Below are 72,089 nucleotides of genomic sequence, written 5' to 3' on the forward strand. Positions count from 1 at the left end.
AAGAGAAAGGCTAAACATTCAGTGAAAAGAGGGGCAAGTCTACTAACAGAGAATATATCTAACCAGTCAATGGAGAGAGAGAGAGAGAGAGAGAGAGAGAGAGAGAGAGAGAGAGAGAGAGAGAGAGAGAGAAATTAATGAAGAGAAAGGAGGAGGCCAATCAATCAATTGGGGGGGGGCAACCAATCAATGAATCAAGAGAGAGAGAGAGCAACCAATCAATGAAGAGGAAGGCTAGCCATTCAATGAAGAGAGAGAAAAGCGAACCATTTAATGAAGAGAGGGAAGCTACTTACTCAGTGAATAGAGGGCGAAGCTAGCTGTTCCTTCAGTGATGGTAGAGACAGGCCTACTGTTCATTCAGGGAAGAAGGAAGGAGGCTTAACTATTCACTGAAGACGGGAAAGTTAACTGCTCCCTTCTAGCCATTGGATTCTAAGTTAGTTACACGACACCGAGAGTGTGTAGCTCACTATAAAAGTATATGCTTAATGCCTGTGAGACCTGCTGTGCACTCATTAACAATTTCCCCCCTCACCTTCAAAACCCTTTGTTTTTCAGATAATTATGGCAATGGCAATTCACATAGACTGATACAAGCCTGTCTTCTCTTCCTTCTGGTTTTCCTTTGTTATTGTTCATTGTTGTTTCTGACTTGTCACTGGATCCCCAATGTCTAGACAACTCCACAGATAAAACAGTAAGCTTTCCAGAGTTCCTGTCACTTTATCTTTAGTCTGTCTTTCCATGTGTTCCCAGTTTAAGATGTTTACAACACAGATGTGTAACACCCACAGAACGTGGAACTCCATGCCAGGAGGAGCAGAGCCCGTGCCTGAGAGAAGCTCATGCATGAAGATGCCCTTGCTTGACAGACACGCATCATGAAGCCTTTGGGTAAGGCATACCATGTTTTCCTTATTGCAGAACTATAACTCCACCAGTCTTAGGACCATTTGAAATTGTAGAAAAACAGGAGTGTGAAGGGCTCGACCCTGCACTGGAATGATTTTTAGGGGTGATCAAGATCATCTTAAGCAGTAGAAGTTGAGAAAAAGAAATTATACTGATGTGAGTGGGCCTCCTCTGGACCTTAGGAGAGCCCTGAGAACAAATTCTTCCCTAAGACCATGGTAACAATTACTGCCTGCAGCCTGTCAGTTTGCCTACAAATCTGAGACTTGCCTGTCTCCGTGCCGAAAGATACCAGTCCTTTACAATAGATCCCAGGACATCTATTGGGTACAAGTATGTGTGCACATACAAACACACGTGCATATACACATGTGCCCATAGTTGTGTGCACACATGTGCATACATGCATGTCTTCACTGTTCATTTCCTCTGGGAGACTCAGACTCTGCTGTCCCACTGTCCCCGATAGCAAGGAATGGGACCAACTCCAGGAACTCAGGAAGTCTGGACTTTGCTGTCACCTGTGTCTCCTTATTAGAGTTGTCGTCAGCTATGTGCTTGGCCTGGCCATTCCCCACAGGTCATTCCTGATTTAAGATTCCCAGGCCAAAAAGAAAAAGGAAAAAAGAAAAAAAAGAAAAAAAAAAAGAAAAGAAACAAAACTGAGCCCAGGCTCGTCCTCTCATTAGACTCTAATAGCATTGCAGATTCTATTATCCAAGCTGGTTATTTCTTTATTTTTAAGTGCAAATATAAATTCTCAGGTCATATTCCATTTCTTCTTTCTAACCCGTGCATGTATGACTGTGGGGCTTGGTGAGTGTGTCAGCAGCAGACTCTCAGGGCCCCTGGAAGGCTCTGCCAAGAACAGCTTCAACAACACAGAACTAGGGTAGGGTGGGAGGGGCTGGGGAATTTGTCCAAAGCCTTGAAATGCTAGCAGAAAATTGATCAAAGCCAACACGAGTTTCACCCAGCTCTTTTAATGAGCTGCTAATATTGTAGTGTCATTCTTGTCAGGATAATTTGTCACGCACGTCCCTGTGTGGGCTGAAGTCCTCTCGTAGTCATCTTCCTTAACTAGTGACACAGGCACCTTGTTTGAAACAAACCTCTGAGCCCTGTTAGGAAGGGGAGTGTGGGAGGTGAGAGTGGGGCCCAGCCAATGGCTGCTGACAGTCATCTGGGCCCCCTTACACCCCAGATCACACAAACACAACCTCCACCAGCTTCAGCCTTGTTCAACCCACTGTGCCATCAGTTACATTTATGTGATTGTCACAGCCATGCCCACTGCCTTAAAGATGCTGCCTCGTGAAAAAAATGTCACCTCCTGAAAAATAGCATGTTGTCAACATCAGCTCCAGGCCGATAAAAACACCATGAAAAGCAGGGCTCCTCGCTGAGAGAACAGAATGGTGATCCTTCAGTGAGGGCAAAGTGCACTTGGGCACAGTGACAGCTTGTGACCTGAGAGGGCCTACAGCCCCAGCACTAGCCATGGGGTATGTCCATCCATCACACCAGGACCCCAGACTCATTCAAGTGGCACTCAGACTATGCCATCTCCTGTTACTACAGAGTGCTACAAAGGCCCCTTTCTTTCCCTCTACTTTCAGCATAAGGACACCAACAAAACATCTGCTGTGGGTAAAGAGGACAAAAGATGAGACAGAATATACTAGGTGCTGTGGGCAGCAGGGACAGAGACAATGGGCCATGTCATAGTCCAGGATAACACAAGGTCCACTCTGTGCGAGCCACCCAGCCCGGGGAGAGAAGAGAGAAAATGCTCCTTAACAGCATTCCACACAATGAAGAAATCATACTGAGTTTCTAAGAAACATTTCCCAATGACTGGGGCTGGTGGTTGGCCCAGCTGGTAAGAATGCATCCTTTGTAAGCATAAAGATCTGAACTCAAGTCCCAGAAGCCACAGGAAAATACCAACAACAGGGGTGGCATGTGCAAGTATCGTCCCAGTGCAGAGTTGGGGGTCAGTTGCCGTCAGATCTCTTGCGTGTACTACTCAGCCTGACTGGCCTACTTTGGTGAGCTCCAGGTCAAAAGGAGACCGGGTCTCAAAAACTAAGATGGACAGGGCCTGAGGAACAGCAGACAAGGTTAACTCTTGGCCTTCACAAGTACCTACCCATCACCCCACCACCACTACAGGATCATGTGCACCTCCCCCCCCCCACACACACAGGAACACACACACACACACAGGAACATACACACACAGCTTGCAGTCTTTTGAAATGTAAAATCCTCTTAGGTACAAGGTGTGTCTTGCCCCCAAGTAACACTTATATGCTCATCTGGGACATAAGAGACAGAAAGTCGATGCTGTTCCTGACTACACAGTTAGTTTTAGGCTAACCTGTGCTACACGAGACCCTGCGTTTAAGTAAGGAATGGTAGACGCCTTCACTTGAGTTTAAGTGCCTTCAGACGGAGTCACGACGGTGGAGGCAGTTATGAGCAGCAGGAGAGGAGAGAGAGCCCTTATCATGGCTGCGGTGCACTCTGGGGTGGTGTCAGGCGCGTATGTTACTGTCCAGAGCAGTTCTATCTTAATTATTTAGACAGTGCGCCTGATGAACTCCAGAGACAGAAAGCAGAGCATCCTGGGGGTGTTCCTCCCATGCCCTCTGTTAGGAATGTCTGCTTATCGACCTTGCTGTCCTTTCTGCCACTCTTTGGCTTTTTCCTGGACCCAGCAAGAAAGTTCTCTGCCTGAGAGATCCTTGCAGGGTCAGAGATCTGCGTGCCCGCATTGCACAGTGAGCTGCAAAAGAAAGCAAGTTGGAATTTAAGATGACAAAATGAACTGGGAAGCCAAAAACTGTCCTTGCAGCCGCTTCTCCCAGCTGTGATCCAGAGGTGCCCACTTCGCATATTTCCACTGTAAATTCCCCAAGTGTACTCTAGCACAACTGGCTTTGTTAGGAAATGACCCCATTTTTCCTTTCAGTTCCGGAGAAGACAGCCTGAAATGACCCAAGGGAAAAAACAATGGTCCCAGGAAGAACATTCGGAAGAATGAGGTTGCTCTGCGCTTATTTAAATTTCATCTCCTTCATAATCATTCCGCCTGACCTACTCCTGCTTGAGAACGCCTTTCCAGCTCCCTGGCTTCCTCACACCCTTACCATCTAGTGCCTGCTCTGATTCTGAGAACACACCCCTTCACGGCTGCTGTCTGTCTAAGCCTCTGCTTCCTCTGCTGAAAGTTCACCTTCACATACTGTGGTCAATGGCCTGCGGTACTTACACTTTCGAGGGGCTGCAGAGCACCCAGAGTAACTGGGTGCAGAACAAGCCGGAACGCCATAGACATTGGCTTATTTATCCTGAGAGAATGACCTAATTATCGTCTTCTTCAAGCCAATAATGTTTTACTTAAATAAAAGGGATGCACACTGGACACTAAACAAAAGGACTGTGGTGTGAATCCAGCCAGGGAAGACTGTTTCATTCAGATCCGGAGAATTCCAAGAAGTGCCCCACAGGTGTGTAGCACACAAGCAAGGAAGCATAGCTCAACAGGGTGGTGCTGGTGGGATGCTAAGTGGAAGACTCCTGGTTGAGTGGGAGGCTGTGTTTTTGATATAGACCTACTGAATCACCGAGGTGTGACAGGGAGGTCGGCATTAGGTGCTGAAATACAAGCCTGCGCAGGCAAGTGGCTTTATAAAGCAACTCAATCCACGTTGATCAAGATGAAACTGACACACAGTGAAATACAACTGTAAGGGTCGTGGAGCTAGCTCAGGCAGTAGTGTCGTTACTACCCAAGCACAACACTCTGAGACCACACCTGGAATCCGGTTACCAAACCCTGTGGTGGGGGTGGGGGTGGGGTGGATGTGTGGGTGGGGGTAGGGGTAGGGGTGGGGAATGGAGCTTGTCTCAAAGGAGTTGGGTGGTGCTCCCAAGGATGGCACTCAAGGCGGGCCTCTGGCCTCAATATGAGCATGCTCCCATGTGTACACATACATGCATATATACTAATAACAATATTCTCCCATAGTCATCAAATTTGACCAAAATATGTATATATGTACCCAACACCCCAGGGAAGACATAGAAGATGTCAGTGTTCCCCAAAGCTCCCTCCCTGCTGTTCCTGTGCTGTTAGTCTCAGGATGTTCCCATCCACTTCCAGAGCAACAGCAGATGAGCTCTCTCTGTTTGTAGACAGTTCCAACTTTTCTAGAACACAGCGAAGCTCGAACCATGCGACATAATATGGAGGTGTGTGTGTGTGTGTGTGTGTGTGTGTGAATGTGTGTGTGTGTGAATACACGTATGCATGCCTGTGTGTTCAGCTTTTACTTACTAGTGTTTCTGAGATTGATCCACCCTGCCTGGTCTATGTAGCCTGTTTCTGCATGTAGGTGAATAGAACTTGCTGGAAGATGGGCCCAAGCAGAGCATGGTAACCCCACCGCTGTTTTGGAATAGATTGCCTAGGCTTGGGCATCGCGGTGAGTGATGAGTGAACAGTACAGAAGAACCCAGGTCAATGGTGACAGCAAGGTAGCTATCAGTGACACTCTCTGCTTAAAAGAGGACTTGGGACTCCAGACGTTACCACTCCTGTCTTCTCCCACTGGCAAGGATTGTGGAAGATGCTCAAGTACATGGGAAAAGGAAGTTACCCAAAAAGGGGACTCCATGAGTTTGTGCCCGTGATGGGTTGAAATGTTGCGGTGAAACTTGAGGTCACCTGCGTTCCTGCATCCCTTTCCCTCTCTGTAAGGAAACCCAAGGAAGCAGCACATTGGTTCACCAGGCCGGACTGTGTCTGTCCTTGGTGTCTCACCAGGGGAGTGAATACATGCTTGTTTACATCTTCCAGGGAAAGTTGGCACAATCTAGACAATCCCATTGTAGGATTAGACCCTACACAGGAATAGTCAAAGGAAGCAAAGGTTATTTTGGCTAATGGTCTCAGAGGGAATTCAATGCTTCACCAGTGGCAAGACATGGAAGCCTGGCACATTTCCTGTCGGTGGCCTGCCAGGAAGTGGCAAAATCAGGCCTGACTCAGAAGAGGTAGAACCTTCAAAGGCTGCTTTAAAGTAACGGTGGTTTTTGAGCAGCCAGGCCTTGCCTCTTGAACATTCTAGAACCTTCTAAATAGTGGCACATCCTGGAACAGCCTTTGGAGCATGGGCCTGTGAGCAATTCTTCAGGTGCAAACTGTCATACTCTGAATATGAATGGACTGGGTTTTATTCATTCACAAATTATAAGGGGTTTTATTTGTGTGTGTGTGTGCATGTGTGTGTTCATTTCATTTGTATAAATGCCTACAAATATAGAGATTTGGTGCCTGCACTTGTAGCTTTATGAGAAATTGTTGCCTCTGCTCCAAAGCCCTAACCACGTTCTAGAAGCCAATCATCTGTGCATGACTCCTCCCATTGTTACGTGTTTGGCCAACACTAAAGACTGTTGACATTTTTTATTTTAGCACTTTTAGTGGGTACCTTGTAGCTTCTCACTCTGTTGTTATTTTTCATCTAGAACAGTCATTCAAACTCCCTAATGCTGTGACTGTTTAACACACCTCATGTTGTGGTGACCTCCATCCATAAAATTATTTCTGTTGCTACTTCATAACTATAATTTTGCTACTGTTATGAATTGCAATGTAAATATCTGTGTTATCCGACGGTCTTAGGCGATCCCTGTGAAAGGATAATTTGATCCCTGAAGGGATCTCCATGCACAGATTGAGAGCCACTGATCTAGAAGGAAATACTAATGCTGAGGGATTTGTTGGCCATTAGTGTGTCTTTGTATGATGAGTTGATACTTGACGAAAGCAGCATAAGGAAGGAAGGGTCTGTTTTCACTCACAGTTTGAGGGTGCGGTCTGTCATAGCAGGTAAGGCAGGATGCTGAGGCAGCTGTCACATTGTCCCCACCGTCAAGAAGGGGGTGAACACTGGTGCTCAGCTGGGTAATAACTCCTTTTCCTCAGTCCAGGGTCCCAGCCTATGGAGAGTGCGACCTGTTTTTAGGATGGATCTTCTTCCTGCCTCTGTTAACCTAATCTAGAGCGTCCCTCTCAGCTCTGTCTCTGGGATCTAAGACCTTCCCAAGTGGACAATGTTATAATCATCACAAAGAATGTACACGCTTTCATTTTGTTTTTGTTTTTGTTTTAATTTTTTTTCAAAATTGTTTGTGTGCTGTTTTAGGCTCTTTGCTGTTCTAATAATCATTGAGACCCTCCCCCCAAGTTTAATTGATCAACGTGGGAAAAAACCGTCATCATAGTAAACATTAAATCTTCTAACGTGTGGTTATGACATGGATCTTGATATGTTCACTTATGTTTTTAAACTTTGCCTAAGGTTTATTTTATAGCATTTAGTCAACAGCTGTTTATCATATTTTGCAAATTTGTTTCTGAGTATTTCAGGTTTTATATACTATATGATAGCTTTCATTTCACCTTCCTTTTAAAAAACCTCAATTACCATCATAGGAACAAATCAGATTTTTCAATGTTGAGCTTGTGTTCTGTGGACATGAGCCGGTCCTTAACATATTTAATTTGTACAATCATATTTTCTGCTACCCCAGCTTGCCTGTGTCTCTTCATCCTATCAAGATTTTTATTCCTTGTTTCATATCCTGTCTAGGATTTTGACTGTAATGCTGAATGAAACTGGTGAGAGGGCCGCTCTCGTCTTGTTCTGGATCTGAGGCAGAAAGCTTTCACGCCCCCCTTCATGTTTTGTGAGCTGGTTTCCATTTCTAGCTTGCTGAGGCATTCTCTCTTTTTAGCCATGAATCAGCATTAAGCAAGCAAGCACATCTTCACATCAATTCATCGGCGGCAGCGCTTTTAAACCTGTGTGTGGGTGCACACTCCTTCGACAAGGCTCTATCTCCAAAACATATTTACATTACAATGCTAAACAGTAGCAAAATTATAGTTATGAAGTAGCAATGAAAATAACTTTGTGTATTAAAGGGTGGCAGCATAAAGAGGTTGAGAAGCGCTGTTCTATTGAGATGGGAAAGCAGACCTTTTTTTTTTTTTCTTTTTAATAACATCTGCAGGTCTTGGGATGTAGCTCCCTGGGAGGGCACTGGCCTGCCACACACAAGGGCAGGGATCCAGCACCAAAACCAACAAGCAAACAAAGTTTACCTTTGTAAATCACATCAATTGATACTCAAATGTTCTAAAATCAGCCTTGTTTGCCGAGGACACCTCTCATCTACTGCTGGATTTTGATCATTAATATTTCTTAAAGACATTCACATGTGTGTTTAGGAAGGCACTGAACCACTTTTCTATTTTCTTGCATCATTGTCTACATTCTGTATCAAGGTATCCCAAGCTCATAAAACGAATTTTGAATGAGTTTTTTTTCCTCTCTCATCTCCTGAATAAATTTGTGTGATGTTATATATAATTTTTCTTTAAATGTTTCAATAAATTCACATGTGCCTACATTTCTTTTAAAAAGGATTGTTATATATATATGGTCATTGATTTTATTTTATTTTATTTTTATTAGTTTTGGTAGGTTGTATTTTCCAAGCATTTTTGTATTTTATCTCAGTCACAAATTTGCAATTTTTTCCTATAAAGGATGGTTAGAAAAGAATATGTTTTAGGTTTTGTGGGCTACAGAGTCTCTATGACCATCAGTTTCCCCAAACAGCTATGAACCACACATAAACAAATAGTTATGGTATGGTCCAATAATACATTATGTACTAAAAGAGTCAGCAATAGCTTACTGTCTAAGTTTCCTGTCCAGATAAACACTGTTGGCAAAAGTTATTTCTATTATCTTCTAATTATTCTTTTAATTCATAAGGTATGTAAAATGATGTAATTCATGATGTTGATAGCTTTATCCTCATGAATCAAGGTAATTATTTATCAATTTCATTTGTGGTCCCCCCTCCCAAAAAAAACTCTCTTTGAGTATTTTTTTTAAATAATTGTAATTTTTTCTTTTTAATTCACTGTTATCTTCACTAATCTTTATCTTTATATATATAATATAAATGTAATATATAATATATTTTATAATATATAATATTAACACACATTGTAAACATATTATATATTTGTAATATATAATATATAACAAATATATATTTATTTATATTTCTCCTATTTGATGTGAGTTTAATTTAGCCTTTTCATATTACTCATTGATTTTGATTATTTCTCCTTTTAATGCCAGTCCTTTAAGGTTTAAATTTCCCTCTAATCACTGCCATTTCTGCATCTTACAGTGCTCTTTTTAGCTTTTATTCTTATTTATTTACTTTCATTTCCATAGAGGGAGGGTACTTATGGTATTTCAGAAATATAATAAAAGCATGCCTTTTCTCTCACACAGAGGCTAGCTGAAAAATACATGTATCTATGAAAACAAGCATACGTGTGGGTACAGTATAACATGCAGAGAAAAAAGAACAAGAAAGGCTAAATCTTAGGGCATGAGGAAGGACTGAATTAGGCAACAGACATGAGTTACGAAAAGGATATAAAGCTAACTGTTTTTCTAGTTCTAACTCTGTCGTAGATTTTTGGGGGGGGGGGGTTTTGGTGCTGGATAGGTGCATAAAAATATACTTGATAGCGAATGTGTAAAATCTAGTGTGAAGTCCCACAGCTTTGAAACAGCAATTCTAGCTAGCTGTACAGATGTTCCCTGCAAGGTATAAACTTTGGTTCTGGTTAATTTTAGTGTGTGATTGTTATTTGCAAATTTCTTATAATAAGGCTTATTTTTAAAACATCCGTCAGGTGAGATTAGTGGGCACTGTTCAGGTGTCCCGTATCTTCTGTGGCTTTTGTCTATGTGTTTCGTTAGGAAGCAAATGCCCACTGCACTCACCAGTCTTCCTGTTTTGTTTGTCAGTTCAGCTGGACATTGTTGCATTGGTTTCTGACTATGCTCTCACTATGTGCAAGCATAGCTCTGACGTCCATCCCATTATGAAGTGTGGTTGTTTTTTATATTGCTTTGGCGTTCGTGTCATCTACTGCTGAAATATTGGCTTTAGCTTTCCTTTGGTTATTGCTTGCATGCTCTACCATGCTCTATGACTTTATATATTTCCCATTTTTAAATGGATTTCTCATAGAGACTGCGGCTTTTCTCTTTGTGGTTTTTTTTTTTATCCAGACCAACAATCTCTGTTGTTTAATGTTTAATTTAAATAATTTATATCACTTATATTTAGTATAAGCTTAACTCAATCCAGATTGAGACCTACTATATTGCTGCCCTTATCTATTTATTGAAGGTATGGATTCTTTTTATTTCACCTTTCTCTGAAGAAAACATTTTTGACATTCCATTTTGTCTCCATCATTTTTTTTCTTATAAGAAAATATCAAAAGCAAAGTTACTCCAGTAGTATCAGCAATGATAATAAAAAAAAATGAGACAGGGTGCAAGAGTTCATCAATGTGCACATGAGGGGAAATCGATAGTGCAGTCCCACTGTGCTACTCAGGACTAAAAAGGAACAAAACCACGTGGCAGTGTAGTTCAGTAACAGCAGCAAGTGCTCGGTTAATTCTCTTTATGTGGCCATCTAGAGAAATAACATGAACTCATGCTGACAAGTCAAAAAATATGCAGGCAGCTCCAGCAAGGAGCCTTGGGAAGAATGTAGGAATTTTCTTTAACATTAGAGGTGTGTAGAATAGAGAGAAATGAGTTCTGAGTGTCTTGGGCGTACGTGTTTGCCAAAACTGACCGACTTAGTCACCTAAGGTCCTTCTCAGCAAACGATAATTATGAGGAAACTCTCGTTTCTTGGCTGATGTAAACATCAATTAGACTCCAGAGTTAGGAGCCTCTTACCCTCCCCACGTCCCTACCATTTCCTTGTGTTTCTGTCCTGCTTCAGCGGTGGGTTGACTTTTCCCATGTTTGGGTCTCTGGCCGAGGCCTAGACCCACAGAGCATGCTCAGTAACAAGAGGGTGTTTGTACCAGGGTGCTGCTCTCTCAGGGGCCTAATATTCATAAGTTCCTCCCAATGCCAACGTCACCTGTAGTCTGGACGCACATCGCTCTGGACCATCCTGGGCGATGACGTCTTACAGACGCAGGCGGCGCAGGTTGAAGTCAGTGTCGATAAGGAAGGGTTGCCCGGCTGATGGCTGGAGCACACAGCTCGGCCGCAGTGCTGCAGAGAGGCACCGGGGAGTCTGCAAAAGCCTCTCCCCACTCATCACTCTGCCTAGTGTGAAATAAGTTCACCTTATCTCTTCACTAGACTCTCTCCTGTTCCTGCTAGGTAGAAAATTGCTGCGCAACAGACTAGGAATGAATCCACCTCGAGTTTCCTGGATTTTCTGTAGGCTGTAGTTCGGGCATCGTCTCCTCCCAGACGATTACCCTGACCTCGTAGAGGCCAGCCTGCTGTTCCTTGCCATACTCTCTAACTACATTCATACTTAATTTCCCATGGTATTTTAGTTTATAGTTATTTTAGAAATGTAGTCTTAAAATCTATGGGAAGTAAGGTGTGATGCTAGTGCTGTCTGTCAACGGGAAAGCAGCTACAAGAGCCTGGGAGACTGGCCTCCAGAGGGTTGGCTACCTTGGTTAATTGGTGTGGAGGACCCAACTACTCGGCGTGGCGTCACTTCCTGCCCAGGACCTTAGGCTGTATAAACGGAGCGAAGAGCTGAGCGGCAGCTTTAGTCTCTCTCTGCTTCTCAACTGTGGACCCATGTGACCAGCTGCTTCAGGCTCCTGCCACCCCGATGTCCCTAAATAAGCGCTTTCTTCCGTAAGTTGCTATGATTACAGCAACAAAACAGCAACCAAGGCACATGGTGTACTATAACCAGGGCGAGTTTATGGCAGGATCACATGGTTGACCCACCACTCAAATGGACAGTCACTCAGCTAAAGCAAAAATAATATAATACAAAGAGGGATTTGTAACATATGTGTAAGTAAAACATACAAAAATCAATTTTAAAAAAAATCCCAATTCGTTGTGGGTTTCATGACAGACACAGGAACAAAACACTGCAACAAAATGCTCGGGGCTGGGAAATCGCGGAGCAAGATTGTAAGACTGAAATGATACATTATTAGCACAAAGACCAAGACTATAAACTAACAGAGTAGCATGAACGGGTTACAAAAATAAATAAAATATAGCACACTTTGCTCTCCTCTAACCTGCTGGTGTTTCTTATTTGGAAGTTGCCACATTCTGCCATCCCATAACTGGGAGACCCTGCTTTAGCCTTGCTTCACTTTGAACCAGTCACTCATTTTAAAACAACCTAGTTTTGAAAAGGAATTGCCCAAAGGAAATTTAAAAGCAAGTATTTGTTAGAAGAGAAAGATCCTTTTCTGAGCTGACCTCAAGAATCTTTTTTTTTAATTGAGTTTTTTTTAATTTAATTTAAATTTTAAGCATTATTTATTTTTGACATATACATTTATATTATTAGACATATATACAATAAACTACCTATAGCAAGAAGAACCATGACACAACCAGGAATTATATAAATATTACATTCTTAGTGTTTTGGCTATTTGTATTTGGCAGCCTTGAAGAAAACATCTTTCCTATCTTAGCGAGTCTAAAATTCTGAATGTAAATCAATATCTATCATATCTCACCACTGTCACCTTAAAACATCTATCTAGACCTAAAAACATCTTAACCCTTAAACAATTAAGCTTAATTGTAAAACTAAACTAAAGTATCTGGTCTTCCACCAAATCAGAGACTTGAGAAGGAATAAAATTGATTACCTGAGTATACTGGGAGTGCAGGTTAGTAGATTTTCAAATGAGAAGATGACAGAGACAGTTTGCTACCTGAACAGTCACGCAAAACACTCTATAACATTGGAGCATCATCTTTAGCCTTCTGGCCCAATATATCTGACAGACATATTTGTGAGGCAGGAACTATTGAGGACTTGCTTACCCTGTCTTGGCAGAGTTTGGCTGTTGACTCTGCCTGCATCCAAGCTTGCCCTTTTTAAGGCAGAATTCTGTCTGTGGTAGAAACAAGGACATTTTTCCCAGTGGCTTGTTTGTCACATTTGAAGCCATCTCCATTAGGAGGTTCTTTGATGCTCATCATCCTCTTTGAGGTAGGCTGGGTGTTGCCCGGAGTTAACCTGTCTCATTGTCAGTGAATCTTTAAAATAATAAAAATGTTTTAAAATGCCATATTCTGTATGCCTCTGAGGTTTTTGAAGACCTTATCTAACTATTTTACTTTATCTTTCTATAGAATCATATCTATCTGTTGCATCTAAGATGTATATTCTTGTGATTAAAAATAGACTGTAAATGGTATGACCATGATTTGATCAACTAACAATTAACTGGTATAACTTATTTATACTATATAGGTGCAATAGCACTTTCAAAGTATTGGAAGTAAACCTTATATTATAATAGAGTTATATGGGTACAATGCCTCATATTCAAGTAGAAATATATGTAATGTATGTGAAGCATAATCTTACATTTGAATCCTATACCACTGTATCTAAAATTAAACTTATTTTGCGACTACATACAAAATTCTATACCAGTGAATCAAAAATAACCTTGTGAGTGACAATTGAGGCATTAAGTTGAGGAGTAGACTCACTAATTGAATTTTTGTTCTATCTTCCCTATATATTTCTATATTCTCCCCTCTTTCTTTTCAACCTCTATCTCCTGTATATAATTGACAGACAGGTTGAGAAAGAAGTTAGGGAAACTACACCCTTCACAATAGCCACAAATAATATAAATATTTTGGTGTAACTCTAACCAAGAAAGTAAAAGATCTGTATGAAAAAAAACTTCAAATCTCTGAAGAAAGAATTTGAAGAATATTTCAGGAGATGAAAAGATCTCCTATGCTCGTGGGTGGATCAGGAGAATCAACATAGTAAAAATGACCATCTTACCAAAAGCAATTTGCAGATTGAATGTAATTCCCATCAAAATACCCACACAATTCTTTACCGACCTTGACAGATCAATCCTCAACTTCATATGGAACAAACAAAAAACCCAGAATAGCTAAAACAATCCTCTACAATAAAAGATCTTCTGGAAGAATATCCATCCCAGATCTCAAGCTGTACTATAGAGCAACAGTAATAAAAACAACATGGCACTGGCATAGAAGTCGGCTGGCTGATCAATGGAATCTAATCCAAGAGCCAGAAATAAACCCACACACCTACAGACACTTGATTTTTGGCAAAGAAGCCAAATCTATACAGTGGGGGGAAAAGATAGTATCTTCAACAAATGGTGCTGGTCTAACTGGATGACTCAAGATTCTTGTTTCGGCTTTGCCAATCCTCCTGCCTTGTAAGAGACACTGAGCCTGGGTGCGGGACGCTGTCTGATCCTATCTCTGTGGTGCTGCTGCACATAGCAATGCTGGGCTCCTGACTCTGCTCTTACTGTTAGCAGCAGCAGCAGCATCTCATGTGTCTGCAATTTGGCCATGAAAACATGACATTAACTATAAATATTTGCCTTCAGAAACCAGTGTTCCCTGGGCATCGCCTCTGCCATCCCAGCATGGATCCACGGCCTTCTCTCCCTGCCTAAGCTTTTCAATTGCTCAATTAAGAGGATATTTATTAAAGAGGTCTGCAGTATCTAGACTCAAGGCTCCCACCCAAGCAGCTGTGCTTGCTTGGACCTGATTGCTCCACACATTTCCTATTCTATTCATTAAGGGGCGAATCATGTGTTTATTAGTTGAAGCACAGCCCCTGACGCGCCTCCGAATTATCAGTTCCATCTGAGGGAAAAGGAAGCAGGTGGGTGGCTGCAGGGGTGTCTCCTGCTCGCCCTGTGCACTTCCGCTTATGACACCTCCTTTTGCATTGCCCAGAGACCCTATTGCTAGATAGGCACTTGCTGTTATCGCCATTGTAGCAAACAGGGAGACAGGGACAGGCTGAGGCTCGGGGCTAAGCAGACACCCAGGGTACCACTGATGCCCAGCTGATGGTCAGAAATTGGCATTCTGGCTTCCTCTTCCCTGGCATGGCCTCCGCTCAACAGTCCCTCAGCTGCAAACCACAGTGCCAGTCATTTAGAAGATGGCAGAGTGGGAGGAGACTTTGGGCAGAGATGATGAGGCGTTGACACCAGCACCCTGGAAAGAAGCCGGATTGAGACCATGTCCTAGAGGCACAGAAAAGAGTGAGTAAGAATAACTGGGCCCTGCTCTCCTTCAAACCGTGGGGGACACTGACTCCCTAGAGGGTTCCCCGAGATCAGGCATCCTCCCCAGCTGCACCTGTTCTCTCTACTGCCTGCTGAGCACACACGGGGAGCTCTTAGTGGGGACTCACTGAAGTGCAAAATGGCTTCCATAGCTAAAATCGCTTCTGTGAGCTAAAATAGCATCTGCAAGTTGCTCATTTGGGGAAAGAAGTACTTTTTCTGTTGCCTTACTACTGACTTGGACTTCCAGCTTCTGCCTACCACCCTCTGTTCAGGAGAAAAGAAGTAGATGACTCTTTTTTTTTTTTTTAATCTCCCTAATGCATTTTTCAAGCACTGAGAATTTTTCTAGAGGGAAAGAGGTACTTATTAGTAGGAAGAAAGAGGTAGCAGGCAAAGTCCAGACCTGTCCTTTAGGAGCCTGCCGCCTAGTCCCTTATTTGCTCCACTGGAAAGAAAATGCCAAAGGTAACTTCAAGGTCAGTGTCTGGTAGTCTCTCCTCTGCTGCCTTGAATGAGATTCCTGCTGCTCTGTGTGGATTTTGGATCATAGCGAAAGAGAAAATGTCATTTAAAACCAACATGAAAGGAATCACGTTTTGGGAAAGGCCCAAACTGATATTTCAGTTTTGGGAATAAGCTTGAAAACAGTAAGTAGGGTATTGTCCACATGGCACTATAGTGAGGATGTTATTCTTGTTAGTACCCATTATTAAAGGAACCGCTGCATGCTAGCTACTGTGCCATTCTTTACACGCACGTGCACACATTCTTTACAATGTATAAAGACACAGACTGTAAGCATGAAGTTTCCTCTTCTACATTTTAAACAAACAACAAAAAGCAACTCCTCCATCCCAGCATGAATTCCCCCTGGCCTATATCCTGTGAATAGAGGAGTAATGCCCCAGATTACAGGCCTCAGTCAGTGTCCGTGTTCTGATTGCTGCCTAAGTGCTTATTGCTCTGATATTAAAGCAGTCAGGAAATGGTACTCCACTATTACATCACCAGGGGAATGGTGTCCTGGTCAGAGGCCCATCGTGCCATCCTCAAATGAGGTCACCATGTATCACACAATGAGAGCCCAGAAACTCAACTCCATCTGTCCCTCCAGGGTGACAAAACTCTGGTGAGCTGACCTCTGGGAACCCATTTGCAAGAGCCGTCTTTATGCCAGGGTACCAAGTGCTTAGTTTTCGAAGGGTGACTCCCCCTTCTGCTCACACTTAGATCAGTTTATTAGAAAGATGAGTGTTGCCGCTGGAGGAAGGCAGAGCGGGAGCAAACACAAGAGAATTCAGAGAGAGAGAGAGAGACAGAGAGACAGAGAGAGAGAGAGACAGAGAGAGAGAGGCATATAACCAGCGAGGGTGGGATGCAGGGTAGTTCGGCTGAGAAGGGATTTTTATTCTGGGAAGACCCTGCAGATGGGCGATCCACTCGACTCAGCAGTGACCTTGACCTCATGAAGACAAAGAAGAGACAGAGACTTGAGGTTTCAGGCTGTGGTGGAGAGGCAGCGGGAACTGCAAGACGGGGTGAATTTGACTTGAATGTGGGGCTTCCTTTTTTTTCAAGTCCCAAAGCAGGTGCCAACGCTGAACACAAAATTTTAGCACTGCTTAGGATAAAACTGTCTTTTCTGGTTGTCGGGGAGCATTGTAACTACACAGGATCCCTTTACTGAAAGCTTATTATGGGCAGATATTGCTAATTTTTAGTTACTTTTTATGTGAATTCCCTTTCTGATACCACCTGGTGCTTTCTATTCCCCCACATCCTGAGACACCCCCCCCCATAATGCCATGTTTGGGGACCTTAATACCTAAGGGCATCTTTGTCCTCAGATCTTTTTCTGAGCACAAGAGTAATGTCACCTGCCCACTTCAGAGCTGCTACTCTCCCTCTATATAATTTGCACATTGGGTTTAGCTATAGAGGTCCCAAATAGGCTTCCTTTAACTATAGTATGACCAGGAAAAGTCATCTAAAGATGGTGATGTAGATGTAGTTTGTATTCCATAAACAGCCTCAAGGAGAAACCGCTTTTTAAATTCTATGAGAAGGACACTGAGTGCCCATATAACCCAGCATAGTCCTAGGCCAGGCATTCTGCTGCAGAGAGCCTGCTCTAGAGAGTCCCAGGCACACAAAGCATGTGGACCCTTCTCTTCTAGGACTGACACATTAGTTAGGTGCTTTTATTCATTTAGGTGGTGTGTGTGTGTGTGTGTGTGTGTGTGTGTGTGTGTGTGTGTACGCTTGTGTGTGTGTGCATGTGTGTGTATACCTGTGCATGTGAGTGTGCATGCATGCGTGCGTGCGTGCGTGCAGCTATTCATGCACGGGGAGGCCAGAAGAGAAGATCTTGTATCTTCCTCTGCTTTACTCTTGAGGCAGAGTCACTCACTGAACTGAAAGCTCACCATTCCAGCTAACCTGGCTGTCACTGAGCTCCCGGGATCCACCCATCTCTGTCCCTAAAGGCTGGGATGACAGGCACATCTAGATTGTTATAGGGTAGAGAGGGTTTGAACTTATGTTCTCCCACCTGTGCAGTAAGTGATCTTGCCCAGTGACCCACCTTTCCGTCTCCTAATTAGATAATTTTATTTTGGCTTTTGAAACACTATGTATGTAGCCCTGGATGGCCAGGAACTCACTATGCAGACCAGGCTACCCTCTTACTCAGAGAACACCTGCCTCTGTCTCCCAAGCGTTGGGATCGAAGGTGTGTGTGTACCGTGCTCAGATCTAGTCAGGTTTTCTTAGATCCCTGTTTTGTTTATGGCTTCATCATTTTGCGTGCTCAGAAGGGAATACAAGTCGCTTAGTTTCCTATTCTATTGCTGCAATGGACACCATGGTCAAAAGCAACCTGGGGAGGAAAGAGTTTAGTCCAGGTCATCACCGTTCATAGTCCATCCTGAAGGGAGGTCAGGGGAGGCAAGAACTTAAGCAGAGGCCAAGGAGCGGTGACGTTGTTCATTGTTCTGGTCGCTGTGGCTTACTCAGCTGACTTTTTTTATACACCTCTGGACCGCTTGCCAGCGGTGGCACTACCCACATGTCCCACAGACTTGCTACAGGCCAACCTAGTAGAAGGTCCTTTCTCATTGGGGTTCCTGCTTCTTAGATGACTCCAGCGTATGCCCAGCTGAGGAAAATCACCAGCACAGACCCAGTCGTGAAACTGGCTGACTGCAATGTTTAACAGCAGACTTGTCTGGTCTACACTTTCTCCATGGCCATCTAAGTAATATGTAAGATTCTCTTAGAGTACTTGTCACAGTTCTCTCTTCTTTAACTGCCAAACGACACTTTACTTTTCATCTTAAAGTTCACAAAAGGCTAGAAGTCATATGTACACGTGCATGCAAATGCACGTGTGCACACGTGTAAGTGCTTCTGTGCACTACACATGGAGGTAAGGAGACAACCTCGGGTATTGTTCCTCGGGGTGTGCCTACCTTGCTTCTTGAGAGAGGCTCTCTCCCTAGCCTGGGGCTCAGCAACTGGACTGGCAGCATAGCAAGCCCCAGGGACAGCCTGTACTCACTTCCCCAGCATACCCAGGGCTGAGGATTGAGCGCGGGTATCAAGTAAGCCATTTCCCCAGCCTTGGGAGTCCTTTTGTTCATGCAAGAATGTTTAGTTAGATGTTTTGGCTCATGTCCATAATCCTAGTGTTTTGGAGGCAGAGGCAGGAGGACCAGAAATTCTAGGCCATCCTCATCTACTTACTGAGTCTGAGGCCAGTTGGTGTGACAAGAGAGCCTATCTCAAAAACATCAACAAGGAAGAAGCAAACCCATTTACCCAATATCTACTCCATAAAGAACCAAACCACTTCTTTATTCTGAAGTGACCTCCCTCGTATACTTACATACCATCTATACAGACGCATTTTCCCCTTACTTTAAAAACACTGAGTTCTTGGGTGGAGTGTTTTCTATTCCGTGGATTTTACTAAAAGTACAAAATACTAATGCAGCTGTTCAACAGATGGGAACACTAAAACAATCCCACACAGAGGTCCTCAAGTTTAGATTCAGGAGCTCCCCAGTATTTAAGTAGATCATTGAATTGTACATACACACACACACACACACACACACACACACACACACACACACACACACAGCAGATTCACATCACGAGCATTGGCTGCAAAGGATTTTAGCTCGAGAGTTTCCCGTGCTATAGGCAAACTCTTCCTCAATTGCCAGCGACCGTGGTTAGCTACTTTTTCTATCTCTATGACAAAACACTATGGTCTAGGCTACTTACAAAGGAAAGAGTTTACTTGGGCTTATGGTTCCAGAGGGGAAAGAGCCCATGAGGAGAGAACAGAGCCACTGTGGTGGCTGGAGCTGAAAACTGAGAGCACTCACTTTGAACTGCAAGCAGGAAGCAGAGAGCACAGGTCTTCCAACTCTCAGAGCCACCGCCTCCTCTGACACGCTTTCTCCAGCAAGGCCACAGCTCTACACCTTCCCAAACAGGAAATCAGCTGGGGGTCCAAGTATTCAAATTCCAGTGGCTGAGGTTCACGTTCTCACACAAGCCCCTTGGTGGCCAACCGCCAGGAACCCCTTCATCCATGAGTGACCTCCTTTATCCACAGTGGACACCTCTGTGAACACAAGCAAAGAAGAAAGCGATATGGGTGGCTGCTAGGTGCTGTGTGTTAGCATTTCTAAAGGCTCATTTGCTGACGCCTGAGTCAGTAGCCGATGACACTGTTGGGAGGTGACTGGGCAAGGTAACTGGGTTTAACCTTGTAAGTCTATGAATGGGGTTGCACTTGAAAGGGCTATTAGGATTTGAGGCGTATTATAGGACATATTCGTGTGTTTTTTATTTTTCCTGTTGCTATGACAGCATACCAATAAAGCCACTTAAGGAAGGGTTTATTTTGGCTCATGGTTTAAGCACAGCCCCTTGTGACCGGGAAGGCAAGGTGGCTGGACTGTGAGGCAGCTGGTCGAATTTCTTCCTCCTTTTCATGCAATCAGCGTCCCCCACGCTCTGTAGAATGACGCCACCCACATTTAAAGTGGGTCTTCCCCTTGTGACTCAATCTAGAGAGCCCCTCACGGACATCCCAAGAGGTTTGTCTCCTAAGCAATTCTAGATTCTGTCAAGTTGACAATCAACATATTAAAGGGCCTTTCTTGTCCCTTAGCACCACTCACTGTTCCTGGCCACCACAAATGGGCACCCTCCTCTGCTATACACAATATCCCATGGGACCTTAGACTCAAAGCAGTGGGCCCATCCTACCATTAAGTGACACTCAGAAGCCATGAGCCAAAACTCAATCCTACTTCCTGATAGTTTCATTAGCTCAGATGTTTTCCCATAGCAATGGTGATATGTGTTGCAAGCTGACACATAATCTTGCTCTTCTGTGTTATATGAACAGAGAGTAGCTTCAAACTCACACACACACATTCTCTCTCTCTCTCTCTCTCTCTCTCTCTCTCTCTCTCTCTCTCTCTCTCTCTCTCTCACAAACACACACACACACACACACACGATATATATGGGGAGGGGAGACAGAGAGACAGAGAGACAGAGAGAGATCTGCCTGCATCTGCCTGTCAAGTACTGGGATTAAAGGTATGTTGTGCCACACCCTGACAGGGGAATTCCCATTTCTTGAGAACTAAATTCAGAGTCAGAGAATCTTATAACCATTCCTTTTGCCTCCCCAATCCCTTGCTACTATCTGCCCATTGGAAACCACTGCTCTATGCAGTATTGGGATTTCTTTTTCCAAGAGTACCGGAGTTTGTGGCAGAAATAGCTAATGAACGCTGTGACTAATTTTATGTTGAGTTCTGCTGTATTTAATTGAAGAAGTATGAAGCCCCATCACAGACTCTCTGTCATACTCTCTGCTCTGAAGCCACGGAGGAGCAAACTCATGCAAACCACAATTGATAACTTCTGTGCGCCGAAGCCCTACAGAAAAGTGGCCACTCCTTAGGCCTAAGCCTGCCTGTTCATAGGCCGTGATGGGGAGGAGGACACCGAAGGGTTTACCTTCCTGAGAACACTAGTCTCTGTGTCGAAAGAAGAGCTCTCCCAGCTTAGATTATTTACATCTGAATATTTTGTTTTTCAAGAACTCAAGATCAAACCACTTTTAAGGGAATTATTCAAATATTTTTCAAACTATAGTGGTTTCTGCATGTGTGTGTGTGTGTGTGTGTGTGTGTGTGTGTGTGTGTTTTAATCTCTGCTTTGCCCATTATTTCCCACTGCAGAACAAAAACAGACTTGAAGGGAGACAGATGGGCAAACATGTGGATGGTGGGGGCTGCTCTCAGTGACAGCTCTGGTAAAGGACAAAAATGAACTCTCCTCCTTATGCTTGCGGAACACCAAATATGAAGAAATTAAGCTGTTTGATGACTGAGACTCTCAGGGTAGTTTAAATTGCATTAGGGGGAAAAATGTTAACATTAATAGGTTACAAAAGACAAGTGTCCAAGATCAACACGTTCCAGGCCACTATAAACACTAGTGCATACGTTCAGATGTGCAATTACCCCACTGGCGTGAGCACACAGAAAGAAATTTGCAATCTGCACGGCTGTGAGGTTCCTGTTGGATGCCAGCTACCTCAAGAGTGCATGGAAAATTTCAAATTAACTGGGGGAACATTTCACTCAATTTTTTATCTCTCAGTGCTTTGTGTCACTTTCTCTTCAAGGTCTGTGCATTTTTACTGATTGAAATGCTCAGACATTGGCTCATTTATTCATTTCAAAGGAATGGATCATCGCTGTGAGTTGTCTTTTTTTTCCCTTTCTCTTTCAGAAAAAAGTGATGTAAGGATTTTCTGCTGTTCTTTTCTGTATCTTTTCTCCATCTACCTTCCTTCTTCAAAACCCATCACCTCCTTTATCTCAACATCTTTTGCTCTAGGAATCTCCTATTACTTCCTTCTATGCATAAGGCTCTGAGTATTCAGTCTTTAAAAAGAGCCTCCCTTTAACTCTAAAGGGCCCATGGAGAACGAGCCCTGCAAAGTCACAATGAAGCTCTCCACGAATGCCCGAGGCTGAAATGGGTTAGGGCAAGAGGGGACAAGAGTGTGCAGTATCATCTTAGAATTCAAATGTTGTTCTGTAGTGCCAAGCCGTCTGAACGAGTTGCGAACGGTAAATAAACCCAGCTTGGAACTTAACGAACCTTGCATTTGTGTGCCTGTGTGAATACATTAAGGCTCTCAAAGGGGAAAAAATATTGTGTCCTCATAAATAACAGATAGCAGCACATCCCAGGCAGAGTCCTAGAAGCAAGTAGCAGTTTCCATCCATCCATCCATCCATCCATCCGTCCGTCCATCCGTCCATCCGTCCGTCCATCCATCCGGACCTGTACTCAAGGATCCGTACCCCTTCTGGTTGGTGGGGGCAGCAGGAAGCCCACCCATGTCTCCGTCACTCTCAGAGAGGTCTACGGGTCTCCTTTGCACTCTGTCTGCCGAGCAAAACTTTGCTTCACTTGAAACTGACTGTAAAACCTGGCTCCTGTGGTGCTTGCTATACCGCAATAAACAAATAAATTAGCTGCTGTGATATGGAAATTTACATAATTCAGTGTACTTAAAAACTGTTAACTGTGAACTTATTAATTGAAAACCACAGGACAATAATCAGCGTGTCCTTCAGTGGAAATACCAGCCTCCCGTCGATGAGAATTTGAAAAGCATTAGAGATGCGTTCTCACACCCACCAACACCTGCCTGGAACTGCTGGATGGATGCGACATTTTTAACTTCATCTTCTGGTGGAGTCCATATTGATTTTAGCGAACCCCTGTGTGGTCCCAGATGGGACTCTTCCCACATCTGTATGCAGGTTACACTAATCTCAGGCAATCTTGTTTTTTTGGTGTGTGTTTTTTTTTTTTTTGTTTTGTTTTTTTGTGTGTGTGCCTCTTGTTTAGAAAACTTTAATTAAAATACTCTGTGAACGCTCAAATCTCTTAGACTTTGGAATCATTGATGACACTTCCTTCATAGGACACCAGGGATACATACATTTTCCTTCTAAACATATGTCCCGAGGGATTTGTTTGTCTAGAAGCTTCTAAGTTGTTGTGAGGGATGGAGACTAACAAACTGAGAGGGACATGGAAATGGGTTTTTATGCGCCCAAAATTTAGCCAGATACATTTCTGATGTTCAGCCAGCTACAGCAGGCTAGCCCATAATCCATCAGTGTCCCCACTGCATCCCAGAGCCACGTGCAGCAAGAAGAGCTGCTGTCTACTGAGGCAGGCAGACGTAACCTGTTGGAGCTTACTATCTCAGTTGTCACAGTCATAATGGTGGGGTTCAGCCTCTCTTGGGAACAAGGGTCTTGAGCAGCCATGCCATTCTTTTGGTTGGTTGGATTGTGTTCAAGGTGGGGTTTACTTATATAACCCAACTTGGGCTCAAATTCCAGGGCCTCCCGCCTCAGCCTCCCAAGTGCCGGGATTCCGGAATATGTCACCACAGCAGAGAGAAGTATGATGATTAAAACAAACACACACACACACACACACACACACACACACACACACACACACACACACACACACACACCCCTAGCAAAGACTTAGGTAGCATTAAAAATACATTTGTTTTTCTGAGACAGGATGTCATGTATTCTGGGCTGGCTTCCATCTCCCTACGTATTTAAGAATAATCTTGAGCCTCTGAACTTGGGGTTCAGGCGTACACCCCGTATATGCGGTGCTAGGAGTCGAAGCCACAGCTTCATGACTGTTAGGAAAGCATCTGCCAGCCAGAGCAGTGGCCCCGGTCCTCCAGCATGTGTTTTCTTACCAACATTATAGGGAAACAGGACCCCCCCCAAAAAAAACCTACTGCATTCTCCTCTCCCGATTGCTCACTGCCCGCACTCCTCGATGACTGACTTTCTATAAGCCAAGCCAGAAAGCTATGGTGACTTAAGAGCGGCCCGGGAGGCCCATAGCCACCCCGTGTCCACCCCGTGGGAGCGCGGTACATCTATCTCTCCCACCTGTAAGGTCCTGTTAGCAGGAGTTCGAGCTGCAACTGGGCTCTAGGATGAGCTAAGTGGGGGACTCAGGGTTGAGAATGAAGCCACCATTGAGGCACTAATGAGGCATGGGAGTTCTATTCATGGCTCATTAGGGCTTTGAATCTCACGTGGCATTACCATATACCCAGACTATCAAGCATAGCCCTCTTTAAAATTTTCTACACATCTTTAGATGTGCCTCCCAAACCAAGCCATTGAAGGAAAAAAAGAAAGAAAAAAGAAAGAAAGACAGACCTGTATTGGTGGAACAGTACAAATATATAACTCCTGTGTGTGTTTATTGCTGCCTTTTGCCCCAGGAGAAAAGCTTTAACAAAAATGTGTTCTTGTATTTTAAGATTGAAGTCATTTGGAAACCTGCCAATCACACGTCAATCAGATGAGCCTTGCAGAAAAAAAAAAGTGTTCTCAAGTTTGAGGTCACTGCTTTCTTCAAGAAGTGGGGTACAGTGTAGGTGCCCCTTCATCATTGAGCAAGTTCGTAACCACCTAAACTGCTAGACTCAGGAGGTGCCATGTGGTTTCCAGGGCCAGGTCAGAAAAAGCTATGTGGCTTCTTTCTTGACTGTCTTGGACCATTCAGGGTCTGTGTGAACTCATACCATGCTGTGAGAAGCCTCAGCTCCCCAGAGAAGCCACACGTCAGTGCTTAGCCTGACAGGCGCAGCTGAGCCCAGTCCAGGCGCCAGACTAGTGAGTGCGGGACATCCAGATGATAACAGGCCCCGACTGCTTGAGTTCCCCTTGGCTGGTCAGGCCTGCCCAGCTGCGGCCCTAGACATCACAGAACAGAGACAAGCCACCCTGCTGTGCCCTGTCCTAATTCCTGACCCATCACCAACAGAGCCCGAGTGGAATGCTTGTTGTTTCAGGTCAGGGCATTTATAGATAACAGCAGTGTGAGAAATAACACTGAAGGGGAAAGATGACTGCAAAAACACGGTTTCAAACATTCTGGCCAAATTATTGTGTGTGTGCAAGCACACTTGCACATGCATGTGCATATGTGTGTGGGTACGTGCATGTGTGGGTATGTGTGGGCATATATACATGTATGTGGAGTCATCATGCATGTGTAGAGACCAGAGGTCAACCTCTGTGCCATTCCTCTGGGTGTTTGTCCACCATGTTTTTTTGAGACAAAGTTTCCATGGCCTTGAGCTCACAAATTCAGCTGGGCTGGCTGGCCAGTGAGGCCTGTTTCTCTAGCCCTGTAGCGCTAGGATTACGGGTATATATGCCAGCAACCCCTTTTTGTTTTGTTTCGTTTCATTTTGTTTTAATGTGAGTTCTGAGGATGAGACTGAGGTCCTCAACTCTCTCAAGGCAAACACTTTACTAGCTGAGCTCTTTCTAGACCCCATCCAAGTGACTTGAAAAGGGGGGTGGAAATTATACTTATATTTCTCAGGTCAATGGGGGGTTCACATGAACTTCAGACTCAGATGAAAGCAGGAAAAGTGGCTTCACTTTCTCTAGCTCTTATCCAAGGTTTGAAGAGAAAATGTAGGATCATGGGACCATTTCAGTCAGCTCTTAACAGAAGTATACAATGAGTAGGAGGTAAATGTAAAATCCTCCATCTGTATTAAAAACCAAAAAAGTCTGCAGAGTGTGGGATGGGCAAGACGTGAGTTGGTGTCAGTGGGTGAGGCGAAGAGCTCGTACGCTGACAATTAGCTGTTTTCCCATGCAAGAGGAAGAAGCTTGCCTCAGGACATGTCATGCTGGAAAGTCACATTCCAGAAGGCATTGGAGGGACACTGTGCAGTCCCTTCTCATCTTTGAAATTGCCAGAGTGGCTGTAAACGTTGCTCTTAGACACAGGCAGAGCATGCGCTGCGGTCTAACAAGGACACTGTGAGCACAGGACGACAAGGGGGACACATGGGGAAGCTAGGACCTCTATCAGAAAAGAGAAGGCACCAGGGTTTCATGACAGTTATGCTTAATCGTACGGGGTTAAGGAAATGGCAAAAGATAAGGACGGAAAGGAAGGGTGGGTTTTGAGGACAGAGAGGAAGCGTGGGCTTTGAGGTCTCAGAAGCTCAAGCCAGCTCGCTTTCTCTCCCTGCTGCCTGGTGATCCAGATGTTGAGCTCAAAGCTGCCTCGCCATCACCATGTCTGGCTGCGCGCTGCCATGACTCCCACTGTGATAAGGATGGGCTAAACCTTTGAACTGTAAGTCACCTTCAGTTAAATGTTTTCCTTTACAAGACTTGCCATGGTCACGGTGTCTCCTCACAGCCATGAAACCCTCACAAACACAAGGAGAGTCCTGCACAGCCCTGAGGAGATGACTGTGACCACTGTGCATGGACACTCTGGGGCTCTAGATCACACGAATGCAAGAAACAGATCATCATAGTAAAATTACCTAAGACTGGCAGTAGCTCTGCAGGGCAGCAGTGGACCTCTCTAGACATAAAGGGTTTGGCAGACGTGGTACAGAGGGGTGTTTGGGACCCTAATAACTGCTGTACCTGCAATACACATATAAAATGCCTGAAATGAACTCCATCAAATTATTCTATTTAAAAAAAAGTATCATGGGGCTGGAGCGGCGACTCAGAAGTTAAGAGCACTCGCTGCTCTTACAAAGGAACCAGCTTTGCACCTGTATGGTTGCTCACAACCACTTGCAACTCTAGTTCCAGAGACTCCAGTGCCCTTTTGGGGCTCCTGTTGATACCAAGCGTGCACATGGAGACCCTACATACATGCAGGTAAAACACTCACACTCACGAAACTTGCTAAAAAGAAAAAGCCAGCTGAGTAGCTTTAGCAGTCATGAGCTACTGAACTTCCCTGAGTTCCCTTGGAGAGGAGGATTTGGAGTTCTGTTGTTTGAAAAGACTCAGCTTATCAACCACTTGCCCATCTACCGAGCAAAGCCTGAGCTCTTTGAGGAGTTCCCCGCGCAGCACCTGAACTAAGCGCCTAACTAGAAACCCAGCAGAAGCCCCAGAACCCTGTGGCATCCTTAAGTGGCCGGCAGGCAAACAGAGGAAGTGAAAGTAAGAGGAAAGGCTGGGAGACGAGCCCTGAGCGGCTTTTAATCACATGTTAAATACAGGGCGACCCGACTGAACTTTCCACTCCCACTGTCTAATGACTGAGACAGACGCTGAGGGCCAGGCTGCACGGGACTCTCCCTCCACAGCTCGTTCGCATCACCTTCAAGCCCAACGCTTAGATTCTGTCTGAAAAATATATGAAATCTACGATGACATTTTACTTTAGAAGCACTCATTTGGCTTCCTAATTCCCGTGTTGTCTGAGTTTAACACCTAGACGAAGGGACCCTAGCAACCAGAGGCAGAAAGGAATTGTGATGTTGTTTACTGTAGTTAAGGAAGAATGAATGGGAATAATAAGGCAGCCCTCGGGGTGTATATATAGATCAATCAAAAAAAATGACAATATTTACAGCCACACTAATAACGTGGCATTAATTGTGACAATCAACTTAATGATGATTACCCTGGCTTGCCCAAAAGAATTCTCAACCTCATATAAATTTGAGGAACTTATTTAAGTGCGTGTTAATTTTGAACATATTGTCTGCCATCGTACTGCGACAGTGAAATTTCATTTCCCCTGCTAGAGAAAGTGCTGACTCCTGGGTGTGCTGACAGTTGACATCGGGGCTGTCTCTACCCAGGCCAGCTGTCAGCGGTGTCTCTCTCTCCCCCGGAGGTGCCATGCATCATGGAAGTGACACATGCATGCAGCTCTGCCCAGAGAGGCAACCGAGGCAGGCAGAGGTGTGATGCTGCGACGGGGCGCTGGCTTTGCCCTCCAACCAGCTGCGCACTCAGCACCTCAGTTCTTCACCAGCAAGAGAAACCGACAGGAGGACCTGGGAGCATCTTGATGTTTTATACGTTACTTAGTGCCTCTTCCTTTTGAGAGGAAAAAAAAATCCCACTTCATTATAATAAGTTCACGCTAAAACAACCTCACAGCTAGATTAAAATAGCTACTCAAACAAACACTTGCCCTGTCCCAAACTGAATGCATCTTCTCGAACTTCTGCACAGTTAGAATGGCCATTCTGAAGGCATGGGGCTGCACTGGGGCTTTACACTTTCACCATCAATTACACTTTTATGGGCTTATCTAACACACACACACACACACACACACACACACTCACACACATACACACACACACACACACACACACACACACACACATACACATACACACACACACACACACATACACACACACACACACACACACACATACACACACACACACACACACACATACACACACACACACACACACACATACACATACACACACACACACACACACATACACATACACACACACACACACACATACACACACACACACACACACACACACATACACATACACACACACACACACACACACACATACACATACACACACACACACACACACACATACACACACACACACACACACACACACACACAAGGACTATGAATGACAGAGTTGGAACTAGAAAGGCAGTAAGGGTTATATCTTCTTTACTGTCTGGTGTGTCCTTTTGCCTGCATTCCATCCTTCATCACCTGGTGTCCTTCCTCGGTCTCCTTCCTGCACATTCTAGAAGGAGCTGGAGCGATGGCTTTGTACGTAAGGAAAGTAAGTGATCTTCCAAAAGATCCAAGTTTGGATACCAGAAGCCACCTTGTGCAGTACCTAACTGTCCGTGGCTCCATCTCTAACACCATAGCGCCTACATGCACAAACACATACCCACACACAGACACGTATATACACGTAATTAAAAAATAATAAAAATAAATCTTTAAATGTTATCCTAACATCCATACATATAACTATTTACACATAAACATAGCCCACAGAATGGGAGGAAATCTTCACCAGCCATTCCTCAATAAAACTTAATGTCTAGAATTTACAAAGAACTGCAGAAATGAAATAATCAAGGAAATAAAACTGACAGTTGACAAATGGCCTAATGAAATTGTTTGGCTTCAGACACCCCTTGACCCCTTACCTGCTGCAGGGTGTAGCTGGCATGCCCCACTCCCTACCTTAAACTTCCCTTTCCCTATATAAATCCAGACATGTGGGGCCACTCCCTTCACATCATCTTTCTCCTTGATCATCTTTCTCTGTCTGGAAACCTGGGAGGAATGGAGTACCCAATCTGGCACCAGAGGACCACACAGGACATCTCCCAGAGGATCACACGGGACCTCTCCCTCTCAGCTTGACACAGCTCTGGACTCAGTGAGTGACCTGTCCCCCAGCTGATGCCTCTTCCAAAGTCCAAGACTCCATGGACTTGCTCTGCCAAGCTGTGGCCATGCCAGAGCCAACCTATGTGGAACACAGACCAGATCTTTGTTTTGGGGAAGCCTTTTGATTCCGAGACATCTGACTATAGCTTACCTCTGCCCAAACCACTGGTCCCAGAGTACTGAATTGAGATGCCACTCCCATAGTCTTGGCATTCCAGCAAAGGCTGCTAAGATTGGTCCCACTGGGTCTAAACCTCAATTCACAGACACTCCAGGGGTGTCTGTGGGAACTTTTCTAAACTGCATCTGCCCAGGTTTTTGGGGACTATGTTCTTACCCCCTCCTCTTCCTCCACATCCTGCGGCTGCTCTCTGCACATCTATTCCACCCCCCTCCCACCCATGCATGGTCTCAGAGGGTGGCAGCAGTGGCAGCACCAGCACTGGTGACAGGGTTTTAAATAGGGATGCAATGACTGCTGACATGTGACTTGTTGCCATTTTGACTTTCGAGTGAAGAGGTTGGAGCCATGGCTTCACCGCCATCTTGACTAAGGGCAGTCACATGACTGGCAGCCATCTTTGTTGTGGGAAAGTTGTGGCTTCATTGCTGTTTTAACTAAGGGCTACCAAAGGACATTCAGTACCTTGCTGATTGCCAAATATAACTTCTGCCTTTGTCTGTAAGAATATCCTGGGCAATGTAGAAAACTACAATGGGCTGTTACCATTCAGTGTGGTAGGATCAGCAGGGTTGCCAGTCTCTCTATGAACTGTGTGAGTGAAGGTTTTGCTTTGACAATAGTACGATCAAATCCTTTAATGTGCACATATATTTTAAAATCATGCTAAGTACTCTTATTTTATGTTTACAGTTTAGAACTGATAACTGAAAACAAACAGAATGTGTTTCGCTCAACTGTACTTAATAGATTATGGTCCTCAAGCCTGTCAGAGAATCTGCAGAATGTGGTATTTAAATGTTTAATGGAAAAGCTTACTATGACAGAGACCCCAGCTACTAGCTGTGACCTCAAGGACTCCAAGAAGATATGGACACAATAACAAATGACTCCACCTGGATGATGGTATGCTAACCATTGGGCAAGACTGCCCCAGTGCCTTGACTGCTGCTGAGGCCTGGCAGGAACTGTGGACACATAAGACGCCTGGAGAGCTGATTGCCTCTTTTTGCCTAAACCAAACAAGGACAGTCAGCCTCCCAAGTTTCTCCTCCAAAGAAAGGCCTCTCAGATTTGCTGGGCCTGGCAGCCAAAGACTGATGGCTGCCCTAGAACCTGTGCCCACAGCGAAACCATCAACACCACAGAGGCCTAGCAGAAAGTCTGTGTGGATAATGGGTAGCCTCTGTCATGTTAAACATTACATAGGTTGTCTGGCCTACACTTCCTGCAGTAATTTATCTTTTTCAGGTCTCTGTATGCATTCGAAGATCAGTTTAACAGCAGAAGCTAAGACTTCAGCTGCCTTCTCTGAAAAATGTAAAATTTATATAAAGTCTGAGGATGTAAGAAAAATTTTGAGGGTCAAGGAAAGCAGTTTAAGGTTGATAAATGCAAGTTACGAAGGTTGGGGGTGATGCTAACGTATTTAAATTTTGTCTCTTTTTATAAACTTGAAAATAGTATTGTTAGCTTCAGGGACTATAGGTAAGCACTTTCAATCAACAGCCTGTCTGGCTGAGGGTGGGATCTATTCACCTTTCCCTAGCCCTGAGACCCAACCCCCTCCAACTACCAAAACCATGGGTCTAAAAGTCTCAAATGTATATTCATGTTCCAGCATCCTGCCAGGTTCAGGTGTTTCCTCAAGAGCTGCATCCAGAGCTCAGGTGCTCTGGCCTAAACCTCACAGACTGCTTCAGCTGAGCCTGCACTTTACTGGTCAGTGAGTGGAACAGCCTGCTCTCCCCAGACTTGGCCAACATTCCAGCTTTTTGCCCTCCCACCCCTAACACTGACACCCTCCCTCCCCCACATCAACCAAAGACAATTACTTCACCCCTTATCCACTCACCGTCAACAAAAGGCTGGGGTGTTTGGTTTCAGATCTCCCTTGGTTCCTACAAGCTGCAGGGCGTGGCTGGTAAACCTAGCCCCTCACCCTGAGCTTCTTCCCTTCCCCCTTTCACTATATAATGAAGACATTTTGTCCCCCCTTCTTTACTCCCCCCCTTTCTGTGTCTCTCCTTCTCTTCTTCCTCTTTCTCTCCCTCTCTCTCTCTCTCTCTCTCTCTCTCTCTCTCCCTCTCTCTCTCTCTCCCTGCATAGCAGCTGAGAGTTGCTTCCAATAAACCTGGATTTATACACTATCATGTTGTCTTGCAATTAGCTCATTAGGACTTTTCAATCAGAAATGAACCGACAGCTTTTTAAAAAAAGAAACACAAATGGCCAAGGCTATTTAAATTAGTTTCTCTTTGTGTATATATAGCTGGAACGAAATACTAGACACAGACAGGTAACTACTCTGACTGGAAATGTCACTTCTTTCAGGGGGATTGATCTTTCAGTCAACATGCACTGTGCATATTGAAATGTTACCATACACACAGTGGCTCACCTGGCACAGTGCTGCCCTCCACAGCTTATTATGAACAGATGCCAGAGGAAAGTGGTCAAGACTTCCACTCTCAGATCCTTCTCAGATCCTTCCCTCCACACTACCCCATATTCACAGCTCTTGTCTGCATGGTGGTTGATGCTCATGGACAACTTGATGAAGGTTAGAATCACATAGGGCATACAGCTCTGGGCATATCTGTTGGGGATTGGTCTTGTGCACTATGTATTCGTATGTTGCTTTCTGTGCCCCAGATCTGGTTGCAGTCCAGACATAGGCATTGCCATGATCACTGAACAATCTCCTGCATCAACACTGTGTAAAGAATGCTCCCCAGCAATCCCTGACTGGTTTAATAAAGAGCTGAGCAGCCAATAGGTGGGCAGAGAGGACAGGAGGAGGAAGAAGAGAGGAAAAAGAGGAAGGTCAAGGAGGAGATGCCATGAGGAGTTTACCAGGAAGACACAGAGATACAGCAGAAGGCCAAGGCGGGACTGAGGAGACAGATAGAAGGGCAGGTGGCTGGAGGTAGCCAGACTAGCAGAACTGGGTTAGAATACATGGATACCTGTCCGGTCATAGTGCTTAAAGCTTGTTGGATAAATCTACGCATCTCTGTGTCATTATTTGGGAGCTAGAAAGGCCCCTACCAATACCACAAGCCACCGTATGTCAGCGAGGGCATTTCCAGTGATGACCAAATGACAGGAGGCTCACCCTGAATGTGTGCAGCACCATCCTGTGCACTAGGGTTTCTGACTAAACAAGAAGGGCAAACTGGAGGAAGCCAGTTGAGTCCCAGCATCCATCTCTCTCACGTTCCTGTAGCCATGACTTCCCACTATGAAGGGCAGAACCTCAAACTGTGAGTCTAAACAAGTCTTCCACCCTTAAATATCCACTGATATTAGCTCATCTGTGTTTCTTTAAAAAACATGCCTTCCTTGAAAACCACTTTGCAGTTCTGTACTGTAACACCATCTACGCCTTCTCCTTGCATGACTGATCTGTATTGTAAGGGTGGTAAAGTATTTCTTTCTCTTACCTACTTCTTGCTGCTCTTTTCTGTAATTCCATCCTCGGGGTAGAAGAATGGAAATGCTTTTTATTTAAATAGATTATTGTGTATATAACCTATTTATTTCAGATAAAGTGAAATCTTCCTCCTTTGATACAACCATAAAACTCACATTACCAAATATAATTTTTATGTTGGAAATAAAATCTGGAACTCTTGGCTAAAATTTTAAGCAACTTTATTCTGACTTATAAACAATGCTTCAGCTTACGGTCTGGAATATTCTTGCAGAGCAAAGCCCTTGAAATTAAATTGGTAGATTAATCCCTTGAGGCTCCTGTTAGAACAGAGATTCAGAGTTCTGGGCTGGGCTGGGCTGGTGGCCAGAGTAGAGGCCAGGTGGGCCAAGGTGGAGGCCTGTGGGTGGGGCCTGGATGAACTGTGGGTGGGGGCCGAGGCGGGAAGGCCCCGGCTGGGCTAGGGTGTTAGGTGAGAAGGGCCAGAAATTTTGCATGATCAACCTGATCCCAGTGATGGGTGCTGAGACCACCCAGAGAGTGGGAAGACTCCGGAGCTTTGGAAAATGATTCACTCTCGGACTATTTGGTTACATTATCATTTAATTCTTGCCAAGTGATAAACTCACTGGCTGAGAAATCTAGAAAAAGAGAAAAGCAAGCCATTTAACAAGGAAGAGAGATTAGCAGGCTCTGAGAGCTGTGACAAGAAAAACCAGTGCAGAAAATAGAACTCCATTTTCAAAAGACTCAAGAAGACACCATCTCACGGCCTTGTAATGCAGTATATAAGGAGATGAGAAGGGTAAAGAAAGGGGGGAAAAAGCTCTTTTATTAGAGTAGCACTCCTGAAATTGTCAAACTTAATGTGTGTCGGAGTTACTATAAAGCTTATTAAGACATGAAAAATGGTTCTCTGGTGTGGGGCAGGCCTAATGATTTGCATTTTCTTTCTTTCTCTTTTGTTTCATTTTGTTTTTCATAGCATGTTCATCATACGACGTGATGGGTTTTATAACGATATTGTTTGTTTACTGTACCTCTCGCCATGTTTGTTCCCACTGTCCTCTCATTGGTCTCTCCTTTCTCCCCGTCGCCCCCACATAGGCGTTTTTTCCAGGGACACACTCTGAGAAGTGCTGCATTAGAGGTTGGGGACATTGCTGATAGGTGACGCCCTAAAGTTAGTTAATTCCATTTCTGTCTGCAGAGGACAGGATGGGGGAGACACAGAACACAACAAAGAAATTGAGACAAAAATAACAGAAATGGCCAAAATCCTTTAGGAGTTCTAGACAGCTTGAACTGTAAACACTAAGATGATGTCCAGAGTAATTTCAGTATCATCTGCCACCATTCTGAACAGGTTTTTGGACGGCAAATAGCGCGTCCAAAGCAGAAATAGAACAGTGGTTGTTGTTGTTTTGTTTTTTGTTTTTCTCAATGGAAAAAGCTGTGACCCTGAAAAGCCTTGGACTCTGAAGTTTAACTTCATTACCCAGGAAGTAAGAGAGGAAGTTGCTCAGAAAATAGCATGAGATCGATTCCCAAGCACCTTAAAGACGAGAGAATGCCCACCCACCCCACCATGGCTTCCCGAAGAAAGCAGCCTTGCCTGCACTCTTAGACTGGGGGAAAGACCTGAGAATCCTAAGACCCAGGCAGCTTATTTTAGAGATAAGAAAACCTATGTGAAGCTAAGAAAATGACTTAGTAAAAAGCGTTTGCCTCTCAAATACAGGGACCTGAGTTCAAACTTCAGAAACAATGTAAAAACAGAGTAGTCTGAGCTTGGTGAGGGTGACTTGAGTGCTGGGGAGTCAGAGAAAGGGGGGGCTCCTGGGAATCACTGGTCAGCCAGTCTAGCCTGAGTGGAGAAGTCCAGGCCACTGAGGAAAAGCTATTTAAAAAACAAACAAACAAACAAACAAAAAAGACCCAAGGTGGACAGCACCTGAGGAAAAACCTCTGAGGATGTGCACATACACATGCAAATAAAATAATTAATAAGTAATAATAAAAAGATAGATGATACATACATACATACACACACACACACACATATGCATAGAGTTTTGTGTCCAAATCAAAGTGTAGATGGAGTCCCACCAGGCAGAGGCTTCTGGGGCCAACCGTGTCCTCTCCAGAGGCAGCAGTGAGTTCTTCCCGCCTCAGCTCTGTGGCTCAGCTGCAGTCAGATTCTGAGCAAAGGGAGGGAGGGCACTGGAAGCTGCCTGCCTCAGGACCGACTTCAGTGAGGCACAGCATCGGGAGACTTCACCCCGACGCTCAGAGCGTATGCACTGAGCCTCTCAGACGCTTCTTGTTAATGGGGACAGAGGAGGCAGAGAGGCAGCTGCTATCTCTGAGATGCCCTGCATTGAACTGCCCTGATGTTAACAAGGCTGCTCACGCTGTCCATGTAATTAGCTCACCGGTGGCCTGTGGAAACCCGTGAGAAATGCCACTCATTCACCCAGCGAGAGTACGCACCTGCTACGCACAGAGATACAGTAAGCCATCAAGGCAAGACTGATGACTCATGCCCAAATCCTTCCTGATGGGTGGCTCACAGATCAGCCACACGTAGCCATGTCATCTAAGCATCCCTCTGGGCTTATGGGACGGAGCACGCAGAGTGGGTGCCTCCAGGGAGCAGGTGAGATAACATGCAAGAAGCCCTCGTAGTGTGTAACAGCTCTTCGGCGAAGCACATGAGTTAAACACAGCACCCTGCCCCCACTCCAGGGTCTTTCTCTCTTTCTGTGCTACTATTAAGACAGCTTTCTCGGTGTAAGTTCAGGGCCGTGCCGGACCATCACACAGACATGGGAGGAGAGGGTTCAGTTCCGTGTTTGGGTTTCTCTGTTTTATGAGCAAGAGGGAGTCTAGGAGGCTGGGGAGATGGATGGCTCAGTGACTGAAGCAGGTGCCTTGGAAGCTCCAGGGCCCACGCTGATCTCCAGAACTCTCATTTAAAAAGCCAAGTGACAGGCACACTTTTAAGCTCAGCTGGTGAGGTGGAGACGGCAGGACCCCTGGAGCTTGCTGGTCCTCGGTGAGCTCTAGGCCCGTGATAAATTCTGTTTCTAAAACCAAGGGACATGGTGCTTTGGCCTAAGGAATGACATTGTCCTGTGACCTCCACACACATGTGTATCTAAACACGCATACACACATACAAATACACACACATACACATGTGGCGCATGGTGCTTTGGCATATAAGGAATGATACCTGAAATTGTCCTGTGACCTCCACACACATGTGTATCTAAACACACACACACATACAAACACATACACATACACGCGTGTGCACACACATGCACATACACACTCACGGGCTCTCAGGGAGTCCGCTACAGTTTCTGAACCTGAATCCATGTGAGAGTGCCTTACGGCGACTAACACTACAAAGGCTTCAAAAATTCACTTTGAATGCGTGTTCAGCTACATCTGAACACGAGGATTTAGGAGATTCAAAGTGACTCCTATGTACAAGCAAAGCAGGAAGGACCTGTGCTACGGAAATTACCCAGGTCCCCTTTGGGCTTAGTAGAGGCAGCCAGACCAAGAGTAGCAGCAAAGTGACACATCCCAACAAAGCCAACAGGGGCCTGGAAAGCTTCCCACGTCCGTGGTGACCACCATACATGCCCCAGAAAGGAATTTCAGGACAAGCCAGAAAGATGCAAAGTTCATGACTTGAGTAAGTCTGAAGACAGAAAAGCATGCAGGGAAGGACCGCTCGAGGCTCAAGCATGGGGCTCAAGCATGGGGCAGGCTTCTCGGCGGCCTCCTTGTCTTTATTGTAACCATGTGTGGCGTAGATAGCGACACATTCTGAGTTGTGCCACTCAAAAGATGTGATTTATAGCAAGGCCTAAAGCAGTAGTTTTCAACCTTCCTCAGCCTGAAATCCTTCAGGACAGTTCTTCATGCTGTGGTGGCCCACACTCATGAAATTATCTTTGTTGCTACTTCATAACTGGAATTTTGCAACTGTTACGACTCGCAATGCAAATATATGTTTTCCAGTGGCCATAAGAGACCCCAGTGACATGGTGGTTCCATGCCCCGCCCCAAAGGGGGTTTGACCCACAGGTTGAGAATAACTAATCTAAAGATTCAGCAAAGTTTAACATTTAAGTAATTTTTTAAAAAGTGAAAACATGTAAGTTGATTTATTATTTTTTTTTTATTTTAAATAATTCTATTTGTAGATGAAATTCTAGGCTGTTTCTGTGAGGATCGCACCATGGAGTCCAGGATGATAAGAGGGCTGAAATGGTAAAACTCATGGCTATGGAGATGCTGGCCCTAAAAAGCATAGCTCACTACCAAACATCCTTGTTTGAGAGGTCCATGGGAAAGCCCACGCTATCTCTTAGGCAGCTATTTCTTTATCAGTTTTGTTGGAGCAAGAAAGGCAAACTGAATCCTAGGGTGAGGGCCTTCATCAGCTTCCCACGTCCCCTCCCCCACATCCCCTCCCCCCTAACCCCTCCCCCACCCACCCGCCATCTCCGTCCTGCAGTTCAACAAAGTTTTCCCATGAAGAGCTGTCAGGTTTCCACAGCAGAATGAAATCCAGATCTCTGGCTCCTCTTTTGACAAAGCATCTCTAGGCAAGTGGGGAAAGTGAGGCGCTGAGGGTCCTCTGACCCCCACGTGCAGGTGCCCCAGTCTGTTGTTAATACTATCATCACTGAGTGCTGGGACCCAACAGCAGTCAAAGCCCCATGCCTGCTCCTGCTTGAAAGCCAGAGAACAGCTCTAGCCCCAAGCAAACAGTAAGTACCACACAGAGCTAGTGGGTCTCAGCCCAATTGGCTTCTGGTATGTAAATGCTCTAGCTTCCAAAACACCATGTCCAGAGTCTGCGCAGTTCCCTCTCTCCCTGAGACTGTGCCACTTAACCCAAGGGCCCCGGAAAGAGGCCTTGTCACCAAGCAAAACACAGCCGTTGCCTCCAAGGAGACGAGAGTTTGTTATGGAGGCAGATATGCGCAGCCATGGATTCAGGTTGCCCCAAATTAAACATTCCAATGCAGAAAGGGGTTTATGAAACTTTGTACAGTTACAGAACAAGAGAAAGCCATGATGCACACATCAAAGTAGGTAAGTCTGTGCTCTAGGCCTCGGACGACATCCCATGAGTCTCAGCCCTTGGGTTTGTGGGAGACAGCTGGTGTCTCTGTACATCACAGGAGGATGTACAGACTAGCTACCTAACAGTCACAAGGATGTTAGGTCACACAGATGTGGGCAATGACCAGCTACTTAGGGGGCTAAGGTAACTCAAGATTATCTGGCTCTGGACCTGTAATGGTCCAACTCTCTGCAATCCGTTAGTCTTGTAGAATGTTTAACCCAAGCACAGTGTTTGCGGTTCACAGAACCTTCTGGGGGAGCTGTTGGGCACATTAGGCTTTCTGCAATGTCATAAATGTTCCTCACTCTGGCTGCAATGGCTTAGAACACTGTAGCAGGGACAACAAAAGTTCAAGGTCTGCCTGGGCAACTTAACGACACTCTATCTCAAGGTAAAATTTAAAAGGGACTGGGAGTGTAGCTTGGTGGTAAAGCATTTGCCTAGGAGGATGGAAGCCCCATGCTCAATTCTTAGTCCTAGAAAAAGAAAGTTAAAAAACTTAAATTATCCATAAATCAGCATCAGCCCCTTACGTTTCCTGAGTGCAGGAAACATGGCTGGCGCAACTGATGACCTAAATTTTAATTATTAATTCTTTTTAGGTAGTGATATATAGATAGTGAACAGTGTTACTAGAAAGCATGAGTCTACTGTCTGAGACATATTCAGTTCCACAGTATCTTGTGTGTGTGAGTGTGTGTGTGTGTGTGTGTGTGTGTGCATGAGTATGTGTGAGTGTGTGCATGTGTGTGCCTGTGCATGTGTACATGTGTGCATGTACGTGTATGTGTGTACACGCATGACTGTGTGTATGTGTGTGCAGCATGTGTGTGCATGTGTGCAGCATGTGTGTGCATGTGTGCATGCCTGTGTGTGTGTGTTTGTGAGAGAGAGAGAGAGACAGGGTTTCTCACTGAACCTCGAGCTCACAGATTAAGCTGCCCTGGCTAGCCAGCTCAGCTCCAGGAATTGTTCTGTCTCTGGATTGCAGCTGTGCAGCACAGCACCCGGAGTTCTCGCAGGGGTGCCGGGAACTGAACTCAGGTCCTCATACTTGTATGGCCGACACTTTACCCCTCTGACCATCTCCCTAAACCCTCAGTTCTGCAATATGGTACAGGATATTTCAACAGAAAAAAAACAAGTTGACAGCACACAGATAAGAAAAGAGAAGGCCTCGTCTGAAACTATGTCCAAAAGAAGATAAAGAAATATGCTGACAGTGTCATTGGCACTAAGGACAGAGTGGCCTGGGCAAGAGGTAAGAGGTAATGCCTGTTTCATCTGCAAACACTCCTCCCAGTCAGAAGTCCCCCATATCCCACAGTACCAGGTTTTTTGTATCAGATTACTCTGACCATCACATTCCTGTGATATTAGCACTCCCTGGTTCCATAAATACTAGAAACAGACTTTCAGGATCCCCAAAACAAACAGAGCAAAGCACAAGGTTATGTTTTTAGTAACTTGGCCTTTTGAACCTCCTGGTGGGCCTCCTGGCAGGCTCACTTGAATGTTGGGGGAGGGGTGGACTTAAGCTGGAAAATGATCTGAGTTGGGTTGAACTTATGAGCTAAAACTAAAGGGAAGGCTTAGAGCTGATGCCACTCGGCCACAGGAGCTGCTTTAGCCTCAGTCTAACAGGTACTACTCTGCTGTTCCCTTCCCTGAGCCTCCCTGGGGGTAGCCACTAGAGAGAGCTGCCTTCCCTTGCCTGAGTCTGGACCCCTACCAGCCCGAGTTGGAAGCTCGTTCCTCCAGTAGCTGTGCAGCCTCCAGAAAATGACCAAACATCTCTGACCACATATTTCCTCACATGCTAATAAGGTCACTCTTCGTCCCAAGGTTGTTTAAGAAACAAATAAATGGGTGCTTACAAATGTCCAGTGTTAACTCATTTACTCAGCCCGCTAAGCTACTGTCACTGGTGACTTTTCGAGGTGAGTTAGAAGGACTGACCACAGTGCCCTAGCACCCACTCGCATTAAGTAAGTGGCCTTTGCTCTAGCACTGGTCATCTCTGAACCGCAGTTTATGCTCACTGGGAACTGAGGATGCAGGGATCATTTTAAGAGTGCGGGGATGAAACGAAATCTTTTGTGACGTTGGGAAGGAAGTAGAAGAATATCTGGGATGGAAAGAGGTGGCATCTGTGCTCTCAAAGACCTTCAGGGGCATTGCAGCCCATAGCACCGTAGTTACGCTGCCAGGAATGAAGACACCAAAGAGACATTTACACCTGCACCCCTCCCTTTGGCTATGGTGGCGCACACCTTTAATCCCAGCACTTGGGAGACAGAGGCAGGCGGATCGCTGTGAGTTTGAGGCCAGACTGGTCTACAAAGTGAGTCCAGGACAGCCAAGGCCACACAGAGAAACCCTGTTTCAAAAAACCAAAAAAAAACAAAAAAAACAAAAAAAAACAAAACAAAACAAAACAAAACAGATCTCAAAGAACTGAAAATTTCCGGGAATATCATGCAGAGAGAAGGAAAAGAAAGAATGAAGGCTGGTACAAGAGGATAGCTTGTCTCCTGGGAAGAGACTTGACAGAGTCCTGACTGCACGTCACATCACCTCGCAGGGGAGACTGAGCCGGTGGTGGGTCAGTGATGGGTAGGACCACATCTTGACCAGGTGCATTTTTAGCTTTGAGTAACTTTTGCCCTGTAAACTTAAACCATATGCCACAACCCCAGAGATGAAGTGGGGAGGTTCTGGGACCTCTTTGCTCTCTTCCCAATATGCCCACACTGAATATAATATTTTCTCTATCCATTCACAGCAATAAATATGGGGATGTGCAATGGTTGGGGATGTGTCTTGGTGGTACAGTGCTTGCCTAGCAGGCAGGAAGGCCTCGGTTTGCTACTTAGCACTGCACAAAGCAGGTGCTGTGGTACGTGCCTATAATACCAGAAACTGAGAATGAAGGCAAGAGCATCAGGAATTAAAGATTCCCCTCTCTGCTCTACAGAGCATTGTAGGCTAGCCTGAGGTACAAGAACCCCTGCCTCAAACAAACAAGTAACATTAAAAAACAATAGCATTCAAATAAACATGGCTGCACAGCCATCTCTGTGGTAGGGCTAGGAGAAGAAAGTCATTCACTGGGTCCCTTTTGTCTAATCTGCTTCTGCTCCCAGGTGTGGAGGTCATTGCTTGGGGTCTTTTTCCCTTCGATCTTGGGGCTGCTTCAGAGTTTACACAGGAGAAGGCTAAACAGAGCTGTGTCAGTAATCGGTGCTTTAAGGTTGTAGCTACCCGAGGAGAGCTGCCCCAGCCCTCGCTCCCTCTTGGTGTCTTCTCTTTGAGCCTTTGAGCATACACTATGCTTTCCACCACCTTCCTTTCTGCCTCCCAGGCTGATGGCGTGTGGCCCGTGCGTGGGTCAATCCTCCACTCTTGGTTCCTGTTGGGTTTATCCAGGGAAAAGGCAGCAAAAGCTGAGAGGGCCAGAGTGCACTCAGCAATGGCTCCCTTCTGAGAGTCGCTGTGTAGACAGTGCTGTTGGGATGTCACACTCCACCCTGGATGGTCTCTCCAGCAGAATCCAGGGGTTCCAGACCCCAGGGCCTGCCTCCTCAGCCCTAGTCTACGGCTGTTAACTGGGGTCACATCCAGCCCCATTTGCTTCTCTCATTTCCATAGAGTCTTTGTAGCCTTCCGACAGGCTGGTGAGGTGCTTCGGCTGTGAAAGACTCTTTCTGTATAAGACTGGATATCTGAGTCTGTTCCCCAGGACAACATAACTACAGATGGAAAGAGAGAACTGACTCCACAAAGTGGTCCCCTGACCTTCAGGTGCATGCCAGGCCCCTCCCTCCCTCTCTCTCTCCCTCACACACATAAACACACACACCAATTAAAAATTTTAAAGTTATCCTTGACATCACACATACACTAACAAATAATAATTTAAAATTTTAAAGTTATCCTTAAAATTACACATGCACACACTAATAAATAATAATTTAAAATGTTTAAAGTTAAATGTACTTGCAACTTCTTAATATCAGAGAGCCATTTGCTCTTTGCTTTCATTTCATTTTGGCTTTAACGTTTAATCTTTCCTGCGTAGATTTATCAGCTCAGGACAGAAAGACATCAAAGGCAGAGGAGGTAAGAACCTGATGATGTCACCACTACCCAGAATCCAACAGAGACTGCGATCTTTCAGCATGCAGGACAAAAGAGTACAGAAGATACTCAGTAGGGTTTTCCTGTATCTGGCTCTCCCATCCACCCGCTCGCTGAATCTGCTGAGAAGTGGTCAACGCACCGCTCACATCTACTACAGTTTTGTACACACCTGGGTTATCATTTTACAGCTTCCAGTTTCCTTGAGGACCCCACCTTACTTTCTTTTGGTGTGTGTTGTGAGGAGGTGGGGGCGGGGTGGGGACTGGGATGGTTCAAGACAGTGCTTCTCCGTGTAACCCTGGCTGTCCTGGAATTCATTCTGTAGACCAGGCTGGCCTGGAGCTCAGAGATCAGCCTGCCTCTGCCTCTGCCTCTGCCCCGCCCCTGCCCCCGTCCCGCCCCCGCCCCGCCCCCGCCCCTCAAGTGCTGGGGCCAAGAGCAGGTGCCACCACCCGGCTCCACCTTACCTCCTGAGTGTGGAACGCGAGCACATGCAGTGACTGCATTAGCCAAAGCATTTAGAGGATTACACTGGGCCAACTCTATGCTCAGCCAGTAGTTTCTGGGGGAGGGAAGTCAGACACTTACTATATTAACTATTTCCCCCACTGCTGTGACCAAATACCTGATGGAAAGAAACTTAGGAAGGACAGGTTTATCTCAGCCCACAGTTTGAGAATACGGCCCACTATGGCGGGGAGGCACGGGGCAAGCATTTGGGGTGGCCACTCACATCGCCCCCAAATCAGGAAGCAGAAAGAACTCAGTTCTGCGACTCAGCCCCTCTCCTCCTCTTCTCCTTGTGATTCAGTCCCAGGGCCCTAGTTTTGTCAGGCCACCACTCAGGGCCTTTCTTCTCTGGAAATGCCTTCATAAGCAAAAATCCCAGAAGTGCAGCCCCTAGGTAGTACCAAATCTAATCAAGCTGACATTGAAGACAGACATGAGCAGTGTGCACGCATGCGGTGCCCGCGTGCTGACGTGTTTGTAAAAATATCCCTGTAAGCCTGATCTAATTGGTGCCCCCCTTGTTCACTCCTGGGCGCGTACGTCACACATTTCTGGGGACTGTGGCCGTCAATCAAAGTGTGAGGACAGAGCTGGATAATGAAGAGAAAACATCCTCTCTGGTGGTCATTAACTCACAAGAAAGTAAGAAAAGCTACTTCTTACATTTTCTCTCTGAGGGCGGAACTCAATACAGTGCCAGAATACTGAAATTCAGGCAAAATAAGGAAGCTTGAGTTCACTGAAGCTTTGACTTTTTATCATTCAGTTCTATGTGGAGTGATTTTTATTCCTTTGAAGTTTTCCTTTATGCCACTTGAGAATGTTTTTTAAAAAGACCAACATTTTCTGTGTTGATACAACTTTTCACTTGGAGAAAATAAGGTTTAAAAGGACAGATTTCTCTGCAAAATAATCTGCATTTAAAAACCTAAAATCTTCCATGGGAGTAGGAGGGAAACAAGAGAAGGTAAAGAGGCCGGGGAGCCAATATGATTAGAATGCATTACACACATGCTGGGATAGAGAGATGGCGCAGCAGTTCAGGGCACATGCTGCTCTCGCAGAGAACCTGAGTTCCCAGCACCCATGCAGGGGCTCGCAACTGCCTGTGACTCCAGCTCCAAGGGGGTCTAACACCTCCGGCCTTCACAAGAAGCTGTACTCTCATGCACAGGCCTCACCATACACACACAGACAATCACACTCATACACATAGTCAAAAATAATTAAAAGTATATACCTGTGTGATATATAACAAATATATCCTAATAACAAAGGTTGTTTTGTTTTTTTTTTTAATTTATGGTTTGTAGATGACAAGTGACCACCCATTCCCAGGAGTCTGAAAGTCGCCTCTCCTTCCTGGTGAGTTTGAAGAAACAGCGCTGCCTGAGAGGAGTGAAGACACTTACTCTTTGATTCAGTGACAGAAAACTATGACTCTTGAAAAAAGAGGCTTGCACACTCATGAATATGTACACACACACATGGGAGAGGGAGGGAAAGAGAGACAGAGACAGACAGAAAGAGAGTCACATACACACACACACACACACACAGAGAGAGTCTCACACACACACACACACACACACACACACACCGGGGGGGCGGGGAGAGACAGAGAGACAGAGAGACAGAGAGAGACAAAGAGTCACACACACACATGCGCGCGCACAGAGAGAGAGACAGAGAAACAGAGAGAGACAGAGAGGGAAAGAGACAGAGACAGAGACAGGGAGAGAGAGACAGACAGCCCTGGAATCTACAGGATATGCTCGAATCAACACGGTTCAGAGCTGCCCTTCACCATGCAACTAAGGCTTTCATTCAAGTTCTTAGGCAGCGTATTCTTGGCTTTCAGGCACAGGAAGAGGGAAGTTTACCCCATTTCGTTAGCTTCCTACAGTGGGGAGAAAATTGAATACCACAGCCCGAGAAAGGTCATGCAATCGAGGCGGGGGATCCGTGAAGACCCACCCTGGAACCTAAAACCAAACCAAGCCAAGTGTCTGCTCTGCTGCCCTGTGGGTAAGGAGGCCTCGTGGTCACGGACTGTTTATAAACACAGATGAGAGTCTCCATTTAGAGCCAGAATTGAAATCGGAGGAGATTTGCAGCCTAGGTAGGAGTCAGTGCTAGAAGGCAGGGCGCTGGAGCAGAGAGAGCGCGGTTCGTCTGTGGCTGCGCTGTCTACCATCGTCAGAACCAGCGCGCTTCTCTCTGTGATCATGGTGAAGATTAGCAGGCATGTGGAGAAGTCTAGGTCCCAGCACTGAATGTTTGTTGGCGTGAGTCGCTGTGGTACGGTTATTATGGAGCTCAGAAAATGGTCTTGTTCATATCAGCAGCCCCCTGGATTTGTTGGTTAAAAATACCTGGAGGACTGAAGACACAGATCCACGGTAAAATACTTGTTTAACGTGCTTAAGATCTGGGCTCAGTACCCAGCAGTGCCAGGAAAGAGATGCCCGAGTCATCGCTGTGAGAAAGCAGTCTTTGGCCTCACCCACTAGCACTACCCAAAACCCTCCCCAGCAGGACACCTGGATGGACCTTCCCGGAAGTTACAGTGTAACGGGACCCCATGTTTCACTCTATTTTATACAGTTTGTCCTAATTGACTTGAAACTAGCATTTAAATGTCATCAGATTGCATAATGTGTATGCGTGTGCTGGTCCCTCGGTCCCACAAAGGGTCTCCCATTTGAGCAGAGTGTCGGTATTGATCTGCAGCCTGGGAGGAGGACCATCCAGAGATATTTTCATTGCTCTCTGCTACTGGCAAAGTACTGACATGTGCAGTGAGAAAAACTCAGCATTCCGCTGAATGAGATACAGCACTACCAAGAAAGGGGGAGAAAAAAAAAATCAAAAGGTTGCCCAGCAACAAGGGATGGCCAATGAACTCAGGAGGGATGGGCAGAGGCCACGGAAGCCAAGCTATTCCTTTACTACAATGCCTGGCCAGTGGTTCCAGGGTGAGTTCAGCAGCTCTTCCTACTGATAAGCACTTCCTACTTGTGAAAGAAAAATGACTGCTGGATGTACACAAGCTGAAACCATCCTGGTGAAATCCATGACTTCATACCATTAGTTAGAGCTCATTGGTAATGTTCACCTGGGCCACGGGGATGCAGCAACAAAGTGGTGTGGGAGGAGTTCTGTATTGTGCTGAGCTGCCTCAGGGACAACACGAAGGGCTCTGCTTTATACTGCTTTATACAGCTTTATACAGCGGCTTTTCCTCACCTGTCTGTGGGTTCTCTCTTGGAAATCCACTTAGAAAGCAAACAGAAAACAAAAACAACGGGGGCGGGGGAACGCAAAAAGAGTGTGCTAGCTTAAAATGTGTGGTAGCATGTAGAGTAACTTGAATGCAGCCTGGGAGTGGCATTCTGGGTGCCCTCAGCTTGTCTTACGGAGCACATGCTTGCAGAATATTCCTTTTCCTTCTTACCTCGGCTCAGGGAAGGCCCTACTCAAAGGTAGTGGCCGAAACGCTCTATAAAGACTTAGCATGGCTTACCAGTCTTCACCCAAAGCATGCATCTTAGAATTTGTGGCTTTATCAAGCTGTCTCCCCTCACCACACTGTGCCATGAGGGTGTCCCGGTGGCCTTGAGGGCAGTCATGGAGGGTACTGGCCACATCGCCCAGGAGCATCAGAGTGAAGAGTCTGGCACTCACAGCCTCCCTTCTGTGTTCCTGTCCTGACATCACTGCCTGACCTTTATGTGCCCCCTACCCCCGGTTACGGCTTGGTGTGGAACACTGAGAGGGTTAGGCATTGCTGGCCCTGCCACCCTACTTGGCTTCACGTGCATGACATTGCAGAGTTCACTCAGGCACTGTGTTCCTTACGTGTTGCAGTTCAGGCTAGCTTCAAGCTGGCTGTGCAGTTAAGGGTGATCGCGCACTAGCGGTACTGCCTCTGTCCCACAAGAGCACACCTGACTGACTCAGCCATCTGCTCCTGAGGGCTGACCACAGCCCACTGCCTTTCATCTTTCTCTTCCCATCCTATGAGAGTTTGTTACAAAGTTGCCATAGCTATTTACAACACAGACCAACAAAGCCCGGCTGCTGAGAAACAATGTCTTTCCCCCAAATAATACATCTTAGAAGAGGACGAGCACCCCAAGGGTGAACCCCGGATGTGCTAACATCCCTGGACTCTTGTGCCCGCTCTAAGTTCTGTGGTGTTGAGAGCTCCGAGTGAAGGGATTCCAGCGCCAGCCTGTCCTTGGAAAACATGGCTCTGGCAGGCCTGGCCCTTCTCCCCCATGCCCTCTGCCTTGCTAAAAAAACTGTTACATTGCATTCCTAAAGCTAGCCACCAAGATCTATTCCCGTATTTGGCCACTTCCTCCTCCTGTGGCTGACTACCAAGGTCCACCCATCAGAGTATTCGAGTCCAGCAATCAAAACCCTCTTTGGCTCACCTAATTAACACCTCATCCTAACATGGGGTTTCCCCCTTTCTCCTTTATAAACTGCCACTTGGCTCTGGGCCACATCTGTCTCCTCTTGATCCAGAGGCAGCTCTTTGTGTGCCCTCCTCTCCACCCCTCACCCCCCATCCCCCCCACCCCACCCCACCCCCCACCCCCACTCAGGACAAATACCCCTGCACCTCTCCTTCGTTCCCTTCCCCCTCTCCCTCATCCTCTATCTCCTGTCTTTGTCTCTTACTCCCTGCCCTCTGTGGTAATCGAATCTCCTTTGTGCTAAGAACTTGATCTTGGCATTCCTCAGCCAGTACCACCCCTCACACTAAGTACCAAGCGACAAAGCTGAAGGGACAGAGCGTAAAGGGCACACCTCTCCTGAACACCAGGCAGGCTCCAGGCTTTGCTTGAGGAAAGCAAGCTAGAGCTAAGACCGGTCATGCTTATGGCTCAGGGCTTAAGCTTCCAGAGACTCCTGGAATATTAACGCCTCCTTTTCGCTTCCCTTCAGGACGAGCCCCACTCTGCAAAGACCCAGAGCTAATCACCCAGGATTGTTCCAGGATCCAGTGTTTATTAAAACACCTTCCCTCTTCAGTTCAAAATGTTCTTAATCTTGTAAATCAGTAACTAACCAAAGTGATTGCTGCTGATTTTAAATACCTCGCGTTGTTTTTAATGGGTTTTCCAGAGCTAGGATCTGATGAGCATACATGTAATAAAAACACATCCTCCTATCATTTTTTCCTCCTTAAACACATTTTCCTTGTACGATTTGGCAAAAAGACAGATACTCATAGAGTAGGCTCTTTTGCTGTTTATATCCCTCCTGGCAGAGCTCCAGTGAGCGTTTTGCAATGTATTAATCTGCCCAAAGTGAGCTCTGAAGGCCACTGACTTTCCTTAGTGCACCTGAAAACCCAACTTATAGCCATAGCTGAGCCAGAGTGTATATTTTCAAAATAAAGAGCCATAGCTGAGCCAGAATGTATATTTTCAACATAAAGTGAATTCACTCACGTATCCACGTGACTCCCTTCCACATCCCAGTGAAGCTGAGGCTTTTGTTTGTAGAATTCCCCAGACCTGGATAGGCAGGGAGCCACTTGCCCTCTAGACACTCAGCAAATTCTCTTTTTACTCACTTTGCATCTCAGCCACACCCATGAGACTCACCCATGTATTTGTAAGATAAGCAAGGAAGTGAAAATGGTCCAGTGTGATCAGTTATCTCTTCAGGGGTGATGACTTCTAAGGATGTGACAAGGACAGTGTAGACTCAAATTTCATAAGCTTAGCAGCTTAAGAAAAAAAAGAAAAGAAAAGAAATGAAATGAAAGGATGATAGGTTCTGAATACTTTTTAACAAGAAAAAAATTTTTAAATCATTTCATCTTTCTTATTAGATTTGATACAAGTCTAGGAAATGCCATATGCTGGTGTCTTGAGTGTGAAATGCCTCCAGAGGCTCATGTGTTGGAGTGCTCAGTCTCTAGATAGAGGCACGGTTTTAGAAAGTTCCAGAAGCTGTAAGAGGTGGGGCCTGGCTGGAGGATGGCCTTGAGGTTTTATCACCAGGTCCCACTTCCTGTCTGCTCTCTGCCTCCTGATAATTAAAGTAATATAACTAGGTGAACTCACACCTTACTGAGTTCAAAGCCAAAAGAAGCAGAACCAAGGTACAGAAGTGTGGAGAAAGATGTCGTACCTGCAGAGGCAAGGAGAGCTCAGAGTCATTTCCAAAGCAACGCCCTGAACAAACCAAGCATGGACATTTTACTCAGAGGGCCTGAACATATTCGCATAGAGATAGGCCCACTCCTAAGCATGCTTAATTTGGGAGCACACGCCTGAGCACGCTCAGTTTGCACTGTAAAGTTTTACCTAAAAATAAAGGAAAGGTTATTTTGGAGGTACGTCAATAAAGGAGGCTTCCCGTGAAAGGAGCCTGCCCTGTTTAGTCACCAACATGCGCATAAAACCACCAGCTGCCTCAAACGCCTGCCTCCATGCCTGCCCTGCCAAGGCAAAAATGCATTTTTAAACTGCAGGCCAGAAGCAATCCTTCCGTCGTTTGTCAGGTGTTTGGTCACAACAAGGAAAGTGGCCAAGGCAGTGCACATCTAAGGCGACCCAATGGCTTTTCTCACCACAGTCATGTGGCACCTTCAGGTCTTCCAAAGAGAAGGCTTCTTCCTGCCTCACTTGCTCTTGTATCATAAGCTAACTATGTGAGGTGCCAAGTCTCAGTCACACAAAGAAAGAGAAGCCGGCCTCAGAGGCCTGGGGGTGGAGCCATTGCTTCAAGGAGTTTGAAGTCAACACTGTTGCCTTCCAGGCACTCTGTGTTACAGCCTGAATGTACCCTGCTCAGGCAGACAGAATGCTAAAAGGAATAGCTACCCATTGACAGCCTTGACATATCAGCAAAATTAAACCTATGAACATAAACATTTTAAAATTAGGTTTATGTGCCTGTGAGCAAATGCATGCTTGGGGAGGGGCATTTGCATACAAGCAAAGTTATGCAGTGAAAACATAGTTTAGCTCACAAATTTTCTCCAAACTTCTGAGGACAGGATTTCCTTAAAGGTCAATGTTGCCTGCACGAAAGGCCCACTTGTGTGTATCCGCCTTTGGCTTTGTTTTATTCTTAGAAACCAGAGGTGTTTATCCCCCCAGTCTGGGAACGAAGCTGAGGCTCCACCCCCATCTCCCCTCACTGCCTCTTCCTGAGGCACAGAAGCATTTTTCTCAGAGCACACCAGGTGCATTTTCATATTCTCAGACACACTTGAGTGCATTAACACAAATGCTAAATCAAAACAAGGCAAATTCCTGATTGTTGCTGGGAATCTAGACCCGGGCCTGACTCCCTCTGATTGCTTGGGGGTCCTTCACCGCTCTGTGAACGAGCTCACAGCCCTTGAGATGGCCAAAGCCAGGCTCACCTGACCTTTTAGCTATCCATTACGTCATTATTTCCACAGGCATGTTTGATAACGACATATCCAAACCCCAAATCCTTGCAGGTATCACTTTGCTGGTGTGGACTCCTGGCCCAAGCCCCAGTTTCAGGCTAAATTGCACAACAAACATTTGACTTTTTTCATTTCTTTTTTTCTGCTATGTGGAGGGCAATCCACTAAGGAAAATTAGTAAGGCTCTTTGTGCGTGGCTACGGTTTCCCTGGCGGTGTTGACACAGCTGAGGGAAGCAGCCTCTGGCACCACGGGTCTCCTTTAACACCAGCCCTGCTACCTGTGTGCCCACTGCTCAGAGGTCACTGCCCTGTGTTCCCTGTGTTAGCTGTAAGGCTTTTCCTTCAGGCACAGGTGCAAGAATTCACATAAGATGCCACTGTTTTCATCATCCTGTATTAGGCATCCCAAGCAAAAGAAACTTCACTTTTCTAAAGCCCAGAACTTAAAGAAATAAACTTCTTTGAGTCACCTTGACTCATCCAAGCTTTCAAAACCACAAAGGCTAATGAACATGTCTGATTGCCACAAAGAGAGAAAACAGAGACCAACAAATATCATTCAAATATATTACTGATTGAGAGTCTCCCTTTTCCCCACAGTTACTCTTCTTCAGTGGCAACTCAACTGAATTAAATTGTGTTTCCTTGAAAAATACACTACAAAAGTGATTTCATCTACAAGATCATTGGAAGATATCCTTCCAATGTCAGGTGTAGCTTTCCATCCAAGATAAACCTAAGCAGCATCCCTGGGGTTTCCTGGAAGAACAGAGCACGCTTGGAAGAGTGTGTTAGCACGAGAGGTACGGAGCCGGCCCAAAGAAATCAGATAATGATTCTTCTATCACGGGGAAGCAGATAGTGCGTATATTTATTAAAACTTTGTATTTCAGTTCAGAATTAAATTGGGCAAAGACGTCAGCAGCAGATGGTAACTTCCTGAGCAGGGATGGAACAGACCCTGGGTGGAAGAAATACAAGTGCTCTGGCCTCACAGTCAGTCACAGAACTCAAAATGTCGAGAGCCAATGTGATTCCACTGCCTGCCCTATACATATGTTTCTATAGTTGGAAATTAAGAGAATGAAAGGAAAGTAGCCATTTAAGTGTCGAGGTGTGGAGTGGTCGGTACTGTCAATCTGACACCTAAAATCACCTAGGAGACTCGCCTCTGGCCATGTCTGTGAAGTATTTCCAGAGAGGTTTGCCCAGAGACCCATACTGAGTGTGTGTGGGAGCATCCAGCAGACTGGGCTCCCGGACTGAGTGTAGGAGGGAGTGAGCAGAGCCCGAGCCCCACGCCTCTCTGCTTCCTGTCTGCGCGCAACGTGAGCAGCCGCCAACACACTCCATCCACCGCCCTCTCATTGCTGTGGTGGGCTGCAGCCATAAACTTTGAGCCTGAATAAATCTTTTCTTTCTTAAGCTGATTTTTTTCCAGATATTTTATCACAGCAACGAGAAGAAAAGTGACATGCAACATAGCATGTAGCTCTTGCCTTGCAGATGTGTCAGTGGCCCTAGTGGCAGCAAGAGACAGACAGAAGCCTGGGCTGACCAGTCACTAGAGTTTACGTGTAGCTGCTACTTGGATTCCCAGAGTCTCTGTTCAGTACATACTCCAGCCTTTGAAGGAGTTAATGTTCCATGGGTCCCAAGGAGTCTAAGAAAGACCAGGTACCAGTAACAAGCCTGCTTGCATAAGAAGAGTCTATGGGTGATTTACCTTCTGCTATTATTATTATTTATCATTGTACTGTATTTCAGAACAGAAGAAGGTGAGAACACTACACTAAGCTCTCTGCAGGACACAGGAGGTCCAAAGTCAAGCAGACCCAATCTCCACCTCAGAGTGTAGAAAGGAAAAAGATACGATCACGCAACACGGGTGCCAGATGAGAGTGTGTGAGCTTCACCTTCTCCTAGTCGGGGATTGCAAAGGTCTGTGATGTTGCTCTCCACTGTCAGTTTGAGTGGATTTAAAATCATCTAGAAGAAAACCACCCGGACGTGTGCATGAGGACGTGTGCATGAGGGCGTTTCCAGAGATGTGCAGTTAACTGAACCCATACTCAGTGTTTGGTGTTGGGGGATGGTCTGATGTATTTTGATGTTAATTCCTGCTTGTTGTCTGTCTGACCAGCCTTTTGCTTAATAAAAAGCCACCCCACCTGGGCAGGGCAGGAGGTAGGTGGGGCTAGGAGAGGAAGGGATTCTGGGAAGAAGGAGGACTGTCACAAGGAGAAAGGAGAGAGACCTAAAGTGAAGAGAGGAAGGCTGCCATGGGTTAGATGGAGGAGACGCACATGGCCGGCATGGATGGAGAATCCAGCCCAGATGAAGAACATGAGCAAGTATTTGGGATTATGGGTGGGAGGTAGCTTGATAGACGTTATTAGAAGCAGATGGCATGTGACTGAGGCAGGGATCCCATGCCTGCCCCATTATGGAAAGTAGTTTAGAGGATTGATATCTGCCCTGGCCCAGGTTAATTAAGGCTATTTTAAAATATAACAAGTGTCTGTGTCTTAATTGATTGCTAGCCAGGCATACTAATAATTCTGATAATACATGTAACTTAAAAACAAGAGTCTGGACTGAATAGAAAGGAGGCCCCATTTACATTGATTCTTATTAGTTGTTTTGCCACAGGAATGAGGAAAGTGACCGACAGGACTTCTGATAACACAGCAAACGTGCCCCTCCAAGAAGAAAGAGAGGGTGTGGGCACACGGTGGGGAACAGAACACATGAAGACTTACAGGAGCTGCCGGGACACATCCCTTCCAGAAACTGAGTGGAGTGCGCTGTGGGCACCGCTCACATCTCAGCCAGACAAGAGGAAGATGAGTGTGCATGACCAATCTGGCCTTCCCGACCCAGCCTGGCCCGTGGGGATGCTTCTCAGGGGAGGCACTTGTCATACAAACACGAGGACCTCACTTGATCCCCAGACCCATGTAAGAAGCTGGGTGTGGTAGGACACACCCTGAATCCCAGTGCTGGGGTGACAGAGACAGGAGGAGCCCCGCCCCCACAGGCCTGCGCCTATAAAACAGCCTAAAGAAATGCATGTGCTCACGGAAAACCCGTGGTCCAGCTCCCTCCGCCTACCCTCGCACTTGGAGAAGAGGATGGACAGCACCAAGGGTTTCTCTGCTGTCACAGGAGATACACACAGAAAAAGAAGGAGAGCTTATTCTCATGGTGCTGTAGCCTTGGGGGGGCGGTCACCTCAAGGCATGTTGGGGTTAGCTGAGCCTTCTCACTGTATTCATCCAGTAGACCTCTCCTCTATGTTTATGTACCCCTGATGCCCCCCCCCTTTTTACAGAGACCCTCCTCGTGACCCTTAACCCTCTCTGATGGTTAATCTCCATTGTCAATTTAGCTGGATCTAGACAGTCCTGGGCATGTCTGTGGGGAAGAAGAAACAACACACAGTGAACATGGACAGAGCCACCCAAGGGGCCAGTCCTGGACTGAACAAGAGGAGAAGGTGAGCTGAACGCCCACGTTTATCTTTCCCCGTTTCCAGACTGGGGAAGCCATGCAACCTGCTGCCTCATGCTTCCCCTGTGCTTTTCGGTATCCACGAAGAGCTGCAGCCTCAAACTGTGAGCCAAAATAAACTGCCCCGGCATCCTTCCCCAAGCTGCTTACATCTCGGCATTTTTATGGCAGCAAGAAGGAAAGGACCAAGCACCTCCTTTTTAGCTTTACCTGTCACACTGGGTGTTATAAGTGCAGCAAACGAGTTTTAGTCACAATTCTATCCCCAACAACCTGCCACAGGAAGCTATGAGTTAGCTGTGCCTCCTTTACAGCCCAGGGGCTCTTCCACATAGCGCCTGCCTCTTAGGGTCCTACAATTCCCAGCCTGGAATTCTGTTCTGACTATTTCTGGAGCTGGGAGGCAGGTGTGCAACTGGGCTATGCATTTACACACCTGAATAATGAGGGGGAGCTGTGCTCTTCCACGGCGAGGGGATTTTGTGGGTTTTGTTGTCCTCTCACTATATCTACACAGAGCCATCAAGAACTTGCTGGATGAATTCTGCCCCAGGTTCAAGTGCATAAGAAAAGGTAGGAGCAAAGGCTGACTCAGGGTACCCACTCCCACCCCAACCCCAGTGCCTGGGGCTAGCAGCAAGGTGGAAGTCAGAGTGCAAACTGAGAACAGAAATAGGGAGGATCAGCAGGGCGTTGTGGCGCACGCTTTTAATGTCAGCACTCAGAGAGGCAGAGAAAGGCGGTTCACTGTGAGTTCAAGACCAGCCTGGTCTACAGATCGAGCTCAGGACAGCCAAAGCTACATAGAGAAATCTTGTCTTGGAAACAACAAACAAACAAACAAACAAACATAGGAAGGGTATGTTCGCCGGAGTAACTGTGAATTAGCCAGCTTATAGGTAGAGAAGGATTATGGTGCCTCCTGGTGTCATATATCCTGGGACAGGATGGCCTGGCATGTCCACTCCAGGCACAAGGCAACTGGCCAACTCAAAACTAAAAGCCAGAAGCAGCACTGGCCCCAGAGCTGTCTTCTCACCTCCCCTGCAGGAGTATGGCCAGGCTACGACTCTAATGTTAGCCTTCTCACTAGACCATGTACCCACAAGATGGCTGCTTACCTGCAGCCCAGGTAGAGCCCACAGTGGAAAGGGCCCCTAGAACTTCACCAATGCTCCAATGAGGATGGCGGTTTCATGGGAGTCACTCATCTGCACGTGAACATCAGATGAGCACAGGCTCAAGGCAGGAAAACTGCCAGGAGCAAAGTAGCCAAGAGGCCAGGGACAAGCCTTAGAACCATCACATGCCGAGGTCACAGCTGGCTCCCTAGGAGAGACTTTGTCAACACAGGAGACAGCCTGAATATAAAATAGTTCATTTTGACTGGAGCCTGGTGGGCGGGGGGTGGGGGGGTGGGGGAGGGTGTTGTTAGCAAGCCGACCTAAGGGAATTCCAGGGAGCAGAAGCCTCCAGCCATGTTTGTGTGCTAGAGTGTCCCCAATAAGCGACAGGGGGGAACTGGGGAAGGGTCCTCTGTGTCTCCGCAGGGAAGAGCCTTTCTTGCACTGTGAGCTTCCAGTCTCTGAATGAGTTCTGATTTCATACAAGCACATGGTTTTTCCCCAGCCCTGAAATAAGTGTGAACCGAAGTGTGAAAAACAGACCTTGACCATATTGTTGTCACTACGGATTCACAGCAACACTCTTCAGCTTTGAATTAGCAGCCTCTACTTTTTTTTTTTTTTTTTTTTTTTTTTTTTTTTTTTGCATTGAAAGATTTAGAGATGTTAAAAAAAAATCTCTAGCCAAGATGATTCAAAAGATTTTCCTGTCTGAGGTCTCCATTCTCCCAGCCTGCAGCTACTGAGTGAGGCATCTTCCTATTGGCACTGCTCCCTGGGACACGCCTAATGACAGGGAGGCATCCCCTGGGTTTGTAGAGAGGGCTGTGCCGCATCACTATGCCCTCTGTAATGAGAGAGAACGACCCGGTGAATTCCAGTCCTAAGAAAGCCCCAAGTACAAGCTAGGTCTCTGCTTTTCCATCAGATTCTGAGCCAGTGTGAATGCATTACGAACCGCAGAGCGGCAAATTGTATTTGATTATTTATAACCATAAAATAAATGGAATAATGTAGGTCTTGTGAGCTCTTTTTTTTTTCAATGATGGATAAAGCAAAGAACAGAAAATTCCCTCGTGAGGCTAAATGATTAATGTATGATGAATTCATAACACTCTTGTACTTGACAACTTTCCCTGAAGGAGTTGAAGCCAGTTTCCAGGATGCAGTACCTGTAGTTTCCCTCAAACTTTTAAGTTTTCTAGCCCTCAGCTCTTATGTAAACCACTGGAGTTCAGAAAATTCAAAGAGTTTGAAGAATATATGTTTCCTTTCTCTGGGCAAGTCATTTTCTCGTAGCAAAGGCTACAAAATAGCTTTTGTTCACCTGCTTCTCATTTGGTCTAAAGGCACATAATCTGCCTACGTATTTACCTCTGCAATCATCCTGTAAGAGTCGTGGAGATGAAAGGGAGTCTGGGAGGGCGCTATCTGTCACTGGCTTCCCCATGATTAAAGTTAGGCTACCTATGCAACCTGCAAGATCCACATCAAAGACTTCATTAGGCAAGCAGGTACAGCACCGTGTCTGGCCACATGATGCTCTGAAGTTAATACACTCTGGTCTGATTAAAGTCCGGAGTCCCAGCAGAGCAGGCACACGTGGCAGGAGGGATGCTGCTGTCTGTGCCGCCGCCTCCCTTCCCAGGGCGTTGCTTTCCTTCGTGAAGACCCTCTCATTCTGTGGTTGTGTGAAGGTCAGAGGTCAGAGGGCACCTGCTGATGTTTCCAGGTTCTTGTGCCCCAGACCAAGTAATTGGATGAGTGACATGTGGGGAAAAGGTAGATTCTACTCACTCTCAGGAATGGAAGTAACCTGAAAGCCAGTACAGGTCTGAGGCTCAAAGGCCTGGGCCTTTGAGATTCCTGGTCCTTCACAGGTCATTTTCATCACACCTGCCTTTTCCATCTTGGGAGGTGCTGGGGTGCTTTTTTGCGAGGACTGTTTTGTCACATGCAGCTCAAGTCAAAGTGTTTTCAGTGTTCCAGTGCTACTGGGCCTTTCGTACGTCAATGCCAAGCTCTCTAGATCCTCCCTCTTTGCCCTTTTCCTCTATCTCAGCTGCAGCTGGTATCAGAGGCCAGCCTTCTTTTCATTCTGTGTTCAGCACCGTGCCCATCCCTCCATGTGCCTTATCTCGTTTAGTGGTCACAGAATGACCACACACTTTCTATGGATGAGCTTTAACAATAAGGAAGTTGTTGATTGTCCCACAGAAGGGAAAGGAGTCAGGCTGGAATATGAAGCCTGAATTGCTGCTCCAGTTCCTGATAGAACATAATAGCTCTCTGTGATTTCATTCAAATTGAAGCTCCAGGGACGCTCTTAGGTTAGGGGACATGCGAAAGATATGTTGACCCAAGAATCAGTGGCTGCTAGTGAGGGAGAATCTAAGCAAGGATGGCTGCTTCTGTCTGACCCCTGACCTCAGAATCCTCCCAACGCACTGGGGATGAGCCTCAGCCCTCACCTCCCTGCCTGAAAGCATTCAAGACCCTGTGCTAGTCCCCTAAGGAAAAGCAGCCAACACAAAGCATACAATCCCATAGTGTGGGGACCTTTAGCATCTGCATTTCCATGGATGAACATGGGATCTGTAGGCCACTGTGTGGGACATAGAAAGGCTGTGACCTCGGGTAGCATTTCCATCCCACTTGCAAATGGGCTACCAATAAGTCACCAAAGAACATGAGGGCCAGAGTTTGATTCCCCCCAGAACCCACATAACACAATCTAGGTGCTGTGACACTTGTTTGCAATCATAGTGATAAAAAGGAGGGGACAGGACAATCCTAGGGCTTGCTAGCCAACCAGCCCAGCCTACTTGAAAAACTACAGGTCTGGAAGAGAGTCCATCTCAAGGAAAAACAAGAACAGAGGATGACACTCTGGGAAAAATACCCTAGGTTGTCCTCTGGCCTCCACAGGCACATGTGCGCGCACACACAAACACACACAAACACACACACATTCTACCCATAAAAATCTGTCTTATCAGCCATCTGGGTACTTCTGTGTAGGAAAAATGGTAGCCAGTACCCTTACCTTGAAAAGAGAATAGGTTAGCAGCCTGTGTTTTTCCATCATACCATCACTGCATTAGGAACAGGATACCCACTGGGGCTTCTCAAACAACTATGGAGTCAAAGGTCAGGCAGTATTCTGCCCTGCGGCTGCTGCTGCACCAAGTCTACTTACCACAGAGAACCATGGTGCTCACCAAGCTCTCTCTGAGCCACAGCAGAACTCGATGGACGTAGGACGTGGGACATGGGCCACGGCAGGCCACCTGCCCCATTGTGTTTATGAGGTTCACTGACACCAGGCCAGAGGGAGCTCTCTCTATCTGGATTATTTTTTTAGAGCTGAGGCTGAATGAAGTTAGTTTTGCATAACATGACATCAGATGGTAAGGCCTGAGAACCCAGGGGCCCTTCCTCCTGCCGGCACTCAGTCAGAGAGAAGACAGAGGGGTTCGTGTACAGTGCCACCGGGCAGCCAGCGTGCTGCTGTCTGGGAAATTCGAACTTTTTCTTCTATTTTATTGCTAACTTTTAGAAGTAATTAGGGCACTCATTTCTAAGCTAATGCCTTCTAATGGTCACTTAATTCTGGACAAACTGCAGAGTAGAACGCTTTTGAAACTAGAATTAATTGTTTAAAAGACATTATCGGGATTGGTCTGGTAAATGTAGAGAGAAGAAAGATCTTTTACTGGGACATTAAAAATAATGAAGTCCCCTTCACTTACAGACCTAATCCATGCTGCGGGTTTCTTTTTGTCTTTTCCTTTTTTCTTTCGAAAGTAATTGCTCAAGGAAGGCAGCGTGAGGAGAAGGCTTTCTACCTACATGTGGGAGATGAGGGATGTTCGCTACCATGGCCTACAGCTCAGACCAATGGAGAAAGGAAAAACAGAGCTGGCGTGTACCTTTCCTCCTGTGTCTTATTTCAACAGCTCTGCATGTAACCATGGTGCTCAGAGCTCTTGAGAAGTCCAGGAGAAGGGCTGGAGTTCCTCCGGCACAGACTCGCTGGCCATCTTGGCCAGACACATCCTAACCCTTCTTCTTGCCTTTGTCATTTCTTACTTGTTACTTCTCCTCCCTTTAAAGTCACTACAGTGTTTACATATCAAGTCAAAAGTGAGTCACCAGGCCGGCCTTCTGTCCTCAGACTTCTGTGGGGAGCCAAGAGTGAGTGTGTACGGAGGGACTGAGGCCCTGAAGATTGTGTGTTGTTGACATGAGTACAGCCACGTCAAGGACCAAGGTCTTAGGCCCAAACTGGTCAGGCCCAGAAGTGGCGAAGCCTTCCTCTGGTCCCAGTATGGACGTTTGTGAACTACTGAGCAGTGTGAGTGAAAAGCGGCAACTGTAGATTCCTCCGCTTGCCCAATGGCACCTCCTACTACGACTAGAGAGCTCCACCCTTCTGTGCTGTGCCCTAACAAATGCACGGAGGGTTCCAGGTTGTTTGACAGTACATGTGACTCTACCACAGTGTGCACACAGCTCCCCTGACCACAACTTTCCTGTGTGTCTTTGCGTCGGTCTGATCCACATTCCCTCGAAAGCCATAGTCATGTTTGCAGACCCAGAGCCACGTAAGTCATCCCCCAGTTCTTCCGCTTGACATAAGGCAAGGCATGCGTTAACCCGAGCTCCACGCAGCCCAGCTGAGTCCCGTTTCCATTTGATCCCTCTTTTTGCTCTGTAGCTACCGTGTGACATTCTCCCCATCTTCTAAACCATCCAGACTAGAACTGCTAATGCTGTGGTCCTCCTCAGTCAACGATGACACACAATACACAACAAAATCCTGCTCTGTGTCCCCTCCCCGTGTCACTGTATCCATCACCTTCACTTTGGCTCTTCTGGCAGAGGTTCATTCCAAGGCCATGTGCTTCATTGCCTATCGGAGCAGCCTCCTAGCTGGGTGTCTTTATGTGGACAATGTAAGCCAGCCACCTTGTGACATCTAAGACCTCCCTCTCCCTCTCCCTCTCCCTCTCCCTCTCCCTCCCTCTCTCTGTGTTAAAATGCAGTGCCTGCATGTTTGTGTCACCCAATGAGATTCATTATGGTTGCTTACAGGACCATGGACAATTTACCAGTGGCTACATCAGTGAAGAAGCTGTCTCTTCCTCTCCCACCAAGCTTTGACTCCATGTAAGTCCTCTGTGAGGCTCACCCTCCTTTCATGACCAGATATCAGCAGCCCCAGTCTCCTGTGAGTTCAAGCCTTATAGCCACCCTGTGTCTGGAAGTTCTCTTTCATGCCTTCCTTGCCTCCTGGATCTCACACTCTTCTGGTTCCTCCTTTCCAGACAGGAACTTCCATCTCACCCTTTTCAGAGCAGCTCTTGCTCCCAACAGTGATGCTTATTTCTTTACGTCCTCTATAAATGCTGTGAGGGGGTCTCTCTTGGTCATTATTTTATTCTCTGCATCTCGTGTTTATCACAAAGCAGTTGGCCAGTAAGTGTCTGTTGGGTGAATTATTCACCCACTATGATTCTGGTCTTTTCTCTGGGGAGTTGTCTTTATTTTAGGCATCAGAAATAATGTCTGCTCAATCCAAGGTCTAATGACCCATGGAATGCTGGGTGTTTCCTTTGCCTTAGTATATACTCATTCTAATTAGCAATTATGTGCTTCCTCCAGGAAAGCTAAAAGGAAATTTCATTGTCCCCTGCTTGCCTTTCGTAGCACATACCCTAAAGCTGCTCTCTGCCCTTCACCTAGGCCCCAAGAACCAGCAAAACTCTGAGAAAGACGTGAGGATGGTCACTCTTTCTACTCTAGGCAGGGAGCTTTCTGCCAAATATAACTGCCTTTAACATAAATTAAAACCTCATCTCTCTGTCTCTTACTGTCTCTGTCTCCCTCCCTCTGCCCCACCCCGTGTGTGTGTGTGTGTGTGTGTGTGTGTGTGTGTGTGTGTGTGTGTGAAATGTTTTTGTTTTTCTGCCCAGTGCCTCCTCCTACCCAGCCTTAGGCACCATCGACAATTAACTAGTGCCCCGTGTCCTTGCAGACAGCGCCCGCAGCCTACCACGGTCCCCATTGTGTAGCTTGCTCATTGTTTCTCTATCTCTGCCATCTCCGGCTTCTCCTAGACACACTTAAAGAAGAGGACGTGGATTCGCTTCAGAATTCACTGGAAATAGAAGCTGATGTGCTTTTCAAAAGTGGCGATGCCCTTTTGGCGGGGTATTTCCCAAGATCTAAGTAAAGAAGGCCCATCTCCAACCTGCAACCTGCATGCACCACCACGCAGCTGTGCAGGCGGCTCAGCGCACTTGTAGATGAGAATGTTGTGTCTCATTGTCAGGAGGTTAGACACTGGGCTCCTCAGCAAGATGGGGCAAGACGAATGACAAGAATAAACTCCCGCCGACATGTCTAGTGTTGGATTTGAGCTCCTTACACTGTGCACGCTTTGTGTGTGCACATGGAGGGGAGGGTGTGCCAACGGTGTTGTTTCCTTTTTTTATTTATTATTTGGCTGGGTCCCTCACTGGCTTGAAACTCACTCACTGCTGGCCAAACAACCACAGGTGACAGCCTGTCTCTACTGTGACAACACTGGGATTTCAAGGGCATGCCACCATGTGTAGCTTTTTAAGATTTGGGGGGGGGCAGCATTGGTTTTGGGGATCAAACTTAGGTCCTTGAGTACTTTATCAACTGAGCCTTCTCCTCATCCTCCCCTTACATTTTAATCTTACCAAAATATAGCCTATCTCCACATCCACTTAAGGTGGCTGGCTGTACAGGAGAGCTTCAATCATCTAATCAATAAAGTGGTTAAGCCCCTATCTCCCACTAATACTCACGAATAAAAGGATTGCTCACTCAAGTAGAAAGGGACTCTTAGCTGAGACACCTAAGGAATACCTGATGTGAATTATTCAGCTTTAGCTTTTTATGCTAATTAAGATGAGATCTATTGGTATGTTTTAAGTAGGGAGAGAGGAAGAAGCTACATGCTGTGAGGAGAAAAAGAATGAAAGCCAGAAGCCAGCCTGGGGACAGAGGCAGCAGCCACCAAGATGACAAAGGACGGTGGCCTGATCAGGGTCATTGCTGCTAAAATGGTGCACACAGGCTAGACTGTAAATCACTTGAGAGCTGGGGCCGGCTGCATTCACTACTCTTGAATATTTTCAGGAGATAAGAGAGAAGCCATGGAAGACGCTCAGACACTTGAGCTGGTGCCAGCCACCAAGACATAACACCCTTGTATGAATCTCTTGTCCCATAGCAGGCTCTGCCTTGACACTTTCAATCAATTCTTGGCTCTTGGTAGACGTATAAACTGTCAAAAAGACAGGCAGTTTCAGGGCACTCAAGCCAGGGGAGAGGAGATATGGCTGAATCTGTTAGGAGGACTTCACAGCGGCTAGGACTCGAGGCCAAGGGGCAGGGGGATGAGGCATGCCCAGCACTAGGAGGAGGGCAAACCTATCCTGACCCAGTACATCTAGCTGCGCACCACATGGTTCCGGCTGTGAATTGCGTGTTTCCAGCTGTGCCCCACGCAAGTCCAATGGTGCGCGCTCCCACAGTCTGTGCATAAGCTCGACTTGGAGATGGGAAGATGCCAAGCACAGTTATTATTTTGGACCGGCCAGGGACGCTTCAACAAAGTGAAGAAGATAAATGTTGCTAGGATGCTGCCATCTTGGGATTCACTTTTTCAGGCATCTTGGAAAATCCTAACTCCACAGGAAGGAAACGTTTCTCAGCTAACCAGTTGTCAAATACTAGCTCATCTGAGCTCTGGTGTCTGCGGAGCCACACGCTTGTTACGAGGCTTTCTTCCACTCGTTAAGATGAGGCAGCGGAGTCCTGGAGTCCTTGTTCTAAGAAGCACTTTCACTGCTGAGACCAGAATTCGCTTTTATCAATAAATGAGCTGTTAAAATTGACTTCCCCTCATTGAAAGGCACTTTATTCACAAATACAGCTTGCCGCATGAAGACGGTTCAGTCCACGGCTGCGCTGCTTCAGTGGGATGCCCTCGTCGAAAGTGCACCTCTCTGACCCCTACGGGTGTGGTCACTGTAAAACCTTAGCTCCACATAGTCCCGTCCCTGACAGCCAGTGTTTTGGGCTCTTCCCATACTTTGGAACAATCCCTTTGTACACGGAAAGCACATTATGACTGTCACAGTCCCCAGTGAATTATTGGTAGGGGGAGAAAAGGTGAGGAAAAATTCCACTGTAAAGCAAATATACTTGTGGATAGTGTTTTGAAAGTCTCTGGCTAGAAATGGGTGTTTCACAACATCAGGCAAGTATACATTATTTCATCAGGGCAGATACTAGGTTTAGTGAACTCCCCACAGCCCCATGCCATGATGGCACTATCCGCTCACAGTCAGAGGTAGATGTGCCCTCTGCTCTGTTCCCATGCCTGGCTATCTCTCTCCACTCACAGCAAAATGGACCGTGTTCTTGTTGTGGAATCTGCTAGTGAGTGGTTCTACTTGAACGTTTTTTAAAATGCTGCTTTGATTTCCAGTTATATTTGTTTTTGTTGGACACATCAGCCATTTTGTAATGCCCTGTCCTTGGAGATGACGATAGGCTATGATTCTGTTAGTATGTGCAGCCTTTTTTAAAAAACTCTTCTTAGAAGAAGTATTTGAAGATGCTCAAAGAAGTGGATCAGCCACAATGCCAGCATAGGTGTTAGACACAACACAATGCAAGAAATTTCATCCCCACTTTCTCCTTCCTCTGACTCTCTTATTCTTTCCCTTCCCTCCCTCCCTTCCTTCCTTCTTCCCTTTCTTTCTTACACTTTCTTAAGACCATGTGATAAAAAACTGACCCTGGATTTCTGTTCCTCCTGCCTCCACCTCCCCGGTGTTGGAGTTACGGGCGGGCACCACCCACTACTCCCAGTTTATTGTCAGAACGCGACAGTTTAAAAGACTCAGGGCCAGGGAGGTGATTTGCTTGACATGGTGTTTGCTCTGTAGGCATGAAGGCCTGAGCTCAGTATCCAGAGCCCACGTAAAAAGCCAAGAGTGGTGACACACACATTCGTCACGCCAATACTAGAGAGGTAGGGACAGAAGGTCCCTGGGGCTTGCTGCCAGCCGTCCTACACCAATGATAAGACCCATGTCAGTGAGATACTCTCAAATGACAAAGTGGACTGTTCCCAAGGACAACACCGGAGGCTGATCCGTGACCTCCTCCACATGCAAGTGTGCACCTGTATATGCACCAACACACACGCACACACCCCACACAAATTACAGAAAATCCAAAGGGGAAATATATGTGTGATATACATACAAAAAGAAAGATGGAGAGAAGGTAAAAGAAAAAAAGACAAGAAAGGAGAAGAGAAGAATATATATTAAGAAAATAAAACCATTTCTTTCCGTTTTGATACACATGCTGGAATGGTAGGCACCTTGGATACTTTCAACAGTGACCCTCAGCAGTTGAGAAGAACTGAAAGGTAGAGAGGCAGCTTTGCACACCTGCAAGACCTGTCCTTTTGGATGCTGGTATGTCTCATAGCCTCAAAGCTCATGTGCACAAGTGTATCTGTGTTTCTTGCCTATCTTATTTGACTGAGGCCACACGTGTATCCTTACTCCCCTATGTCTTATAAGATTAATACACTTGTTTCACATGTGTACAAACTCTCTTATGTCCCATATGATAGAGCTCACGTGATGTGTGTATGTGCAATGCCTTTTTTGTGTCTCATATGTTCAATTTCATGAGTGCATGTGTGTGTTATCTATCCATTTACACACACACACACAAACACACACACACACCCCAAATTCAAATGACTTCATTATCTCGTGGAATCCATCCATTCAATAATTCTCACTGAGGCTCTATTACTCAAGGAAATCATTTTTAAAGCTAGAAACGTCTATGTTGGTACACTTGACTTAGAAAACGGAGGAGCAAGATGATCTCTTAAGAGCTGATGCGCTAGGGCAATTGTGAGGACTGTGCCAACCATTAAGGATGCTCTACTCTGTGCAGCACGTCAGTGCTCAGGGGACCTCTCTGTTCTGAACTGTCGCCATGATGTGTTCCATCCACCAACGGTACGTGCGTTGGCCTCTATGGCTTTGCATGATGTTTATAACTATGTACGCAGATATGACATCTTCTTGTGATGATAACAAACTCCCCTGATATCAGGTACCATGTCTCTCCTTTCTGAGTGAGCAGCAGTGACGTCAGTTCACAGCAGGGCATAAGGCATTATTCCTATTTCTATGGATCTCAGTAACTTCCAAGTGCTTCTTAGAGATGATCTCACCTAATTTTTTTTTAAATAATAGCGGGTTTGTTGATTCTTTTCCCTTTGATGTGTAAGTTTTTTTGACTGAATGCATGGATATACACCCAGAGTGTGCCTGCTGCTTTCAGAGGTCAGAAAACGGCACTGGATCTCCTGCAACTGGAGTTATAGGTATTTGTCAACCACCAAGTGCGCACTGAGGATTGAAGGTGAGTCATCTTTAAGAGCAACAAGTGCTCTCAACTGCTGATCCTGCTTTCCCTGGCTTATTGATTTTAAAGATGAGAAATGAAACGTTCAAAGATAATTACTTATTTATTCAAAACCACACAATTCATGACCAACCAGACGCAGTGGCACATTCCCGTAATCATCACTCCAGAGGACGCTGAATTCAAGGCCAGGCTGAGTCACACAGCGAGACTCACTCTCAAAAAAAAAAAAAAAAAAAAAAAAAAAAGTAAAAAAGTAGATGAAAAGTACTATGTCCCCTCCTTCTCTTTCTCAAATTCCTTTTAGTCTCTGATTCTAGTTAATCTCTGATCTGTCCTATGTGTACACCAGATTTTTTTTTTTTTGGTCATATAATAAGCCAGATAGACTTAAATCCCTATTTATATGCTATGAGGAATGAGTCACTTAGGCAAGTATGTAGATTTCATTGCTTGATACATTGATCAAGCTGCTTCTCGCTGAATAACCAAGGTAGTCTGAGGAGTGTTTGTGGTTCAGGAAATGTGAGGCTGCAGAGCTGCTGTTCAAAGGCGTCAGGTACCAAGGACAATCCCAGAACACACTGCAGGCACACCGAACACACATGGTCAGACAATGCTTTGGGGTGTTTGCAATGGCCACTGGACTGAGGAAGACACCAGCAAGCCAAAGGCAAGACATTAGCCCAGTTTGCAATCAGCCATGCTCCTGCCTCCTCCTACTTAAAAAAAATGCTTTGCCAATACTGCTTTAAGAATTTCTTCTTAATTCACCTGGAAAACTTCCTCAAGGCTTGACACAAAGAACATCTCCTGTCTGTGCGCAGAACACCCAGCCTGCGTCTCATTACCAAGGAGATGCCAGAACAGTTGAAGCTACTACCAGCCTTAGAACTCACACCGGAGGCCATAGCTGACACTGATGTTGTTTCTACTATTTTTGAACTACACAGAGCTCTGACTAGACTCAGCTTGATTTGCTGTCAAAGGCATATGAAAGAACTCATTCTGGGATTCACTTCTTGCTTTTTCTCAATTTGACAGCAAGTAGCGAACAGCAGCCATGAGACAGAACTTTGAAGGCAGTCTCAGAAATGCCCTATAAAGCATTTTTTTTTCAAATCCGTAAGGTCACAAAGACCTCTCTCCTTCAGTAGATGTACAAATTAAAATTCCATTTCCTGCATCTTCCATTCATAAGAAGCAATTAAAGTGAAGTGTCTAACATACTCTATGATGCTGGCAACAACAGTAGTCTTCCTTTGCGTCTGTGGGCTGTGCCAAAGCACCTCTTTCATTTATTGAAGCCATTTGTGTTGCTACCAGCTCTGAGCTGAATGGCATCCCAAGGCCAACTTTGTTCACTCATCCACTGTTTAAAAAATAGGAGCCAGGAGCAGAGCCATCTATTGAACAACCTGTGGCAGTTCCTTACATTAAGCATCTCTGTTTGGGTGTTGAAATGACCTGTTTGGAAGCCTCAGTAGACTATAGTTTGTGCCAGCAGCCATAAGGCCATTTCTCTGGGGCTTGAGCTGTCTGTTATGGAAAGTGGAGCTGCACTGCCTGAGGTCATGTTACCCTCAGGAATTGCTACTTTGTACACGAAGAAATAAAGGCTAAGTAAAAAAAAAAAATCTCAACACGATGAAGCTAATAAGTCAGAAGCCAGGACTTGAAGCCAAATCTAGAACATTCCGACTCTAACCATTTTCTTACAGACCTCCAAGGGTATCCACACAAGAGAAACACGTCTATGTTCACGGCACCAAGACAGCACAACAACTCTGAAGAACTAGAAATGAAGGTGGAAGTAGAGAAATGTACGTGGGCCTTGAACGTTGCCTGGGCTGAAGAATAGCAGACTGCTGGGTACCAGGCTGACAGGAGGAATATTTACACAGTGACGTCACTGATGTCATGCTGCTACCTTTCTTGGTTGCTCTGGTCTCTCCTGGAAAGTTACCCACTGGAGAAGGACGATAAAGACACACAGCTCCTCTGTACCATCAGATACCCTAACATTTTAGCCACAAGAGAGAGAAATGGTGTTTTGAAAGCTACGCTATATAAAGCAAACACAATCGAGATCCAGCCACGCCAAGAAGTCATGATACTCTGAGCATCTTCTTAGCTCACAATGATGACCCCTCGTCCTTTAGGGAGAGACACCAAGGTTCAATGCTTTCTCATATTTCACTTCTCTGAGTTAGGGTACACCTATTTATCTTTAGGGTATTCTCTGGGTTAAGGTACACCTGAATAAAGTCTGTTTGGTGAGACCAGGTCTCACGCTGACATCACCAATGGGTCGTTGCCCTCCAGGGATTATTTTTGAGTGAAAATTGCACTTCTGGTAAGACTAAAATGAATCATGTTCACCCCAGGAAAAACAGGCATGCCACTGAAATACCTTGTGCTCTACACTATAACTCCTGTGGGCTAGACAGTTGGTCAATGACAGCTTAACTAGACCAATCAAGCTTCTTCAATATGAAAGATAAGATTTATCAATGAAGTCTCTCATGGTAGAGGAAAAGTCACTGGGGGGTTAAACAGCACGAGCAGTGTATGTTCTAAAAAGTTTTATGTTGTCTTACTGCTGAAGCCACTGGAGCTGTCTTTGTGCTAGTCAATGTTTAGTCCCTGTTACAAAACACTGAGCTAATCAACTTCCAAAGAAGAAAGGTTTGCTTTCACTCATCATTTCAGGTGCTTCAGTCTATGTCAGTCGGCAGATCTGGGGTACCCTTGGGCTTAGACTTAGGCAGCCCATGATGGTGGGAAATGTGTGATAGAGCAAAGCTGCTTGCCTCATTGTAGCTAGGAAGGACAGAGAGAGAGAGAGAGAGAGAGAGAGAGAGAGAGAGAGAGAGAGAGAGAGAGAGAGAGAGACAGAGAGAGAGAGACAGAGAGAGAGAGACAGAGAGAGACAGAGAGACAGAGACAGAGAGACAGAGAGAGACAGAGACAGAGAGAGAGACAGAGAGAGAGAGAGAGAGACAGAGACAGAGAGAGAGAGAGAGACAGACACAGAAACAGAGACAGACAGACACAGATAGACAGACAGACAGAGTTAATGTCCCAATGTGCCCTCTGGGGCATTAACTTAAATTCCTCCAACAGGACCCATCTCTTGAAAGAGTTATATCTCCCAGGAATGCCACAAGCTGGCAACCAAGCATTTGGGGGAAGAGACCTCTGGAGGATATTTACGATCCAAACAATAGCATTTTCTTTCTTTCTGAAATTTTGGGGTTTTTTCCAGTCATTTTTAGAATCCTGTGATGCTGCCCACTATCCTGCAAATACATTCTGCTCTTCTGTGCACTATGCAGAGTGGATTTCTATGCTGTGAAACCAAACAGAATACAGCCAGGTCAGAAGAACAGATGGATGGCTCTGGGGATTGGTCTAGCCAACCTGGAGCTGGAAAGATTTTTAGGAAGAAGGAGAAAAGACATTTTAAAAGTCCAGAAGCATAGGATATGCTTTCTAAAGAGGATGATTAGACCTTGCAGAATATAGAACATTTGGGAGTCATTCGGGTGAAATGGAAGCCAGAGGCCACAGGGCTTCGTACCAACCATCAGGAGAAACCAGCAGCAGGCGAGGGACCGCACCATGGGAGTTTGGGGTTTTTATTTTTTGGCCTAGGGCTTCACAAACAGCACTCTAGGTGGAGACCACATTGCCTCATTGCGGAATTTTTTAAATAGACTATTTTTATATAGAATAAGACTTCTTTAATATTTAAGATTTAACTTTTAAAAATCATGTGTATACATTTGTGTCTTTGTACAGGTATGTGCACGTGAGTGTGCTACAAATCAAGGTCAGAACCAGACACTAGGTCCCCTGAAACTAGAGTTACATGCAGTTGTGAGAACGCCTGGCCTGGGGGCTGGGAACCGAACTCTGCTCTTCTGCAAGAGCAACGAGTACTCACACATTTTCTAGGCCTGTGAAAGGAGATTTATAACTAAAGATTAGATATAATTTAAATCCAATAGACTTTGGAGGATGGTGCTCCCTGTGGCTGTCACTGGATGGCCAAACTCTACCTGCACCACGGTATGACACGGTAACTTACATAAGCCCTTGCCTGCTGCGGTTCCGAAGACTCAGTTTCAATCTGTTGGCAGAACAGACTGAAGACTAGATGAGTCAGCCATGGTCAAACTCTATAGGCAAACTTAAAACCAGCATGCAGGAAAAGCTGTGAGAAATGGCCTGTTCTTCAGTGTCCTCTGGAAAGAGACAGACCAAGCACTTTATCTGCCTTGATGACAGATGGCTGTAGCCTATCTGTACTAGAAGCAGACAGGGCACGCACAGCGAGGGAGATTGTGACCTCTCCAGAGCCTCACTGGCCTTCTGCACCTGCCTTCAGATCATCTCTTAGTGCTTGCAGTTGGCAAAGGAGTTTGGAGATTTTATTAACTTTGCTATTAAGCCTAGGAGAAACATACAGTCACATGTATGTTCTGAGTTCCTGTTCCGAGACCCTGGTCTTCAGGCACGACCCAAGTTAGTACACATCACAGGCCCAAGAGTACCTCTTTGGCCATCCCTTTATCTGACATGTTTTACTCAATACAATCTTTCTGAGGTGCCCAACCTTTTCACACTGTGTTATGACATCGAGGTCTTCAAATTACTTTGGACCACATTTGCACGTGTCTTGAAGTACATGCGCCCCACAGGTGCTGGTTGACACGCCTGACTGTGACAGCTAGATGTGGCCAGTTCCAGCGTGTGTAATTAAGACCTGAGGATGTCAAAAACTATTGTTTGCTACATAAAAAGCATTTAAAGATTTAAATTGTAAGACAATGGTCAATAACTTCCTTTTTGTGTTTTTTTTTTCCTTAAAGCATTTAAGGTTTTTTTTTTTTAATTAAATACAAAGATCTTATAACACAGATTTAAGTACCAAGCAGAACACAGTGCCCCAAATTCTAGTCTATATGTTCTGTTTGGAGCTAAAGGAGTTTAGGTAACAGCGCTCTCTCTTGCTCTCTCTCTCTCTCTCTCTCTCTCTCTCTCTCTCTCTTGTGCTCTCTCTCTCTCTCTCTTGTGCTCTCTCTCTCTCTCTTGCGCTCTCTCTCCCTCTTGTGCTCTCTCTCTCTCTCTCTCTCTCTCTCTCTCTCTCTCTCTCTCTCTCTCTCTCTCTCTCGCGTGCACGCTCTCTCTCAATCTCTCTCTCGTGTGCTCTCTCTCTCTCTCTTCCCCCCCCCCCCCGTGTGTGTGTGTGTGTGTGTGTGTGTGTGTGTGTGTGAAGCTTCTGTGGAGGCCATCGGTCATTGTTAAGCATCTTCCTTGATTGCTCCCACTGAACCTGTAGTTCATCTGCTCAGCCAGGCTGGCCGGCCACCGGCCCACTCGCCCCTGCCCAGCCCCAGGCTCACAGAAGGCACTTGCCTCATCAAGCCACTCCTTGTACCTGGTTAAGAGCTTGCACAACTCTTTTATCTTATCTCTCTTGGAGCCAGAAGCATAGTGGAGAAGCGGCCCCTGAAGGTTTTGTCCTCTTGGTATTAGCTACTCGGCTAGAAGGTATTTGCTGAGGAAGTCAGATAAGCTCCCTGAGTTCTCAGTGGACTCTGAGATGTGTATCCAAACCTGCATCTTGGGTTCTTTGTTTTGTCAAGAGATTCATTTACTTATAGCATCAGGTTTGACTCTGAACGTCTCTACTCAGTGAAGACATGTAGACAGCTTTGGCTGAAACCTTGGTAGGCATGGTAGGGAGCTAAGCAGATTCACAAGTAACAGCTTTTAACCAGCCAGGTCCTATGAAGGACACGGCCTTGGAGCTGGGCATGTTCCTAGTTTGAAATGTATCTGTTCACTCCTACAGAGTGTGGTAGCCAAGCTAACAGAGACTCCTCTTACTTCTCACTTGGCCCAAAGCACCACACAGAAGCTAGGAAGTGGCAGCAGAGAGTGAAGGAAGATCTGAAGAGAGGCCATGGCCTCCCTGACCACTCACGCCTCCTCCTGGCAGTTTGGACCTCCAGAGCCCAAGGGGGAGCTTGGTGTGGAGCCCTGGGACTCCTGTACAAGTGGACCCCTGTAGCTCCCTGCTCAGCCAGTTTATCTTACTTGTGAGTTCCTGGTCAGAGAGACACCTTGTCTCCGCGGTTTCCCAAAACCATTCCCGTTAGGAGCCTGGACTTTGAGTATTGTTGCTTTGAGAACCAAAATTTGTCTGGGTTGTACCTATAAGATTAATTAAGATGGACACAGTACGGAGGCACTGTCTAGCATTTCTTTAATAAACATGCCCATCCTGACATTTTCTATAATGTCACTGTGACATCTTGCTTTATTTCCTTAAATATTAAGCAAACAAGAAAGGAAAGCAGGTTTTCAGTGAAGAAAAGACAAAGCCCCAGTTCCATTTCTCTGCCTAGGACGTTAAATGACCTCTCTAAGCTGCTATAAAACCATCACTGAATGGAAAAGTCAAGTCCAGCATTAATAAACCAGGATTTTTAGTGATAGCCAGTATAGAGGAAAACAAACTTTCTAAAGACCAGTGGCTGCCA

The 72,089-nt window shown here is 45.8% G+C and overlaps 1 long non-coding RNA gene across 2 annotated transcripts; it reads left to right on the forward strand.

Moving 5' to 3' along the window:
- Positions 1-38,210: 38,210 nt before the first annotated feature.
- LOC311583238 lies at positions 38,211-48,064 on the forward strand. 2 transcript variants are annotated; one of them, XR_014774428.1, is made up of 4 exons: positions 38,211-38,271; positions 39,408-39,566; positions 44,272-44,323; positions 47,918-48,064. It is a non-coding gene; the product is annotated as an uncharacterized lncRNA (long non-coding RNA). The 2 variants fall into 2 exon arrangements; XR_014774429.1 differs by lacking the exon at positions 47,918-48,064 and having other exon boundaries at positions 44,272-44,427.
- Positions 48,065-72,089: the final 24,025 nt, after the last annotated feature.

The sequence above is a fragment of the Acomys minous genome (assembly GCF_964271855.1).
Source record: "Acomys minous genome assembly, chromosome: 14".
NCBI classification, from domain to species: domain Eukaryota; kingdom Metazoa; phylum Chordata; class Mammalia; order Rodentia; family Muridae; genus Acomys; species Acomys minous.